At 46.4% G+C, this 72,089-nt stretch overlaps 1 protein-coding gene across 1 annotated transcript; it reads left to right on the top strand.

Moving 5' to 3' along the window:
- The first annotated feature begins 53,869 nt into the window (after positions 1-53,869).
- On the top strand, positions 53,870-55,151 carry LOC123430236. The gene is made up of 3 exons (XM_045114115.1): positions 53,870-54,451; positions 54,642-54,919; positions 55,031-55,151. Exons 2-3 carry the CDS (start codon positions 54,665-54,667, stop codon positions 55,115-55,117), a joined length of 342 nt encoding a protein of 113 aa, XP_044970050.1. The 5' UTR covers positions 53,870-54,451; positions 54,642-54,664; the 3' UTR covers positions 55,118-55,151.
- Positions 55,152-72,089: the final 16,938 nt, after the last annotated feature.

Genomic DNA, 72,089 nt, shown 5'->3' on the forward strand with positions numbered 1-72,089 from the left:
CCTCCTTTACCGCTTGATATTTAACCGGCAGCGTATTTTCCATATTACCCTTCCTGCTCCTGCTTTCTTTGACTTTCAGGTTAAACGTAGATACTATATAACCGTAGGAGAGGCAGAGGAGTATGAGAGGGAGGCGACTGCTGCTCGACTTCGTGAGGCAGCTATTCAGGCAGTGGCTGCAGCACTCCCGTATAACACCCATTATGACTTTGGGTTTCACCAGGATCATCCTTAGGAGTAGACCAAGTTAGGCCAACAGCCTAAGCTTGGGGGAGTACATGTTCTCACCGACTTCACATTCATGCTTATGCTTTCCCTTTGTTAGCCGGTGTTTACACTTTGCCACTGTATTATCCATGCTAGTTTGTTTTCGTTTTCTTGTTTTCTTGTTTTGTGTCCTTTTGAGAAAACCCAAAAAGATTTTTCTTTCTTCTTCTGCTTGTTGGGAGCTTTCTCGTGTAAATAGTTTTATTTTTCTTTGTGTCAAGGTAGAAGATATCGGTTACAATGTTTATTGGTTCTTGCATCCTTACCTGTTTAGCTTTCAAAGAGCCATATTATTTTGTCTTCTCCTTTTTGTTTGCCTGCAGATTCAGCTTAGTCCAATGTGCTTATTATTGTTCACGTCGTTCGATCCTACAAATGAAAGGCAACAATGATGATATATGATGAAGTGACTGAGACTGAAAAGCTGGTATGAACTCTATCTATTTTGTTTTTGTAAATATGACTAGCTTGTCGACCCAGATTTAGCTTTGTTGTGAGAGAACCATGTTTGCATTGACAACTTAGAGATCATAGTTTCGGATGCCATGCTTATTTAGTTGAGAGCTTATAATGGTTTGTCTTGATTGCCAACATAGATTTTGAGATGACTATGATGTAGTATGATAGGATGGTATTCTCCTTTGAATGTTTCAAGTGGCTTGACTTGGTGCATGTTCATGCATGTAGTTGAAAAAAAATCAACATAGCCTCTATGATGTTTGTATTCATGGTGATTTATATCCTGTTCATGCTTGCATTCAATGTTAGTCAAACTCGTCTCATCTTGATGACTGTTGTCGCTCTCTAGTTGGTCGCTTCCCAGTCTTTTGCTAGCCTTCACTTGTACTAAGCGGGAATACTGCTTGTGCATCCACATCCATAAACCCAAAAGTTTTTCCATGAGAGTCCACCATACCTACCTATTTGCGGTATCTACCTGCCGTTCCAAGTAAATTTGCATGTGCCATTCTCTAAACCTTCAAGAAATAAATCTGTTTTGCATGCCCGAACCACTCATGTGGTGAGACAGGGCTATTGGTATCTTCCATGCTAGGAGTGTTATCCTCGACATGTGTTTATTAACAGTCATTCACGAGAAAGGGGCCGGTATTTGGGATGCCCAGTTCCACGCTTAAATCGAAAACATAACTGTAAAACAAGACTCCCCCCGGATTGATGTTAGTATGGACGGTACCCGAGGATTCGACTAGCCGTGGAGTGTGATTGATTGGTAGTGGGGGAGTTAAAACTTTAGTTTTCTATTTGGGAACCGCCTATATCATGAGTAGCATGGAAGATATTGAGAACTCTTGGTCATTGCATTGACAATGAAAGCATGCCACCCAAAATTACTATCTATGTTTTCAAATCTTGAGCTCTGGCACCTCTGCAAATCAATGCTTCCCTCTGCGAAGGGCCTATCTATTTATTTTCCTGTCGAGTCATCCTCCTCTTATATAAGCATCAATTAGAGAGCACCTCTGTCATTTTTATGCTTTGCTTTTGATTGATATTGAGTATGACTATGAGTGGATCTTCGTTGCTATGAATTACAATGTTTAGTCAGCCCTTGATCTTTGAAAGTGCTCTGCATTTATGTTTTGCGGTCTCAGAAAGAGCTAGCGAGATACCACCTATTCATATTGCTTCATGCTTGTTTTGATTGAAGTGTTGGTATTTGAAACTCATTATTACTTGCTCGTTAGCTGATTATGCCATTGATATTAGTTGACCGTGAGACCTTTGTGTCATTTGCTTTTGTGGTTAACTTGTGATCTTGCTGAAATTCTGGTTATGAGTTAGACATAGTTGCAACAACAAGATCAAACTGAGTTGCTTGAGGACAAGCAAGGTTTTAAGCTTGGGGGAGTTGATACGTCTCCATCGTATCTACTTTTCCAAACTCTTTTGCCCTTGTTTTCGACTATAATTTGCATGATTTGAATGGAACTAACCTAGACCGACGTTGTTTTCAGCAGAATTGCCTTGGTATTTTTTTTGTGCAGAAATCAAAGTTCTCCAAACGTCCTGAAAATTTATGGGGAGCAGTTTTGGAAAATATCAAAAATATCTGCGCCAAGTTCCACCTCAGGGGTGGGCCACAAGCCCTTGCTCCGCCACCACCCCCTGGTGGCGTGGTGCAGGCTTGTGGGGCCCACACGGCCCTGCTGCCCCCAACTCCAGCTCTATAAATTGCCTTTCGTCCCAGAAAAAATAAAAAGAGAAGTTTTCGTCGCGTTTGCGATACGGAGGCGCCGCCACCACCTGTTCTTCATCTGGAGAGCAAATCTGGAGTCCGTCTTGGGCTCCGGAGAGGGGAAATCGTCGCCATCATCATCATCAACCTTCTTCCCTCTCCAATTACATGAAGCTCTTCGTCGTTCGTGAATAATCTATTCGTAGGCTTGCTGGGCGGTGATGAGTAGGATGAGATCTATCATGTAATCGAGTTAGTTTTGATGGGGATTGATCCCTATTATCCACTATGTTCTGAGATTTGATGTTGCTACTACTTTGCCATGCTTAATTCTTGTCACTAGGGCCCGAGTGCCATGATTTCAGATCCCAAATTATTATGTTGTCACCAATATATGTGTGTTTTAGATCCGATCTTGCAAGTTGTAGTTACCTACTATGTGTTATGATCCGGCAACCCCGGAGTGACAATAACCGAAACCACTCCCGGTGATGACCATAGTTCGAGGAGTTCATGTGTTCACCAAGTGCTAATGCGTTGGTCCGGTTCTTTATTAAAAGGAGAACCTTAATATCCCGTAGTTTCCTTTTGGACCCCGCTGCCACGGGAGGGATGGACAATAGATGTCATGCAAGTTGTTTTCCCTAAGCACGTATGACGACACACGGAATGCATGCCTACATCACATTGACGAACGGGAGCTAGCCACATATCTCTCCGTGTTATAACTGTTGCATGATGAATATCATCCAAACAAATCACCGACCCATTGCCTACGAGTTTGTCCTACTGCTGCTGCTGCTACTATTGTTGCTACTGTTGTTACTTGTCTTGCTCTGCTGCTGCTACTACTGTTGCTACTGCTGTTACTTGTCTTGCTCTGCTGCTGCTACTACTATTGTTACTGCTGTTACTTGTCTTGCTCTGCTGCTACTGTTGCTATTACTGTCGCTTGCTACTGTTGCTACTTGCTACTGCTGTCACTACTGCTGTTCCTTGCCACTGCTATTGCTCGTTACACTGCTACTACCCGCTACACTGTTGATTCGCCAGACCATTGATGGGAATTGACAACTTCCGTCAACGCGGCAACGGAAGCGCCATTGGTACAATCGTTAGGAATAGTCTGCCGTCAACAGATCGTTTCTGACACCGTTGTTATCATATTACTTTGATGTTACTACTGTGCTTGCACATACTAATCTTTCAGGTGCGGTTGAATCTAACAAATTCAGCTGCTAATACTCGAGAGTATACTCTCACCTCCTGATGTGCAAACCAACAAATAGGGTCGAATACTCTACCCTCGAAAACTGCTGCGAACCCACGCGCTGGTGGGCCGTCAACAACATTCTTCTAGGTTCATTACTCGGGATTGCTATCAGCATTCTTCTGGTGCCGTTGCAGGAGAAGGTTTGTTGTCATAAGCATTCGTCTAGCTAACGCCAGAGATTGCAGATCATGGCGCGGAACTGACCACTGTGATCGGATGCTCTGGAAGTAGTGCTTCAGCTTCCGGCTTGCCACGAAGATTCCGAAAACCAACTTCTGTCAGTGTGGATAACGCTGTTTGGAGAGGGTCAAGACTTAGCGGACAAAGTATATAGGCCTTTAGACCGGGTACTCCTTTCCTTCTTCCTTGCGCCCGACAACAACAGCCATACTTACTGCTCTAGAGTTAACAGCAATGTACAGGAGCATAGGCTCTTTGTCGGTAGGGGCGGCTAAAATGGGCGGCTCAGCCAATTGCTTCTTCAGGGTCTCAAAGGCTTCGTTGGCCGCGTCTGTCCACACAAAACGGTCTGTTTTCTTGAACAGTTGATAAAGAGGGATGGCATTCTCACCAAGGCGGCTTATGAAGCGACTTAGAGCTGCGATACGACCGGCCATATGCTGGACCTAGTTGATATTAGCCGGCTTGCCAAGGGAAGTAATCGCCTTAATCTTGTCCGGGTTAGCCTCAATGCCTCACTTTGACACCAAGAAACCCAATAACTTCCCTGCAGGGACACCAAAGACGCACTTGGTCGGGTTAAGCTTCATCTGATACACACGCAAATTGTCAAACGTCTCCTTGAGATCCTCCAGAAGTGACTCCTTCTTATGGGATTTCACCACTATGTCATCAACATAGGCATGAATGTTGCACCCAATCGAATTGTGCAGACAATTCTGGATACAACGCTGATAAGTCGCCCTTGCACTCTTAATCCCAAATGGCATGGAGACATAGCAGAAAGCACCAAAAGGGGTTATGAAGACCGTCTTCTCTTAATCCTCCCGAGCCATCTTGATCTGGTGATAACTTGAGTATGCATCCAAATAATACAGACGCTCGCAACCCGCCGTAGAGTCAATAATTTGATCGATACGAGGTAGAGCGAAAGGGTCCTTCGGGCAGGCCTTGTTAAGGTCAGTGTAGTCCATGCACATGCGAAAAGTCCCATTCTTCTTGAGGACCAAGACTGGATTGGCCAGCCACTCTGGATGAAAAACTTCCACAATGAATCCAGCAGCCAAGAGTCGGGCTACCTCTTCCCTGATTGCCTTACGCCTCTCCTCATTGAAACAACAGAGGTACTGCCGAACCGCCTTCATCTTGGGATCTATATTAAGGTGGTGCTCAGTGAACTCTCTCGGTACACCTGGCATGTCAGAAGGTTTCCATGCAAAAATGTCCCGATTCTCACGGATGAATTCGATGAGTGTGCTTTCCTATTTGGGATCCAGACCCGTCCCAATAGTGAATTTCTTGGAAGAGTCGCCAGGCGTGAAATCAACCTGCTTGGTGTCATCTATAGGTTTAAACTTGAGGGGCAGCTCTGAATCGATTGTGGGCTTCTTGAGTGGAGTCATGTCTGCCGGGTCAACATTGGCCTGATGAAACTTGAGTTCCTCAGCAGCGCTGGCCGACTCAGCATAAGCAGCATCTCCTTCTTCGCACTCCTGAGCTATCTTCCGATCTCCACTTATCGTGATTGTTCCTCTAGGTCCTAGCATCTTGAGCTTAAGGTAGACATAACACGAACGTGCCATGAAGCGGGCGTAAGCCGCCGACCAAAAAGCACATGATAAGGGCTCTTGATCTTGACCACCCGAACGTGAGAGACTCGCACCTGTAGTGAGATTCGGTGCCAAAAGCCACATTGAGTTTAATCCGTCCAACAGGATATGTCGACTTACCCGAGACGATGCTGTGGAAGACCGTGGAGGAAGGCATCAAGTCGCCTTAAGAGAGTGTCATAGTATAAGATGTTGATACTACCGCCACCGTCCATGAGGACTTTGGAGAGGGTATAGCCCCCAACCTGTGGTGCCACAACTAATGCCAAGTCGCTAGGGTTATCAACCCGGGGTGGGTGGTCCTCCCTACTCCAGGTAACATGCTGCTCAGACCAGTTGACATACCTGGGAAGCGTCGGCTCAGCTACGCTGAGGCTCTCTGCTTGACCTTCTTGTCCCTCTTGCAAGCATTAGTCGTAAACACGTGATACTGCCCGTTATTCAACTGCTTGGGATTATTTTGGAAGTTTCTGTTGTCGTTCTGCTGCTGAGAGCCGCCCGGGTTAAGTTGCTGCTGAAAGCTGCCCTAAGCATTATATTGCTGGTTACCCTGGACCAGGTATCGCCCAGTGTTGGAGTGTGACCCGCCCTGTGGACCAGGGTTGGGAAAGATGCCAAACGGATTCCCGTGTGAGCCGCCCGAACCAAATTGATCTGGGTGTCCACCACTACTCCCTCCTTGGTTGTTCTTGAGTGCCTCGGCACGAAACTCGTGCATCACAAAACAGTTATCCCAAGAATGAGTGCATGGACCTTCCCCTGTGCTATGTTGTGGGCAGGGGCCCTTGAGCATCTCCTGATAGTTACGTGGTCTTTTGCCACTGAATCCCCAATGCCCACTTTTCATCTGACGCTGATTCCCGGTCCCGGTGTTAGTATTGGCGATGAAATCAGTGACACCTTCCTGCTGCCTTTTCTTCCCTTGGCTCCCAGGGTTATTGTTGTTACGTCCCTGGGCCTGAGAATGGCCTCTGGATGACTCTCCCTTCCTGGAGTCACTGACTTTGTCATCGTCCTCTCTGGGATCTTTGGTGCCATCTGACTCGGCATATCTAGTTAGGGTGTCCATCAACTCGCCCATATCCTGCACTTTCCGCTTGAGTCGCCCAAGTTTCAACACCAAGGGCTGGAAGTAACAGTTTTTCTCCAAAATCAGCATAGCCTGAGCCGCCGTGATACCATCCGATGAATGTATTATCCCTGCAACCCGCCGTGTCCAATGTTGGGCCGACTCATCTGAGCGCTGGACACAGTGCTATAAGTCGACAATAGTCATTGGATGCTTGCAAGTTCCTCTGAAGTTCTTGACAAAACGTTCCTTCAACTCGGCCCACGTATTGATGGAGTTGGGCGGCAAATTCTTCAGCCAAGTGCGTGGCGTACCTTCGAGCATCATTGTAAAGTACTTGGCACACACCGCATTGCTAACATCGAGCATGTCCATCGCGAGCTCATAACTCTCAACCCATGCTCCTGGCTCAAGGTCAGGCGTGTAGTTGGGAACCTTGCACGGATCCTTAAAGTCCTTGGGCATACGCTCATTGCGGAGGGCGGGTGATAAACAGGGAATCCCTATGTTCCTGCCTCCTGACTCGCCTTGCGCCGGGGAAGGCGGCACATAAGCCTGATAGCCTTGACCCACCTCCGTTGCCGCCTTCGCCAGACGGGCGGCTCGTGTTGCATCCACAAGGTCTTGGGTATGTGTGCCTAGCAATCCAGGTGGGTTGGTCCATGGATGTCGACGCTGCTCACCGCTGGACACCGCGGGCGAGTCGTTACGGCGACTCCTGGTATGACTTGCGTGAGGCGTAGAGTGCAACCGATCACGATTATACGAGTACTACGCCTGTTGGAGCACCACCGTTTTCAACATCTCGATGGCGTTCCTTGCTTCCACCTTAGCTACAAAGTTTCCGTGAATGGGAAGAGACTCTAAGTTGCGGATCGCGTCCAACACATTGTTGACGGGGTTACAGAAGTGACCCTGCGGTGTTTAGAAGCGGGGTGGTTGTGCCGACATCGGCCGAGGCAACTGTGGATTGGGTGGCGGCTGAGCTGGCTCAACCTGCTGAGTGACTCGCCATGGCGGGTTGGGTTCCATCCCACGGGTATGTGTGCTGTCAAAGAGTCGGGTAGGGTTTAGATCAGTCGGCAAACGATTATGATGTCTCCTTTGGTGAACCGCATCCGAAGTGCGTTGTTGGCGTTCAAGCCGCCATCCCTGAACCCTTAGTCGTTCTATCTCCGCGGCGATCTGGGCCTGCTGGCTCGCCATCCGAGTGGCGTCAACTACGATCTCACACTGGATCTTGGTCATCTCCTCCCTCAGCTTTGCCAATTCGGTGTTAACCTCTTCTTGGTTCTCCGCGGTCACGGCGACCGCCTTGAGTTTAGCCATCTCTGCCACTAGATCTGCCATGGCCTGAGCCGGAGTCTTCCCTGACCCGCTGGCTCCATTGTTATCAGCCGCGGTCGGCCGAGCCGCCGCTGCTCATGCCATGTGGATGGCGACCTGACGATGAGGTTCTTGGAAATCCTTGGGAATCGCCGCCTCGGGCAAACCCCCAAGTCGCCCTTCATGGAGGGGGTAGATTGAATCTGTATCGCTCATGGATGACTCGTCATCCGAGTTGACAGGGGTGTTCTCCTCAATCACCGGCTCATCCAGTAGATTGAACCCCTGTGGAAAACCAACAAAAGCGTGGCGCGGCCTGACCTGATGTTTGGCGGGTTTGGGCGAACTGAGCCGGCTCGACGATGTCGGTGCAGATGTCCGGCTCAGGTACAGGAACTACAAACTTTTCAATGAAGACCTGGATCTTGCCGAAGGGGACCCGGTAACCATATTCGATTGAATCAACGTCACGACCCCACTGAGAGTTGTCGATGTAGTACTTCCCGCATCGGCTTTTAGTCATGAGGCCGACCGCGTAGATCCCAAACCCTAGAAGGGCTCCCTTTCAGAACTCAACTCCACCGTGCGGCCGCCCCACGGTGGGTGCCAACTGTCGTAGTTTTGTCACGACACATGTCCTCATGAAAATACTTAGATATGGAGCCATCGCACCTTGGTGGTGACTCAAAGGGGTTAAGCGGAATCGAGATTCGGGTTTACCCAGGTTCAGCCCCTCCGATGGAGGTAAAAGCCTACGTCCTGCTTTGTGTATATTGATGGTGGAATCGATTACAAGGGTGCGAAACTCACCCGACCTAGCTCTTGATGGATTGTAACTAAAATCTATCAACCCTAGAGACTCGTCTTATATACACGTCGAGGCCCTAGGTTTACAAGAGTCCAAATTATATCACAAGTTGTGACCTGACATATCTCTAAGCCGTCGTGCCTCTCAAGAAAGGAATTCTCGCGGCGAGCCTTTCTCTTCTTGGGCCCTGAGTCACCATGTGGGCTCTTGGGCTTAGCCGACTCTTCGTTGGAGATCACTGCATGCCATCCATAATCCGGGTCTAAGCCCATCTTCGGGCCACAAGTGTTGAGTCGCCATGAGCCTTACTCGGCCCAATAGGGCGGGTTAGGCAACGGATAATATCCCCAACACCTCCCCTGGATATATATCACTTTGGGACCAATTTAATTTAAGGTAAATTGCCATTTCTAATAACAAGCTCTCAAACAAATATAAGTGAAGAACGAGAGCACAAGTTTCTTTAAAAACATTAACTCTCAAAATAATATAAGTGAAGCAAGACAGGATTTCTTCAAAGTTTCTACTAATTACCAAAATAATCTAAGTGAAGCATGAGAGCATATTTATTCCAAATAACAAAATCACCATGCTCAAAAAGATATAGGTGAAGTACTAGAGCAATTTAATCAAACTACTCTCAAAAGATATAAGTGAAGATCAATGCGTAGTCAAACAATTAAGTAGCTATGTGAGTACTGTCTCTTAATAAAGATTTTCAGATCTGATATTTTATTTCAAACAACAAATAAAACAAAATACACTCCAATAATAGCACATATCATGTTGACAAATAAAAATTTAGGCCCAACATAGGCTAACTGATAGTTGTTTGATGAAGAGAGATGGGATGTGTAGCATCCACAAGCTTAGATGATTGAGACTTCTTGAAATATTTACTTGGCGTGCCATGGGAATCCACAAGCTTGAGCTTTTTTATCTCGTTCAATCCTCTCATATCCCGGTTTCACTTAACTCTCAAAAACTTCATCTACACAAAGCTTGAAAAGAACTCGTGAGATAGGTTAGTACACATAAAGGTGAATCAACACTTCATGTACTGCTAAGAAAAGTCACATAATAATTTTCAAACATTATCTACTTTTACTATCATTTCCACAATTTATATCTACCAATATAACCATGGAAACTATAGGATAAGTAGATAAAGAAACTATGACAACAATCTGTCGAAACAGAACAGTCTGTAGCAATCTATATAAAATTTGTACTTATGTATCTCCAAAAATTCTGAAAATTTAGGATGTGATAATTTTTTTTAAAGTATTGTGTAAAAGTTTCATAAAATTTCCACGTTCCAGCAAAATATGATAATTCAAAAACTATGGCAAAAGTTTATGTTTTTGTACAACACACATCACACATGCAATTCAAGCATTCTAGAGGCTATTATTAGAACTTATTATTTAAAAACAACATTATAAATGGCATCTAACAGAGAACAACAAATTAAAATTATTTTCCAAGCAAAACACATATCATGTGTTGAATAAAAATATAACTCTAAGTAAGATATACCGATAATATTGAAGATGAAAGTGGGGATGCCTACCGGGGCATCCCCATGCTTAGACGCCTGGGTCTTACTTCGATATTACCTTGGGGCGCCTTGGACATACCCAAGCTTAGGTTCTTGTTGCTCCTTATTCTTCTCATATTGGCATCTCACCAAAACATGAAAACTTCGATCACTCAAAACTTAACGGAACTTCGTGAGATGGGTTAGTATGATAAATATAGATCATTCTCTTGGGTACCGTCAAAGACAAGATTCATAATTTTTCTCACATAGTAGCTACTGTATTCAATCATTACTATAATTTATATCACTAAATATATGCTATGGAAACACTAAAACAAGCAAACTATGCATGAAAAACAGAATCTGTCAAAAATAGAACAATCTGTGAATATCAGCATGCAATCCATACTTCCATGACTCTAGAAATTCAGATAAATCAGGAAAACGTAGATAATTTGTGTACCAAATGTGTGTAAAAATTTCAGAATTTTTTTATGCTCCAGTAAAATCATAGAAATTCTGCACTGGTCGTAAAAGTTTCTGTTTTTGCACAGATTCAAACAAGCAAGTATCCACACTATCCCAAAGGCTTTACTTGGCACTTTATTAAAATAAAAGCTATAAACATGATTAATACAGTACCTTAATCATGTGAAAACTCAAAAGCAGAAAGTAAAGTGTTGGGTTGTCTCCCAGCAAGCGGTTTTCTTTAATGCCTTTTAGCTAGGCATGATGATTTCAATGATGCCCACATAAAAAGTAGTGAATTGAAACACATTGGGGGCATCATGAAGCATATGAAAAGCACATTTAAGTCTAACCCACTTCCTATGCATAGGGGTTTTGTGAGCAAGTAATTTATGAGAGCAAGAATCAACTAGCATAGGAAGCTAAACAAGCATGACTTTGAAGCTTTGAACACATAGGGAGGAAACTTGATATTATTGTAATTCCTACAAGCATATGTTCCTAACTCATAATAATTTTCAGTAGCATCATGAAGGAATTCAACAATATAACTATCACATAAAGTATTCTTTTCATGATGCACAAGCATAGAAAATTTATTACTCTCCCCATAAGAAAATTTCTCATTCATAGTAGTGGGAGCAAACTCAACAAAATAGTTATCATGAGATACTTGATTGATATTATCCATGTGAAAATTAAAATCATGATGGAAATTTTTATGATTATCCTTATTCTTTATAGCATAAATGTCATCAAAATTATCATCGTAGATAGGATTCATGGTTTCATCATAATAAATTTTCTCATCAAAACTTGGGGGACAAAAAATAGCATATTCATCAAACATAGCATCCCCAAGCTTATGACTTTGCATATCATTAGCATCATGGATATTTATATAATTCATACAAACAATATTACTATCATGCTCATCATTCAAGGAATTCACATTAAGCATTTTCATAAATTCTTCCTCTAGCAATTGAGCATAATTTTCCTTTCCATCATTTTCACGAAAGACATTATAGAGATGAACAATATGAGACCACCTCAATTCCATTTTTCAGTTTTCTTTTTATAAACCAAACTAGTGATAATACAAGAAACTAAAAGATTCAATTGCAAGATCTAAAGATATACCTTCAAGCACTCACCTCCTCGGCAACGGCGCTAGAAAAGAGCTTGATGTCTCCTACATAACTTGTTCTTGTAGACTCATGTTGGGCCTCCAAGCGCAGAGTTTTGTAGAATAGTAGCAAATTTCCCTCAAGTGGATGACCTAAGGTTTATCAATTTGTGGGAGGCATAGGATGAAGATGGCCTTTCTCAAATAACCTTGCAACCAAATAATAAAAAGTCTCTTGTGTCCTCAACACATCAAATACAATGGTAAATTGTATAGGTGCACTAGTTCGGCAAAGATATGGTGATACAAGTGTAGTAATGATGGTAGATATTGATTTTTGTAATATGAACAATAAAAAACAGCAAGGTAGCAAGTAACAAAAGTGAACATAAATGGTATTGCAATGCTTGAAAATGAGGCCGAGGGTTTGTACTTTCGCTAGTGCAATCTCTCAACAATGCTAATATAATTGGATCACATAACAATCCCTCAATGTGTGATAAAGAATCACTCCAAAGTTCCTATCTAGCGGAGAACACAAGAAGAAATTGTTTGTAGGGTACGAGACCACCTCAAAGCTATTCTTTCCGATTAATCTTTCTAGGAGTTCGTACCAGAATAACAAGTTATCCTTTCCGATCGATCTATTCAATAGTTCGTACTAAAATAACACCATTGATACATATAATTCAATCCTAATGCCACCTAGATACTCCAATGTCACCTCAAGTGTCCGTGGGCTAATTATGCGACATGCATCAAACAATTTCAGATTCTTCATATTCAATGCAACACAAAGAACTTCAAGGAGCACCCCAAGATTTCTATCAGAGAACATAGCATGAAAACGTGGATCAACCTGTATGTATAGATTACCCCAATGTCACATCGGGAATCCGCGACTTGAGTACCAAAACATATATCAAGTGAATCACTTGAATACCCCAATGTCACTACGGGTATCCGCATGCAATACATACATCATGTGCTCTCAAACCTGAATATTAATCTAACATAATGAGATCTTAAAGTGAAAGATTCAATTCATCACAACAATAGCATGGGACAAACACCATATGATCCAATTATATTTACAAGGCCCGTGATATATCAAGATCATGACATCTCAAGAACACGAGAGAGAGAGAGAGAGAGAGAGAGAGATTAAACACATAGATACTCTTCCAAACCCTCGTCCCCAAGGGTGGACTACTCCCTCCTCATCATGGCTTCCGCCGGGATGATGAAGATGGCCACCAGAGATGATCTCCCCCACCGACAGGGTGCCGGAACGGGCTCCCAATTGTTTTTTGTGGCTACAGAGGCTTGTTGCGGCGGAACTTCTCCAATAGGGTTATTTCTAGAGGTTTCAATATTATAGTATTTTTGGGCGTTGGAATCACGCCAAGATAGGTCACGAGTGTCCCACTAGGTACCCTGGTGCAAAGTGGGCACCACGAGGCCCCCTCTGGTGGTTCTTTGCTCCAGTATTTCTCTTTTCTTCCAAAAAATTGTCAAAAAGTTTCGTCCAATTCCGAGAACTTCTATTTCTGCACAAAAAACAACACCACGGTAGTTCTGCTCAAAACAACATCAGTCCAGGTTAGTTATATATAAATCATATAAAATGCAAAAAACATATAAAAATATTGTAAACATAGGCAAACATGGCATAAATACTTCATAAATGATCGATAACTTGGATACGTATCACACAACAACTTGTAGCTGCTACATACTCGACCTGGTGGACGAGAGAGAAACAAAATTTTGTTTCTTTGAAGACCAACTTACCAGAGAGCGACCAAGGAATTGGCAACCTCCAAAAATTGACTTCCCCTCCACACGGTCTCCTGCCCAATCCGAGTCTGGATATCCTATGAGATCAAATGAACCACCTTTGGGGTACCATAAGCCAAAGTTTGGGGGTATAAGCCAAATATCGAAAGATTCTCTTGAGTGCCACTAAGTGACTTTCTTTTGGTGCGGATTGAAATCATACACAAATTACCACACTCAACATAATATACGGTCTAGATACACAAAGGTAAAGCAAAGACCCAGCCATAGAGCAATATACCTTTTGATCCACAGCTTTACCATTGGTATCAATGTCAAGTTGGCATTTGAGTGGCATGGGAGTGTTTTCCTTGGTCGGTTTGAGTTCATCCATCTTGAACCTCTTGATCATGTCTTGAGTATATTTTTCTTGGTTGATGAAGGTTCCTTGACTTCGTTGCTTGACTTCGAATCCAAGGAGTAACTTCAACTCTCCCATCATAGACATATCAAACTCTTTGGTCATTAGTGCGACAAACTCTTCATTAAAAGCTTTGTTGCGAGAAGCAAAGAAGATATCATCAACATATAGTTGGCATATGAACAAGTTCCCTTTGACCTTCTTCGTGAAAAGAGTGGGATCAATTTTCCCAATTTCAAACCCATGATCTTGCAACAACTCAGTAAGGTGCTCATACCACGCACGTGGGGCTTGTTTAAGGCCATAGAGTGCCTTATCGAGAACGTATACATGATTAGGGAACTTGGGATCCTCGAACCCCGCGGTTGCTTGACATATACCAACTCCTTAAGAGGACCATTAAGAAATGCATTCTTCACATCCATTTGATATAGTTTGAAATTACGATGAGATTCGTATGCAAGCAACATGCGAATAGATTCAAGGCGAGCGACGGGAGCAAATGTTTCATCGTAGTCGCGACCCTCGACTTGGGAGTAGCCTTGTGCTACCAATCTTGCCTTGTTGCGGATGACGACACCATTCGCATCTTGCTTGTTCTTAAAGATCCATTTGGTTCCAATGACATTGTGGTTTTCCTTTGGTCTTGGTATCAAACTCCACACTTTGTTGTGCTCGAAGTTGTTGAGTTCATCATGCATAGCTTCAAGACACTCCATGTGATTGAGCGCTTCTTGTACCTTTAGGGGTTCAATGCAAGAAGCAAATGCATGATGTGCACAAACGTTTGTTAATTGACGACGAGTGGTTACCCCTTTCTTCAAGATACCGTAGACATTATCCAAAATATGTTGTTTAAGTTTAACCTTGGCAACAATCTTGGCGGTTCTTCTTTCTAGAATATCCTCCATGGAAAGTTGAGGAGCAACATTCTTGTGGCCTTGAACGTCATCGTGACCTTGCTCTTGATCTTGAGCTTGGTATTGATATTGAGCTTGCTCGGTGGTCTGAGCTTGACTTGTACATCACTTGGTGAATCACCATCATGAGGTTGATCTTGTCCTTGCTCTTAATCACAAGGTTGAGGGCCTTCACTTTTTTCTTTGGAAGCATGTGGGTCTCGCATCGATGATGGTTCCACTTCCGTGGAATATTGTCCTTCTCCTTTCACCCACAAGGGGTTCATCAATGGGTAGAAAGTGTCCCACACCCATTATTCTTATGGTTTGGGGAGAAATTTCATCACCTACATCACAAAGACCACTTTGCTCCACTTGGAAGACATTATTTTCATCGAAATCCATGTTACACGTCTATAGAGTGAGTCCATTGGACTTGTTGAGGACACGGTAAGCGTGGGTGTTTGTAGCATAACCAACAAATATGCCCTCTTGAGATCTAGGTTCAAATTTAGACAAACAAGCACCATTTTGAGAATGAAACACTTACAACCAAACACCCAAAAGTACTTGAGGTTGGGCTTGTTACCGGTAAGAATTTCATAAGGAGTCTTGTTCAAGCCTTTGCGATGGTAGAGGCGATTAGATGCGTGACATGCGGTGCTGATGATTTGGCCCAAACGTTGTAGGGATATTTGAACTCCGCCATCATGGCCCTTGCCGCGTCCATCAACATTTGGTTCTTCCTTTCTGCAACACCATTTTGTCGAGGGGTATATGGTGCGGAGTATTGGTGCTTGATCCCTTCATCACTAAGAAACTCATACCAAGTGTAGTTCTTGAACTAGGTGCCACTGTCACTTCTAATCATCAATATCTTTGCCTCATGTTGACGTTGAGGTTCATTGGAAAAGTCGACTATGGCTTGTTGATTCTCACTCTTCCTCTTGAAGAAGTATACCCAAGTATATCTTGAATTATTATCCACTATCACCAAGCAATACTTTCTTGCCCCAAGATTATCAAAATATGGAGGACCAAAGAGATTCATGTGAAGGAGCTCCAAGATCCTCTTTGATTAAATGGTAGTCGTGGGATGGTGAGTCGTCTCATGTAGCTTTCCTTCAATACAAGCACCGCAAGCACGATATTTGGCAAAACTCACATTTGTTAGTCCAAGAATGTGATCCCTTTCAGGAGACTTTGCAAAGATCTCATATTGACATGGGCTAGCTGGCGATGCCAAAGCCATCCCACATCAACTTTAGCCATTAAGAAAGTTGCAGTCTTAGTGGGTCCCCCCAAGAATTTAAGCACATAAAGACCATTCTCCAAATGCCCAACAAAGGCTACTTTAAGAGTCATGTTCTACAAAAGGGCCACGGTGTCAACACCAAAGAAAGTACAAAATCCCATGAGTACAAGTTGATGAACGGAAAGTAAATTGTATGCAAGGGTCTCAACAAGCATGACATTATCAATGGAAAGTTCCGGAGAGATTACCACCTTGCCAAGACCCAATACATTTGAAATCGCATCATCACCAAAGGAGACTTGAGTGGCCACATATGGGTAATGATGAACGTCCACCGCCAAGTCCTTCCTTCCGGTCATACGATTTGTTGCTCCGCTATCAAGAAACCATGACACTCCACTGGAATCAAGCTCCTTGTTTTATGCCTTTCCATAGGCACTTGTCAATGTGGTAATCGTTGGGGGAGTCAACAGGGGCACCTTGCTTGGAGAAGAGGATGCAATGGCCACGTGACCATTGCCATTACTCCACCACTTGCATCATTATCATCATCCTAATCGGAGAGGTACTCCTCTTGAGCCACCAACACCTTTTGAGGCATATTCTTGGAGAAGTTGGTCTTGTTGGAGAAGGACTTGGATTTATCTTTACGAATGAGCTTGTCATCATTGTATTCTTTCTTCTCATAAGGACAATCTACCACAAAGTGACTTACATTGCCACAATTGTGGCAAGCCCTCACACACTGCTTGCCCTTGGACCCTCTTGAGTTATTCTTGGAGAAGTTGTGCCTTGAGTTTCTCTTGTTACCCCCAAAATTGCCTTGACGCAAGAGCCATGTGCTCGTGGTAAGCATATTTGGTGTCTTCGGGAAAACCTTCCTCTTCTTCTTCTTATTCTTCCTCCGAAACAGCCTTGGCCTTCAAAGCTAGGTTAGTAGAACATTTTATTGACCGTTGGACACGAGCTAGAGTGTCGGTGGCAGTCTTGTTCAATATGTTCATGGCAATGAATTCATCCAACACATCTCTAGAGGTCAAAGATTGAAAATCCGGTCTTTGGCGGATGACGAAGGACATGGCCTTGTTGAATGGCATGATGGCCTCGAGAAACTTCCGCTTGATCCAATTGTCATCCACATCCTTGCTTACATGATTTTGAAGAGCAACGAAAAGAGTTTTCACTCTCTGGTAGAGTTCACGAGGGCCCACGTCATCAATTGTCACAAATTCATCGGTCTCATCAAGAACCACCTCAAAGTTGGAACGTTGAATACTCGATATTCTCTTCCACATGGAAATAATTTGTTACCAACAATCCTTAGCATGAGTGAAAGGACGCAAGTGAGCAAGATCTTCAATGGGGATAGCCTCTTGAAGAATGAACAAGGTTGAGTGATTGAGTTGATTGTCGGCCTCTTCTCTTCGAGTGAGGTTGCTTGGATCATGAGGATAGTACCCTTCCTCAATGATTCTCCAAAGTTGTTTTGAGTTATGATTCAAATGGGACTTGATAAGAAAAAACCAATTAGCAAAATCATTCTTAACAAGTTTAGGAGGAGGACCAAGGTTAATAATATACAGTGGGTGAAACTGTCCTCCATAGACCACGGTAGGAGGAACCGAGGCATAGGTATGTGTCCCGCACGTTCCTTGAGGCGACTTGTTCTTATCACGACAAGCCCTCTCCTTATCGGAGTTGGCATCCGAGTCTAAAGTAGTGGGGTTAACCACTTGCAACAGATCGGTAAAGAGTTTGAGCCCGCCAAGGAAATCTTTAAACATGGATTTGACCTCGGTCACCATAGAGGATTTAAGTGAGGAAATTTCATCATTTAAATCCTCTAGGGAGACCATGCTCACACCAATGGCCTAGGGTAAATCCACAAATTGATCACTGTCGTTAACCATACTCTTTGGGTGGTTAAACCATTAACAAAGAGACGTAGCTCTGATGCCAATTGAAAGGACCGATATGGTTGACTAGAGTGGGGTGAATAGGCAACAACCAATTTTTAATTTTTATTGAACAAATCAAGTTTAGTAACAAGTAGGTTGTCTAGATATGCAACTAGGTGAGCAACTGAAGACCCACAACTATAGGGGATCAATCATAGTCCTTTCGATAAGTAAGAGTGTCGAACCCAATGAGGAGCAGAAGGAAATGATAAGCAGTTTTCAGCAAGGTATTCTCTACAAGTGATATAAGTAACGATGATAGATTGTTTTGTAGCAAGATAATTCATAACAAGTGACAAGTAACAAGAGTAGAAAACGTGCAACAAGACAGCCCAATCCTTTTTATAGCAAAGTACATGCATGAGAGTACTCTTATATAAAGCAAGCGCTTTCGAGGACACATGGGAATTTCTATCTAGTCATGTTCATCATGTTGAGTTGATTCGCGATCGCTACCTTCATGATTAGATATGTGGGTGGACCAATTCTAAGGTGTTTTTCTTACTTGAACTAACAATCTATTATGATTACCCCCTATCGCAAGCATCCGCAACTATGAAAGAAGAATTAAGATAAATCTAACCATATCATGAAACATGTGGATCCAAATCAGCCCCTTATGAAGCAACGGTTTAAGATTCTATCACTCTCGCAACCCATCATATATTTGTTACTCCACAATGAATTCCCTTATGCCCATAACATGGTGAAGTGTCATGTAGTCGACATTCACATGACACCACTAAGAGAAGTAACAACATCCATATCATCAAAATATCGAACGAATACTAACTTTATAAGATTAATTATAACAAGACTTCTCTCATGTCCTCAGGAACAATAAATACTACTCCGACATCATCAACATGTTAAATATCAGAGATGTAATAATAATAATTAAGGATCTAAATAAAATATCTTCCACCAAGTTATCCAACAAGCATCAACTACAAGATGTAATCAACACACCTAGTAACCTACACGTACCAATCTGAGGTTTTGAGACAAAGATTGGATACAAGAGATGAACTAGGGCTGGAGATGAGATGGTGTTGGTAATGATGTCGATGAAGATTGATCCTCCCACGAACGAGGAAGAATTGGTGATCATGATTGTCGGTGAATACTCACAACATATGCCATAGGTAGGCTAAAGTCGGTGAGAACCGAAGGGACAAAGGTGGGCGCTGGGAACGAGGTTGGTACACGCATGGGACGCACGATGTACCCAGGTTCAGGGCTCTCCGTAGAGATAATACCCCTAATCTTGCTTGTGTGTTTGATGTATGGGAACAGAGTACAATGTTGCTCCTGGAGCTGTGTTGGGAGGAGGAAGAGGGGAGCAGCCGGCTCGTCTCTACCTCGCTCTCTGTTGGTTGGTGGGAGTGTAGTGTTGAATGGCTGGTAAGTGATCGGCCCCTCTGAATGGGGGCGGCCGGGGGGTTTTATAGACGAACCCGCCGGCCTACAATATGGATAAAGGGTACAAGCGTGGGACCCGGCTGGCCGCTTTGCCGGCTGGCCAGGGGTCCACGAGGGTCTTGTCTTGTCGATGAGGGGCCCGCCGGCTGCATGGTCTCGTTTACCTGAGGGACCCGTCGGCTCGCCAATGGGGCTCCTGCATAAGGTTGACGCTAAGCACGCGTTGTACGTCAAGCGTCACCCCGCGAGATTCTTCCTGGGCAGGCTGTACGGCCGCCTCCACTGTTCCCCATGCCGAGTGCGATAATGGAGTGGGAGTGTGACGGTCCGACATCAGGCTAGGTGATGGATCAGAGTTGGGGTAGGTCAGCGGCGTGGCCGCCGATGCTCGTACGTGTCGGGCGCCCCGATCCAGTACCTTTGCTGACGCGTAGCTACCTTTAATCATGAGGTCCTTTCCTCACCTACGATCTGACGTGACTGGTGATCCTCGGCCGTCTAGCCTGCTTGGCTAACCGGCTCGCGGATGGCCGCCTCCTCCCCAGTCCAGCTGGCGAGACCAGGTCGGCTCTGAAGGGGAGGCCGCCTGCATTCTAGCCGACAGGGGATGCCTGGCCGGCCAGAAAGGTGGCCACCTCGTCTTCCAACCGGCAGGCGAGGCCTAGCCGGTTAGAAGACTTGGGCCCCGAGAATCTCCATACCTTCATGTCCATTGGGCCGGAAATGAAGGAGCAGGCTCGATGAGCCTACCCCGGGGTTATCCCCCCAACAATAGTCCCAGAAGCTGGCAAGGCCCGCCGCCTGCGGGTGAGCGGCCTCACCGGCTTGTTGTCTTGTCTTGATATTTTGGCTTTTGTTTGCGGCCAAGAGCGCCGGCTCCGGAGCCGGGCATCTTCGAAGCGACGCTTCGGTCTGGTCGCAACTGGCCCGGAGAACGCCACGTGCCAGGCCCCGCCTGGCGTAATGATGGCGATTACTGCTTGACGGGACCGGGCCTGGGCCCTGGGTCCCGCCACGACGCCTCCTCGGCCTCCGCGCGGGAGATCTTTTGCGGATTTACTCCGTGACGGTTGGGCTTAGGGAGGCGTTACCGCCCGTAATACACGGAATTAATGGGGCCCGGCGTGCACCGGATCCCCTCCCCACGACGCTTCGTGGGGGTTTAAATGGGACGCGAGGGCTTCGAGGAGGCCATTCGCCCCCTCTTCTCGCCCTTCTCCGTGCTTTCTTCCTTCTTGCGTCCTGAGAAGAAGAGCTCGCGCCCTTCGTCTCCTTCTTCTTCTTTGCCATCGAGGCCTCCGCCGACCGCTTCGAGCTCTCGCCACCCGCAGCCATGGCCAGTGGGTCTTCTTCGAAGACGTCGTCGGCATAGCAGGCGTCCTCGCAGGGGGCCTGGCTGGGCAGCAACGTCGACGAGGAGCTCACCGATGCGCTCCGCCATCATCGACTGCAGCCCCCGGCCTCCCAAGTGTCGGTGCGCCTTCCTGGCTCTGAGGCCTCTCCCGCACCTGTCGCAGGAGAGGTCGTGGTCCTCGCCGAGCACTTCTACCGGGGTTTCGGGCTCCCGGCTAGCTCTTTCTTCGCCGAGTGGCTCCATTTCTTCAGCCTGCAGCCGCATCATCTGGCGCCGAACGCCATACTGCAGCTGGCCGCCTTCGTGGTCCTGTGCGAGGTCTTCGTGGGGATCGAGCCCCGCGTCGATCTGTGGCACAGCTTGTTCTTCTTCAAGCAGCAATCCATCGCCATGGAGAAATCCGAGGTGGAGAAGCTCAAGGGGCCGCGCCCCATGACGTCGTGCGGGGCCGCGTTGGTGCATCACCGCCCGAAGTCCGGCTTCCCCCAGATGCCTTTGCAAGACTCCATCAAGCATTGGCAGAAGGGGTTCTTCTATGTGAGGAGCACCAACCCGGCCCAGGACGCCCTCAACATGCCCCCGTTCGCCATCGCCCCTCCGACGCGGCAGAACTGGGACGCGAAGACTCCCAAGCCGCATCCCGAGGTGGCGCTCATTCGCGCCCACCTCGATACCTTGAGGGAGAGCGGCCTCCTCAGCCGCGACCTTCTCGCCACCATGGTGGTTCGCCGGATCCTGCATCTGTAGAGGTGGACGCATCTGGTCTGCCAGATGAGCGGCCGGCTCGATCCGTGCCGGCTGTCCATCAAGAGGTTCACCCCGGGCGCTGTAGCGCGAAGGGTGAACCTGATCTCCACCACCCGCATGGATGAGAGCGGGGAATGGACATGGGGGATGTCCCCGTTCAACCGGGCTCATCCACCTCCGATGGTAGCCTTACCTCCTTCTTTTCTGCTGTTTTGTTTTGAAGCCGGCAACGTTTGCTGAACCGGGTTGAATTCCTTTCTTGTAGATGTTCAGGACCCTACAGGGGTCCCTTCCTCAGCCTGCCCCTGACGTGGAGGCGTCCGGCGCCTCCGAGATGGAGGATGAGGACGCGATGGAACCCCGCTCAGACTCCTCCGCCGGCACGGGAGATCCCCTGGAGTCGGAAGGGACCGAGCCGTCCGGTGAGTACCCGCGGCACGCCCTTGCAGAATGGACGGACGATGATGAGGAGGCCTCATTCTTCTCTGATGCAGCCTTCGAGGGAGACTCCGACGAGGTGGAGGATGTCACCGGCCCACTCCCGTCGCGCGGTCGGCGTCTAGGTGGCGGAGCGACCGCTGTCGATGAGGCAGTCGGGAAGAAGGGAAAGGGTGCCACAACTTCCCGGCCGGCCTCTAAGCGGCCGGCGCCGGGTCCCCTAGCCGGGCAGTGAGCAGGAAGCGCCAAGAGGCACCGTGGCGGTGGCCGGAGGCAGGTCCCGGTAGTCGTCGGGTATGGTTTCCTCCTCTTCTCCCTTCCGTATTTTGAGATGAACTTTGTTCCTGAGAAGCTTGGCTTGTCAGGGAGGCGGAGGATGTGGATGAAGTAACTGCCTCCGTGGCCGAGCGGGCCGGCTGGGCAGCGGCCGATGCTCCCAATAGGGAGCTGGAGGCAGAGTCCAAGCGACGGTCGGACACGGCTACGGGGAAGGCCGTCGTGGATCAGCCTTGCCCCAGCCGGGTCGAGAGGGCGGCCGAAAAGCGTGCGAAGGCTAGACAGGATCCCTCTGCACACGCCCGTGTGGAGGAGCCAGCTAGCAATGCCGCCTCCAGGCCGGTCCCAAGGACCGAAGGGGCCCAGCCGTCTGAACCGGCAGCCCCGGAGCAGGTGGTCCTAGAGACAATCTCGGTTTCTCCCAGGGCCGAAGCGGCTCCTGACGCGCCGGTTCTGGATCTGACCGCGCCAGACGCGGCCCCTGATGCCCCAGGGGCGACCATGGATGTGCTGGACGCGGCTCATCCGCCTCCTGTGGAGGAGGTAGCGCCGGCTGGGACGGCGCCCGAGCCGACCGTCGCGCCGGCACCAGGAGCCGGCGCCATCGTCGTCCCCCAGCGGGGCCCTGTTGCGCCAAGGGCAGGGGGCCGGCCTGGGAGCCGGCCGATGAAGTCATGGCGGGCAGCGAATGCGGCCCGCCTGAAAATGCCCGCCGGCACCATTCTTTCCGGCGTGCCGGAGCTGGTGACGCTATTTGACAGCGGCCGGACGAAGGTGGAGCAGGCGGCCCGTGTGGTACTCGGCGACATGGAGCGCCTGGAAGCCCGCACCCAGGTAGGCCTTGTCTGTTTTTCTTTGCGCTTTTTTCTCTTCCCTTGACGTCGGTGGAGGCGCGACAGCGCACCCACTGGGTGTAGCCCCCGAGAATCAGGCGGGTTGGTTGCCAACCGGTCCGAATCTCTTGGAGGCCCTTTTCTTCCGCATATTTTTCTTCAGTGGGGGCCCGCAAGCGCACCCACTGGGTGTAGCCCACGAGAATCGGGCTGGTTATGCTTTTAACCAGGTCGAATCTTAATCCTGTTCCCTTTTTCTCCCCTTTGGCAGGCGCTATACGATGCTCAGGTACAGGCGTAAAACGAGCTTCAGGACGAGCACCTGGGGGCTGATAGCCGGATCGCCGAGCTTGAAGTCCGACTGGGCGAGGCTGCCGCAGAGCGTGATGCCCTTCGCGAAGCCGGCGACCGGCTCCAAGAGCATCTGGGCCTTCTTCAGGCAGAGAAGAAGAAGCACGAGACGGCCGGCCGGGTTGAGCTGGAGCGGTTGCAGGCCACGCTGCAGTAGAAGGAGGCCTCCTACTCTGCAGACATGGACCACCTCGTGTCGCTTCATCTTGAGGAGGCAAACCTCAAGGACGCCGCCTTGAGGGCGAAGGACGAAGCCCTTGCCCAGAAGCAAACGCAACTGGGTAAGGCGCTGGAGTCCGCCGCGACCCTCCACGAGGAAATCGCCCGCCTCACTCATGCGAGTGAGGTGCGGGAGCGCGAGGTCCTCGAGGTCTTTCATGACACCGACGGCGCCTTCCAGCGTAGGTTTCCTTTCCTTGTTTTGCGTTTGGTTTTTTGGGCCGTCTCCTCCTCTTGTTGTGTTCTTACATCCCGGCTATCTTTACCCCAGATCTCTTCTCCGAGACCCAGGTCGCAGCCGACACCGCCGTTGAGGTGTGCCGTGAGGAACGCCGCGCGGCCGGGCAGGAGGTAGATACTACCTCCGGCTGGAGCGTCGAGGAGATCGGCGTGGGCCTTTGGGCCCGCCTGCACGTCCTGAGCGAGTCGGTGACTCAGCTCCAGGTTGCAGGTTCGTCGATGGTGGCGGCCGTGTGGCCGGAGGGTGTGGAGCCGACGACCATGAGCTGGCTTGCCCGCTGGCTCGCAACGGGTGGAGAGCGCTTGGACGCCTGGCGAGCCTGTGCCGCGCGGTCTGGGGCTTAGATGGCCCTGCGCTTGGCCAAGTCATGGTATCGCAACCTGAACTTGGGCAAGCTGGCTGCCCAACACGACAGCTCAGAGGCGGAGCTGCAAGGCATGGAGGAGGAGCTCCGGGTGAGAGCCAGCGCCATCGCCGAGTACGCCGCCTGGGATGACTTCGTCTTGGAGCGGGGCGAGAACGGCGGCGTGATCGCTGAGGATCCGCACGGCCTTTAGCCCTACGACGTTGATGGCAGTGCCGAGGAGGCGGCCTGGGCCGCGGAATCTACAGCCGCCTCCAGCAGTGGGGCGTATGCCGACTCCGGGATCAGCGGAGCCGGGGCCGCAACAGGGGAGATGGCACATCTACCTCGGGAGGAGCCGGAGGCGGCGATGCTACCACATCAGGAGCGGCAGCCGAGACGACCCCTAAGCTGCTATCCCATAACTGGCGTCCCTTTGTGTTTTTTGTTCTACCCCCGGAGGGATGTAACGAACGTGGGCCATGGGCCAATGCTTTTTATGAATGTATATATTGAGCATTATATTCGTCACCAAGCGTGTTGTCTTATGACCCTGTCTTTTGATTCCTGGTTGACTTCTCTTATCCGAAGCCATCAAGACGTAAAGAACAAGACATAAGCCAATCAGAGGCCGGCTAGAATGAACCAACTCAAAGCCGGTCGTCACTAGTATAGCTGGACTTTGCATGTATTCGACCTGACCCGGCATCATATCGCGAACCTGGCGACCGGAGCCAGCCCGCTGGTTCATGCAAAGGACCGGGAGTCAGCCGGGACACTATGTGCCCGACTACAAGGATTGACCGTTAGAGCGGCTGGCGAGCCCCCGAGCTTGTTTAAAGCTAGCAAGGGGCCGCGCTGCGTAGCCTCTGGGCTTAAGCAAGCCAGCAAGAGGTGGTACGCGGTGTAGCCCGTACACTGAGTGAAAACTCTTTTAGCAAGAGAAAGCATGGAGCCTGCTTTTTTCTGCGTAGCCTCCGGGCTTAAGCGAGCCAGCAAGAGGTGGTACGCGATGTAGCCCGTACACTGAGTGAAAACTCTTTTAGCAAGAGAAAGCATGGAGCCTGCTTTTTTCCACCATATTTGTTGTTCTCGGCAGTCAGAGGCCGTCTTGAGTCTTGAATGGGATCGTATGTACGATCGAGCCAGCCCGAGCCGGTCGTTCCGAGTATAGCCGGACTGTGCATGTATTCGACCTGACCCGGCGTCACATCGCGAACCGAGCGACCGGAGCCAGCCCGCAGGTTCAAGCGATGGACCGGGATTCAGACGGTACACTATGTGCCCGACTACAAGGATTTGACCGTCCGTGCGGCTGGCGAGCCCCCGAGCTTGTTCAAAGCTAGTAAGGGGATGCGCTGCGTAGCCTCCAGGCTTAAGCAAGCCGGCAAGAGGTGGTACGTTGTGTAGCCCGTACACATGAGTGAGCACTCTTGATAGAAAGAAACATGGAGCATGTCCTTTTTATTGCCTTCTTTGTTCCCTGAGGAGGGAGGAAGATACATGTGTATGCTCTTTCCTTTGCTTGTCTTCCGCCTTTTAGTAATAGAACGGGCGAAGCAACGCCGCGTTCCATGGGCGCTCCGTTTCCTGGCCGGAGTCGTCCCTCTTGCGCTTCCTTGGCTTCTGGGCGTCAATCAGGTAGTACGCGTTGTTGTGTAACGCCCTACTAATGATGAAGGGTCCCTCCCAGGGGGGTGAGAGCTTGTGCTGGCCGGTAGTGCGCTCGATTCTTCTGAGGACCAAGTCTCCCTCCCTGAAAGAGAGGGGTCTGATCCTTTTGCTGTGGTAGTATCTTAGCTTCTGTTGGTAGATGGTCGTCCGGCTCAAAGCCAAGTCTCTTGCTTCCTCGAGGAGATCCACACCGTCTTCTCTGGCCTCCTTCGCCTCCGTTTCTGTGTATAGGGTGACCCGAGGCGAGTCGAATTCGACATCCGTGGGGATGGTAGCCTCAGACCCGTATACCTGAAAGAATGGAGTGAAGCCGGTCGACCGGTTGGACGTGGTGCGGAGGCTCCATAGCACAGCCGACAGTTCTTCGATCCAGCAGCTGGCTGACCTGACCAGTGGTGCCACCGGCCTTGGCTTGATGCCGGCTAGGATCAGGCCATTGGCCCTCTCCGCTTGGCCGTCTGACTGGGGGTGTGCCACCGAGGCCAGGTCGAGCCGGATGCCTACCTTGGAACAGTAGAGCGCCAGGGCGCCCTTGGCGAAGTTGGTGCCGTTGTCGGTGATGATGTTGTGGGGAACGCCATATCGGACAGAGATGTCTGTGATGAACCTGACAGCAGTGGGGCCGTCAAGCTTCTTGATAGGCCTGGCTTCGATCCACTTGGTGAACTTGTCGACGGCTACCAAAAGATGCCTCATCCCTCCGCGAGCCGTCTTGAAGGGCCCAACCATGTCCAGTCCCGAGACGGCGAATGGTCATGATAAGGGAATGGTTTTCAGCACTGAAGGCGTCATATGGCTTTGTGCACTGAAGCGTTGGCAGCCTTCACATTTGTCCACCAAATCCACAGCCTCCTCGAGGGTCGTGGGCCAATAGAATCCATGGCGGAATGCTTTGGCCACCAGGGTTCTGGAGGCGGCGTGATGCCCACACTCCCCCTGGTGGATGTCTCTAAGGATCTCCTGCCCTTTTTCTGATTTGACGCAGCGTTGGAACACGCCGGTCATGCTGCGTCGTACCAGCTCGTGATTGATGATGGCCTAGGCGGCGGACCTGCGCTGGGTCTGTCTCGCCTCCACCTCGTTCTGAGGAAGTTCACCGCGAAGAAGGAAGGCCAGAATGGCCTGAGCCCATGATGGGGCCGACACAAGGGTCGCCTCCGCTTTGTCTTGGCTGTTGGGGGCTTCCACAGCCGCCGAGCTTGATGGCGTCTCCAGTGCTATTGCTGCAGCCGGCTCATCGTCTATCTCCATGACGTCCACCCACTGGGAGGATTCGAGCCCGGGCAGAGCCGGGGTTGTCGTTGTTCGAGTCGGGTGGACCAATGGAGCTGGGTTAGGATCCGAAGCCGGTGTAGTCGGTGGAGCCGACGGCGCTTGCACCGCAGACTCAATCGGTGCCGTATTTGGAGCCGGTGCCGTCAGTGCAGCCGGCGTGGGGTCCGCAGCCGGCATAACTGGCGGAGCCGGCGGCGCTTGTATCGTGGAGTCGGCCGGTACGAAGATTGATGCCGACTCCCGAGACGGCTTGATAGACGGCTTGTGGAGTTGCTCGAGGGAGACGCCGGCTGGGATGGCCTGCCTTGTGGAGCCGATTTTTGCCAGCGTATCTGCCGCCTCATTTTCCGCCTTGGAAACATGGTGGAACTCACAGCCCTCGAAGGGGCCGCTGAGCTGCTGGATGAGGAAGCGGTAGCTTGCCATGTTGGCGTCCCTGGTGTCCCATTCGCCAGAGACCTGCTGCACCACCAAGTCCGAATCGCCGAAGCATATGAGTCGCCGGATGCCAATCTCCTTGGCCAGCCGGAGGACGTGAGCCAGTGCTTCGTACTCAGCGACGTTGTTGGAGGCGGCGAAGTGGATCTGGAGAGCGTACTTGAGCTGGTCCCCTTTCGGGGACGTCAAGATAATGCCGGCTCCCAGTCTTGTCCGCATCTTCGAGCCGTCGAAGTGCATCCGCCAATGCGTGGAGTCTGGAGGCGGTGGCTCTAACTGGGTCTCGGCCCAGTCGACTAAGAAGTCGGCCACCACGTGTGATTTGATGGCGGTGCGAAGCTCGTACCGAATATCATGGTCTGCCATGGCGATGGACCATTTGGCAATTCTGCCCGTGGCATCACGGTTGCCCATGATCTCTGAGAGTGGAGCCGTGCTCACCACAGTGATGGCATGCTCTTGGAAGTATTGTTTTAATTTCTTAGAAGCAAGGTAAACACCATAACACATTTTCTGATAATGAGGGTAGTTCTGCTTAGAGGCAGACAAGACCTCACTAAGGTAGTAGACAGGGCGCTGCACTTGCAGGGCCTTGCCCTCCTCTTTGCGCTGAACTACCAACACTACGCTGACCACTCGAGTGGTCGCCGCGATGTATATGAGTATGGGTTCCCTTTCAGATGGGGCTGCCAAGATTGGCAGGCTCGAGATTACCCGCTTGAGGTCGCGGAAGGCTTCGTCCGCCTAGTCGTTCCACTCGAACTTCGCCGTCTTCTTCATGAGCTGGTAGAGTGGAAGAGCCTTCTCGCCAAGCCGGCTGACGAACCGGCTAAGGGACGCCAAGCAGCCGACGAACTTCTGGACGTCAAGGATCCAAGCCGGCCGCACCATCCGCTCGATGGTGCTGATCTTCTCAGGGTTCGCTTTGATGCCGCGGGCGGATACGAAGAACCCCAAGAGTTTGCCGCCTGGGACCCCGAAGACACACTTCTCCATATTGAGCCGGATCTTGTATTCGCGCAGATTGGCGAATGTCTCTCGCAGGTCGTCGAGGAGGCTGAAGTGCTGCTTCGTCTTGACGACGATGTCATCCACATAGACGTGGATTTTTCTGCCAATCTGTGGCAGTAGGCACTGCTGCATGCAGCGTTGGAATGTCGCACCTGCGATCTTCAGACCGAACGTCATGGTGGTGTAGCAGTAGGCCCCGAAGGGCGTGATGAAGGAGGTCTTCAGGCGATCAGCTGGATCCAGCTTGATTTGATGGTAGCCTGAATAAGCATCCAGAAATGATAGCAGTTCGCAGCCTGCAGTGGAGTCGATCACTTGATCTATCCTAGGCAACGCGAAGGGGTCTTTTGGACGGGCCTTATTCAGGCTAGTGTAGTCGATGCACATTCGCCATGTGTTGTTCTTCTTCAGCACCAGGACTGGGTTCGCCAGTCAGTCCGGGTGGAAAACCTCCATGATGAAGTCGGCTGCAAGGAGCCGGGTGATCTCTTCTCCGATTGTGCGCCGCTTCCCCTCGGCGAAGCGGCGCAAAGGTTGTTTCACCAGCTTTGCATCCGGTCGCACGTGAAGTTTGTGCTCGGTGTACTTCCTCGGGACACCCGGCATGTCCTTGGGGGACCATGCAAAGATGTCCCGACTCTCACGGAGGAAGTCGACGAGCTCGCCTTCATATTTGGGGCTGAGGCCAGCCCCGATGGTGATGCACTTCTTCGGGTTGGCAGGGTCGAGTGGGACCTGCTTGGTCTCTTTAGCCGGCTTGAAAGAGCCCTCGCCGGCCGATTGGGACGGAGGAGAAGGAATCGCCGGCTGCTCGGTAGCCTGGGCCACGAGCCGATTGGGACGGCGAGGCGGGTGCTATCTTGGGCGCACTTGAGCGACTTCTTGTAGTCGCCAACAACAGTGATGATGCCCTTGGGACCCGGCATCTTCATCTTCAGGTAGGCGTAATGCGGAATAGCCATGAACTTGGCTAGAGCCGGTCTCCCCAGCAGCGCGTGATACGGGCTACTGAGGTCCACCACCTCGAACCATATGGACTCACGGCGGAAGTGGGCCTTGTCGCCGAAGAGTACGTCCAGCTGGATCTTGCCGATGGGCGAGCACGACTGCCGAGGCACGATGCCGTGGAAGACAGTGCTGGTTGGCAGGACGTCCGTCTCCTTGAGCCCGAGCTTGTGGAGAGTGTCGAGGTAGAGGATGTTGATGCTGCTGCCGCCATCGACCAGCACCCGGGAGAATCGGCACGTGAGCCTCTTGGAGGCGAAGGTGGGGTCGAGGACGAGTGTGTATGACCCTGGGTTGGGCATCACCGTAGGGTGGTCCACCCGGCTCCATGTAATTGGTTTGTCGGACCAATGCATGTACTGGGGAACCGGGGGGACAGTGCGTTTACCTCACGCCGTCTTTGGCGCAGGTTGTGCTTGTCATCGCCTTCACTGGTGAAGACGACGAACGCTCCATCTTGATGTGGGTAGTCGTCAGGGTGTGGGCCTTCATCGCGAGGTGGCGGCGGCGGAAGCGGAGCGTGATGGGGAGCCGGTGCACGGGGCGCCGCCTGCGCACCCGGGGGAGCCGGCATTCCCTCCCCTTGCGACAGCCGGCATGCGATGTTGCACTATCGAAGGGTATGGGTAGACGGCGCCGCCCCCGAATGTATCTTGCAGGGGGCGTCGAGCAGCTGCTCGAGAGTCTGCTTGGGCAGCCAGTTGGGGTTGCCCTGATTGCGACGCTTTCGTGGAGGGCCGGCTTGGGAAGCCAACGCCTCGCCCTCCACGTTGGCCACTAGCTTGTTGTTGGCCATCTGATCCGCCTTGCGCTTGTAGTTGTTCTGGCCGCCTCGGTTGTCCCCAGCCGGCTTGGGAGTAGCCGGCGCACGCACAACCTTGTCCGAGGCGGTCACCTTGATGCGCATCACGGAGTCGGCCGTGGCGTACTTGTCCGCCTTGGCCATGAGCACCGCCAAGGAGGTGGGCTCAGCGCACATGAGCTTGTGCTTGAGGAGGGTGCCATCTCGACATCCGTCGATGAAGTACTGTATGGCTTGTACCTCATGCACCCCCTCACAGGAGTTGCGGAGCTCAGTCCACCGGGTGACGTAGTAGCAGAGGGGTTCGTCGGCCTTCTGGACGCACATGGCCAGCTCGCGAGGCCGACCAGGGCGCTTGTAGGTGCCGGTGAAGTTGCGGACGAACGCCTCCTCGAAGTCCACCCAGGAGTTGACACTGCCGGCCGGGAGGCTGTTAAGCCACGTCCGGGCCGAGCCGGCCAGCATGAGTGGCATGTAGTGAACTGTTACACGCTTGTTGCCCCTGGCGATGCCTACGGCCGTGGTGTAGTCGATCAGCCAGTCTTCTGGCTTGGCCGTGCTGTTGTATTTCGGCGTATCCCGAGGCAAGGTGAAGTCTCGGGGGAACAGCTCCCCTCGGATCCGGGGGCCGAAGCAAGCCGGACCGACGGGTCTGTCTTCCTCTAGGAGGGCCGAATGGGCCAGGGCAATGATACGCCGGCGGGCGTCCCGCTCCTCCTGGGAGGCGGGGGCGCCAGCCCTGGTGGCGAGAGGGGAGGCTCCTCGGGAGCCGGATGCGTGAGTTCTTCGCGGGGGAAGATCCCCGTACTCCGAGTCGCCCTCGTCGCCTCCACGATGTAGGCCCGAAGTGTGCTCGCTCTGGTACTGCGAGCGCCGTCCTTGGCTTCCCTCGCCCCTCCCGCTGGAAGGGCGATGCGAGGAAGATCCTTCGGCGTGGTGCTGGCCGCTAGGGTTGCGGCGAGCCCCCGAGTTCAGCCCCGGGGAATCTGAATGAGCCTGGCCGGGGTCAAACCGAGCGTGCTGCTGGTTAGCGGCGTCAAGGAGATCCTTGACGCGCTTCTCCTGGAAGGCGTGCTCCTCGCCTTCCAGGCTGGCCATCTCCTCCATGGCCGCCTGCGCCGCCCGCATGTTGGCCGCAGGAGTCTCGTAGGTGGGCAGGTCCCCGCCTAGGACCCCGGCAACGAACCGTCCGCGGCTGCGGACCGATCCAAGCCGGCTGGGGGCCTCGGAAATCGGAGTAAGACCGTATGCGGAGTTATACTCACGATGTATAGCCTCCAACCAACATTTTGCCGAGGCCACGGCGATGCCCTCCTCCAAGATACGCTTGCGAGCCTCCTCCAGCGAGGCCCGAGCGTCTGCAGGGTCGGCGGAAGCGGCGACCGGTGTCTTTAGGCCGGCAATGGCGTCCTGAAGAGTGTCGGCGACCGCCGCATCGGGCTCGCCAGCGCCTGCGGAGTCCTTGCCGGGAGCCGTGCTGGTGCCGGCGCCGATAACCATCACCTCCACGGTGTTGGAGACGGTAGCGACGTGGTATGGGGTGAAGAACCCCACCGACGGCGGAGGGCCGTCGAAGATGAGGACGTTACTGGGGTAAACATCGTGGGCACGTGTCTCAGTGATAGAGAGCCTGTTGAAGCTGGCGCAGAGCGCCTCAACGTCGTAGTCCTCGCCGAAGTAGCATGGGCCGTCGTTGAGGCGAAGGTCGCTGAAGAGAACGCTGAGGTTCTCCATGGCAGCGACGACGACGCTAGGAAGCGCCTCGTCGTCAGAATCTTCGTCCGAATCCGCATGGCGGACGGGGACGTCGATCATCATGGGCGTCGCTTCGTCGAAAGTGAGCTCCATGGGCATGCAAACTAATCCGGACGCGATGCATCCGGTGGTGTAGGTGCGGGGCCCCGCCCAGCGCGTGAAGCCAGCCGATGCCGCGATCAGCCCCACAGTGGGCGCCAAATGTCGGTGAATACATACAACATATGCCATAGGTAGGCTAAAGTCGGTGAGAACCGAAGAGACAAAGGTGGGCGCTGGGAACGAGGTTGGTACACGCATGGGACGCACGATGTACCCAGGTTCAGGGCTCTCCGTAGAGATAATACCCCTAGTCCTGCTTGTGTGTTTGATGTATGGGAACAGAGTACAATGTTGCTCCTGGAGCTGTGTTGGGAGGAAGAAGAGGGGAGCAGTCGACTCGTCTCTACCTCGCTCTCTATTGGTTGGTGGGAGTGTAGTGTTGAATGGCTGGTAAGTGATCGGCCCCTCTGCATGGGGGGCGGCCGGGAGTTTTTATAGACGAACCCGCCGACCTACAATATGGATAAAGGGTACAAGCGTGGGACCTGGCTGGCCACTTCACCGGCTGGCCAGGGGCCCACGAGGGTCTTGTCTTGTCGATGAGGGGCCCGCCGGCTACATGGTCTCGTTTACCTGTGGGACCCGCCGGTTGGCCAATGGGGCTCCCGCGTAAGGTTGACGCTGAGCACGCGATGTACGTCAAGCGTCGCCCCGCGAGCTTCTTCATGGGCAGGTTGTACGGCCGCCTCCACTGTTCCCCACACCGAGTGCAGTAATGGAGTGGGAGTGTGACGGTCCGACATCAGGCTAGGTGATGGATCAGAGCCGGGGTAGGTCAGTAGCGTGGCCGCCGACGCTCGTACCTGTCGGGCGCCCTGATCCAGTACCTTTGCTGACGCGTAGCTACCTTTAATCATGAGGTCCTTTCCTGACCTACGATCTGACGTGACCAGTGATCCTCGGCCGGCTAGCCTGCATGGCTAACCGGCTCACGGATGGCCGCCTCCTCCCCATTCCGGCTGGCGAGACCAGGCCGGCTGTGAAGGGGAGGCCACCTGCATTCTAGCCGGCAGGGGATGCCTGGCCGGCCAGAAAGGTGGTCGCCTCGTCTTCCAGCCGGCAGGCGAGGCCTAGCCGGTTAGAAGACTTGGGACTCGAGAATCTCCATACCTTCATGTCCATTGGGCCGGAAATGAAGGAGCAAACTCGATGAGCCTACCCCGGGGTTATCCCGCCCGACAATTATGGCTTCGCTTTCCCCCTCCCGGAGGGAAGTTTCCCCAACAGAATCGCTCTGTTAGGGAGCAAAAGGGCCTCTACCTAGGTTTCTGCCTCGAGACGGCGGCGCTTTGTCCCGAAAGATGACTTATGATTTTATTTTTCTAGGGTAAAACACACCATATAGGGGAAGAGGGTCACTGCTACCTCTTGAGCTTGCGTTGGTTTTCTCCCTTGAAAAGGAAAGGGTGATGCAGCACAGTAGCAGTAAGTATTTCCCTCAGTTTGAGAACCAAGGTATCAATCCAGTAGGAGTATCAAGATGAAGCACCGATGTACCTGCGCAAAAACAGCAAACTTGCACCCAACGCTACAAAGGGGTTGTCAATCCCTTCACGATTGATTGCAAGGTGAGATATGAAGGCGGAAAGTGCATCAAAGTAAAAGTGTAGGGCTGAAAATATGATGTGAAGTAGACCCGGGGGGCATAGTGTTCACTAGAGGTTTCTCTCAAAATAGCAAATATTACGATGGGTGAACGAATTACTGTCGAGCAATTGATGGAACTGCGCAAAGTCATGACGATATCTAAGGCAATGATCATACATATAGGCATCACGTCCGAGACAAGTAGACCGATAATTTCTGCATCTACTACTATTACTCCACACATCGACCGCTATCCAGCATGCATCTAGTGTATTGAGTTCATGATGAATAGAGTAATGCCTTAAGCAAGATGACATGATGTAGAGGGATAAATTCATGCAATAGATATAAACCCCATCTTTTTACCCTTGATGGCAACAACATGATGCGTGCCTCGCTACCCCTTCTGTCACTCGGTGAGGTCACCGCACGGTATGAACCCAAAACCAAGCACTTCTCCCATTGCAAGAATCATAGATCAAGTTGACCAAACAAAACCCACAACTTGAAGAGAATTACAAGGATATGAAATCATGCATATAAGAGATCACAAGAAACTCAAATAAGATTCATAGTTAATCTGATCATAAATCCACAATTCATCGGATCTCGACAAACACAGCGCAAAAGAAGATTACATCGGATAGATCTCCATGGAGATCATGGAGAACTTTGTATTGAAGATCCAAGAGAGAGAAGAAGCCATCTAGCTGCTAGCTATGGACCCGAAGGTCTATGGTGAACTACGCACGCATCATCGGAGAGGCAATGGTGTTGATGAAGAAGCCCTCCGTATCCGAATCCCCCCTCCGGCAGGGCACCAGAACGTGCCCGAGATGGGACCTTGTGGAGACACAAGCTTGTGGTGGCGGAAAAGTATTTTCGTGGATCTCTCTCGTGGTTTTGGATTTTTTGGGGATTTATAGGCGGAAGAAGTAGGGCAGAGCAGCCACAGGGGGGCCACAAGCCTGCTAGGCGCGGGCCCCCCTAGCTGTCCCTAGGGGGCTTGTGGCCTCCCCTGGTGCCCTCTGCCTTGGTTCTCACGCTCCTTGCGTATCTTCTGTTCCGGAAAAAATATTTTCGAAGGTTTTATTCCGTTTGGACTCTGTTTAATATTCTCCTCTGAAAAGGGTCAAAAACACGTTAAAAACAGGAACTGGCACTTGGCACTGAGTTAATAAGTTAGTCCCAAAAAGGATATAAAAGGCATACAAAACATCGAAAGTTTGACAAGATAATAGCATGGAACCATAAAAAATTATAGATACGTTGGAGACGTATCAAGCATCCTCAAGCTTAACTCCTGCTCGTCATCGAGTAGGGAAGTGATAAAGACTAAATTTTTTATGTGGAATGCTACCTAACATATTTTTCTTTTTTAACTTCTTTCATGTGACATGAATGTTCAGATCCGTAAGATTCAAAACAATAGTTTGCTATTGATATGAAAACAATAATAATTCAAGCAAACTAGCAAGGTAATCATGAACTTTCGAAATAACAAGGCCAAAGAAAATTATCCCTACAAAATCATATAGTCTAGCTATGCTCCATCATCCCCACACAACGAATTTAAATCATGCACAACCCCGGTATTGGCCACGTAATTGTTTTCGTACTCTTACTTTCTCGAACCTTTTTCAACTCGCAAGCAATACATGAGCGTGAGCCATGGATATAGCACTTATAGGTGGAATAGAGTGTGGTGAAGGTTGTGAGGCCAAAAGGAGGAGATGTCACATTGACTCGGCGTATCAAAGGGCTATGGAGATGCCCATCAATAGATATCAATGTGAAAGAGTAGGGATTACCATGCAATGGATGCACTTAGAGCTATAAGTGTGTGAAAACTCAAAAGGAGAACTAGTGGGTGTGCATCTAACTTGCTTGCTCATGAAGACCTAGGGCAATTTTGAGGAAGCCCGTCATTGGAATATACAAGCCAAGTTATATAATGAAGATTCCCACTAGTATATGGTGGTGACAAACAAGAGACTCTCAATCATGAAGAACATGGTGCTATTATGAAGCACAAGTGTGGAAAAAGATAGTAGCATTGTCCCTTCTCTCTTTTTCTCTTTTTTTGTTTGGGCTCTTTGGCCTTTTTTTATTTCCTCACATGGGACAATGCTCTAATAATGATGATCATCACACTTTCATTTACTCACAACTCAATGCTTAGAACGATGATGACTCTATAGGAAATGCCTCCGGCAGTGTATCGGGATGTGCAACGATCTAGCTTGGCGTATGACGTTGAAACATCTCGCTAGCTATCTTACGATCATGCAATGGAAATATGAAAGTGACGGCACATGTCATGAGACGGAACGGTGGGAGTTGCATGGCAATATATCTCAGAATGGCTATGAAAATGCCATAGTAGGTAGGTATGGTGGCTGTTTTGAGGAAGGCATATGGTGGGTTTGTGCACCGGCGAAAGTTGCGCGGCACTAGAGAGGCTAGAAATGGTGAAAGGTGAAAGTGCGTCTATACCATGGACTCACATTAGTCATGAAGAACTCACATACTTATTGTGAAAGTTTTTATTAGTAATCGAAACAAAGTGCTAAACGCATACTCCTAGGGGAAGGGTTAGTAGGTGTTAACCATCACGCGATCCCGACCGCAACACACAGGATGACAATCAATAAATCAATTATTCTGTGACTTCCTAACATAGCGGTTCACCATACGTGCATTTTACGGGAATCACTAACTTCAGCACAAGTATTTCTAGATTCACAACACCCTACTAACATGTCTCTTTATATTACCAAATCCATGTCTCAAAACTATCTGAGAGGAATCAAACTTCTCTTTCTAATCAATGCACATGAATATTGAAGTTTTATTGTACCCTCTTTGGGTGCCTATCACCTTTGGAACTACTTTCATAGCATAAGCTAACTACCAAGTTACTCAGAGAGAGCACTCTCAAAAAGATATAAGTGAAGATCGAGAGTTCTTATTTCTCCAAAATATGACACCATCGTGCTCTAAAAGATCTAAGTGGGGCACTTAGAGCAAAGTTATCTAGCTCAAAAGATATAACTGAAGCACATGTGAGCTAAATTGCATATCTCAAAAGATATAAGCGAAGCTCAAAGAGTATTCTAGGAAATTCACAATGAGTGCATGTCTCTCTCAAAAGGTGTGCTGCAAGGATGATTGTGACACAACAAAAATAAAAGACTACTATAATACACGACGCTCCAAGCAAAACACATATCATGTGGTGAATAAAAATATAGCTCCAAGTAATGTTACCGATGGATTGAAGACGAAAGAGGGGATGCCTTCCTGGGGCATCCCCAAGCTTAAGCTTTTTGGTGTCCCTGAATTTGGCTTGGGATGCCTTGGGAATCCCCAAGCTTGAGATCTTCCCACTCTTTATCCCTTTGTCAATGAGAACATCACCCAAAACTTGAAAACTTCACAACATAAAACTTAAACAGAAACTCGTGATATCATTAGCACAAGACAATAAACTACCACCTCTTTAGATACTGTAGCAAACTTGATTTCTATTTATATTGGTGTTAGATTACTGTATTCTCACTTTTCCATGCCTAATACCCCCCGATACTATCTATAGTTTCATCAAAATAAGCAATCAACACAACAAAAACAGAATCTGTCAAAAACAGACTAGTCTGTAGCAATCTGTATACTTTGTATACTTATGGTATCTCAAAACTTCTGAAAAAATATGAAAATTTGGGCAATTGGCATATCAACTAGCAGAAAAAAGAATCAACTCAAAAGCTCTTTCTGGATAAAAATGAAAAATACTTTTGTGAGAGAAAAGTTTCTGTCGTTTTCCAACATGATCAAACAACCATCACCAAAACTAGTCATAAAGGTTTTACTTGGCTCAAACACAAAAATAAACACAAAAAACACAATCATAACAGAATTATGATGGTGTGGACACAACAAAACAGAAAGCAAAAAGCAAAAATAAATTCATTGGGTTGCCTCCCAATAAGCGCGCTTCTTTAAATCCTTTTAGCTAGGCATTGATAATTCAATGATGCTCACATAAAAGATAGCAATCGGACACAAAGAGAGCATCATGAAACATGTGACAAACATATCTAAGTCTAACCTACTTCCTATGCATAGGCATTTTATAGGAAAACAAATTGTCAAGTCAACCAATAGTTACCATATGCAAGGAAGAAGAAAGAGACAATAGCAATCTCAACATAACGAGAGGTGATTTAGTGATATGAAAGTTTCTACCACAATATTTTCCTATCTCATAACAATTACATGTGGGATCATATTCAAATTCAACAATATAGCTATCACATAGGATATTCTTTTCATGATCCACATGCATGCAAAGTTGACGCTCTTCAAAAAGAGTGGGATTGTCATCAACCAAAGTCATGACTTCTCCAATCCCACTTTCAATATTGTTGCAAATATCATAATCATCATGAGGCTTGAACAAGTTTTGAAGATCATAAGAAAGATCATCACCCCAATCATGATTATTGCAACAAGTAGGGGACATAGCAAAACTAGCATCCCCAAGCTTAGGGTTTTGCATATTTTTAGCATGATTAACACTAATAGGATTTGTAGTGGAACCATTGCAATCATGCTTTTCATTCAAGGAGCCCTCGTGAATCACTTCATAAATTTCTTCATCACGATTTTCAGATTCATGCATCTCAAGCAAAACTCCATAGAGAAAGTCAAGTGCACTCAACTCACTAGCAATTGGTTCAACATAATTGGATCTCTTAAAGAGATTAGCAAGTGGACGAGGATCCATATCAATAGATTTTCAGCAAGCGAAGATGCAAGTATACTGAAGGCACATAGCACACAAGCAAAGGAAAGGCGAACGAAAAAGGCAAATATTTTTGTATTTTTTGTTTTTCAGAAGTGGGGGAGAGGAAAACGAGAGGCAAAAGGCAAAAGAGTAAATGCAAGATATGAGTTTGCGACAATTACTTGGATAAGCTTCACTTAGAATAATCCCCAATGCCAGAAATTGACACGTTGAAGGAAGACTATTCTTGACTTGATGCTCCCCGACAACGGTGCCAGAAATTCTTCTTGCTACCTCTTGAGCTAGCGTTGGTTTTTTCCCTAGAAGAGGAAAGGGTGATGCAGCACAGTAGCAGTAAGTATTTCCCTCAATTTGAGAACCAAGGTATCAATCCAGTAGGAGTATCAAGATGAAGCACCGATGTACCTGCGCAAAAACAGCAAACTTGCACCCAACGCTACAAAGGGGTTGTCAATCCCTTCACGATTGATTGCAAGGTGAGATATGAAGGCAGAAAGTGCAACAAAGTAAAAGTGTAGGGCTGAAAATATGATGTGAAGTAGACCCAGGGGCATAGTGTTCACTAGAGGCTTCTCTCAAAATAGCAAATATTACGGTGGGTGAACGAATTACTGTCGAGCAATTGATAGAACTGCGCAAAGTCATGACGATATCGAAGGCAATGATCATACATATAGGCATCACGTCCGAGACAAGTAGACCGATACTTTCTGCATCTACTACTATTACTCCACACATCGACCGCTATCCAGCATGCATCTAGAGTATTGAGTTCATGACGAACAGAGTAATGCCTTAAGCAAGATGACATGATGTAGAGGGATAAATTCATGCAATAGATATAAACCCCATCTTTTTACCCTTGATGGCAACAACATGATGCGTGCCTCGCTACCCCTTCTGTCACTCAGTGAGGTCACTGCACGGTATGAAGCCAAAACCAAGCACTCCTCCCATTGCAAGAATCATAGATCAAGTTGGCCAAACAAAACCCACAACTCGAAGAGAATTACAAGGATATGAAATCACGCATATAAGAGATCAGAAGAAACTCAAATAAGATTCATAGGTAATCTGATCATAAATCCACAATTCATCGAATCTCGACAAACACACCGCAAAATAGGATTACATTGGATAGATCTCCATGAAGATCATGGAGAACTTTGTATTGAAGATCCAAGAGAGAGAAGAAGCCATCTAGCTACTAGCTATGGACCCGAAGGTCTATGGTGAACTACTCACGCATCATCGGAGAGGCAATGGTGTTGATGAGGAAGCCCTCCATATCCAAATCCCCCTCCAGCAGGGCACCAGAACGTGCCCCAGATGGGATCTTGCGGAGACAGAAGCTTGCGGCGGCGGAAAATTATTTTCGTGGATCTCTCTCATGGTTTTGGATTTTTCGGGGATTTATAGGCGGAAGAAGTAGGGCAGAGGAGCCACAGGGGGCCCACAAGCCTGCTAGGCGCGGGCCCCCTGGCCGCGCCTAGGGGGCTTGTGGCCTCCCCTGGTGCCCTCTGCCTTGGTTCTCATGCTCCGTGCGTATCTTCTGTTTCAGAAAAAATCTTTTCGAAGGTTTTATTCCGTTTGGACTCCATTTAATATTCTCCTCTGAAAAGGGTCAAAAACACGGAAAAAACAGGAATTGGCACTTGGCACTGAGTTAATAAGTTAGTCCCAAAAAGGATATAAAAGGCATACAAAACATCCAAAGTTTGACAAGATAATAGCATGGAACCATCAAAAATTATAGATATGTTGGAGACGTCAGTCACCAGAGGGCCATCTGGGGCCCCACAAGCCATCAAGGCGCGGCCTGAGGGGTGTGTCATGTTGGCTTGTGCCCAGCAGGTGGCCCTTCTCTAGTACATTTTCGGCCCAAAAATTCTCAAATATTCAGGTCATTTGGAGCAAGTTGATTTTCTGCCCTTTTTCTCGGTTTCCCGGTCCAAAATTCCATTTTCTAGATATTTCCCTCACAGTTATGTACCTTGCATATTCACAGAGAAAGAGCATAAGAATTTTATGATAATAAGGGATAATGGAGAGGATCAACACAAATATCAATAGTAATTCATGATGCAAAATGAGTGTATCAACCCCCTCAATCTTGGACCTCACTTCTCCTCAAGCGGAAGCCGAGCTCGAAAATAATGACCACATGATTTGAGAGAGAGGTGTTAATAAAAATATAATACGATCATGAGAGCATCATGAAAATTAGCATAATAGCAAGTAGTTTATCATATGACTTCTCATATACAAGTAACAATCCATTCACAACTATTGGAGTGTGAAGCATAAACTTTATTGACAATCAACAAACTATATTCTCGGTCATTGGGGCAATCATAATTCATCATAATAGAGAGGAGAGTCTATATAGGAGCGTTATTTTTGACAAGTTCACATATTCAACTATCATTTAATCTTCTATGATTGCTCGCGCTCAAGGCATATTTTTGGAGCTCATGTTTCCATAGGACACATAGTAAGATAGGGCTTAAATTATTCGCCACTTAACTTATTTACCTCAAGGATAATGTCAACAATAATAAATCATGATCATCTACATCCACTTGGATATATAAATTTGAATCTTTCATCAACACATAGTGCTTGCCACTATAGAATTAATAGGTAGGAAGAGGAATAAAATTTATTGTCTCACGTACATGATTGAAATCCTAAAGATAAAAGATAGGCCCTTCGCAGAGCGATGCAGAGGTTGTCATGTGCCTTTAAGTTTTTGGGTGTGTGAACTCTTAATGCAAAGGAAAGTCACTTTATATTGCCCCTTATGATAGAAAACTTTATTATGCATTATCTCGCTTTTATTTCTTTCCCATCATAAGATCGTACAAAGCTTATTTTCCCTTGCAATAAAATATCATACATATTTAGGACCAATTTTATTGCTTGATGCATTGATGCCAACTTACTTGAAGGATCTTACTCAATCCATAGGTAGGTACGGTGGACACTCAAGGCAAGAAACTAGGTTTCAGGGTTATGGATGCACAAGTTGTATCTCTACTTAGTGCGGCATTATTGGGCTAGCAAAGGATCCAAAGCAAGCATCACATGTTGAAGTATCCAAGACCATATAACTTCTATGTGAATATAAACTACCATGATCATTACGTTGTCTTCCATGTCCAACATCAACACTTGATCATTATATAATATTTGATGAAGGCTCACAATCATTAAAGATGTCCAATATAGTGTATTTATATGTGAGTCTCCTCTCCTCTATCATAATACTGCTTAGATTGCAACAATGACTAATACTATGTTTGTTTACTATCAACAACTTTTATCACTTATACCCTTTTTGTGTGAAGTCATTACTTCTGATGAGATGATCATATGGTCTTTATATTTCTTTTTGTTGGCATGCTACAATGATGGGTGCCCCTAGGTAAAGCACAAAAACTCAACTAATCTTTATTATATAACTAGCATACTCGACTACAAGGATAAATGGAACTCAAAAAAAAAATCTAAGCAAAGAAAATCTGAAATTTATTTCTCTAAATCACAAAACAACTAAGAATCAAACTAAGATAGATAATAGTGATGGAAGTGATGGTGATACGATATTGGGGCACCTCCCCCAAGCGTGGGACAAGCCAAGAGTGGTGCCCATACCCATGTACTCAAGCGTCCTCCTCGGGTGATGGTGGTGGTGATGTAGCAACATTCTTCTTCCCCAGCTTTGCGTCAGAGGATAAAATTCTCCTCCCTCAAGTCATCGTTTTCTTGCTCAAGCTTCAGTATCATTTTGCATAATGCCATCTTGCTTTCGTGCAGAAAACATGATGGGATAAATTGATCCTTAGATTTTGCAGCATTATCAGTATGAATAGTTACTTTAGAATCAAACATATAAGGTCTAAACTTATCACATGGAAAAGCAACTGCTATCAATTCCTTTTTAGTAGTAGCATAATTTCTTTGAGCGGTGTCTAGGGTATTACTAGCATAATAAATAATATTCAATTTCTTATCTACACTTTGCCCTAGAACAACACCAATAGCATAATCACTAGCATCACGCATAATTTCAAGGGCCAATTCCATTTTCCCCCTAATTTTAGCCGGACCTAATCTTTACCCCTAAATAAAAACAGTGCTCAAATTTGCCCCTCTTCCGTTAAGTGCACTTATAGAAATGCCCTTCCTTACATTTTTCGTCCAGTCAAAGGCCTTTGGCCGTTACAATTTTATATATGCGCACATAACGGTCAAAGGCCTTTGACTGGACGGAAAATGTACGGAAGGGTATTTCTATAAACGCACTTAACAAAAGAGGGGTATAGTTGAGCACTGTTTTTATTTAGGGGTAAAGATGAGGTCGGGCCAAAATTAGGGGGAAATATGTAAATGTCCCTAATTTCAAATGGTAGATTCCAATCAGGTGGTTGGACAATAGGTGCGGAAATTAAAGCTTTCTTAAGTATTTCAAAGGCATATCTTTTTGGAGAAGATTAGTTAAAAGCCTAGAAATCTTTGAGAAATCTTTAATGAAATGCCTATAGAAACCAACATGACCAAGGAAACTTCTTATACATTTGATATATTTTGGGCAAGGCATTTTCTCTATTGCATCAACTTTGGCATGATCCACCTCAATACCTCGTTCAGAAATTTTATGCCCAAGCATTATACCTTCATTCACCATAAAGTGACACTTCTCCCAATTCAAGACGAGACCAGTTTCTTCACATCTCTGCAAAACTTGATCAAGGTTGCTCAAGGAATCATCAAGGAAATCCCGTAAACGGAAAAATCCTCCATGAAAACCTCAACAATCTTTTCATAGAAGTTAAAGAATATAGCATTCATACATCTTTGAAGGTAGCGGGTGCATTGCGTAAGCCAAAAGGCATACAAATGTAAGCATAAGTTCCAAAAGGGAAAGTAAAGGTAGTTTTCTCTTGGTCCTCTTTTGACACAGGTATTTGAGAGAATCCAAAATATCCATCACGAAAGCAAAAGTGTGTGTGCTTAGATAATATTTCTAACATTTGATCAATAAAAGGCAAGGGGTAATGATCTTTTCTAGTAGCCTTATTCAATTTCCTGAAATCAACTACCATCCTATAACTAGGTACTATCCTTTGTGGAATAAGTTCATTTTTATCATTAGGAACAACACTTATACCACCTTTCTTAGGAACGCAATGAACATGACTTGCCCATCTACTATTAGCAATAGGATAGATTATACATGCTTCAAGAAGTTTTAGTATTTCAGTTCTTACCACCTATTTCATCTTAGGGTTGAGACGGTGTTGATGATCAACAACTGGTTTAGCACCAGGTTCCATATCAGTCTTGTACTGACAAAGAGCTGGGCTTATGCCCTTAAGGTCATTAAGAGTATATCCAATAGCAGCCATGTGTTCTTTAAAGTTTTGTGTAATCTCTTTTCTTCATGTTCTGAAAGGTTAGCTCTAATAGTAACACGATATATCTTCTTGTCATCAAGGTAAGCATATTTCAAAGTATCAAGTAAAGCCTTAAGCTCAAATACGGGATCTCCCTTGGGTGGAGGAGGATCACATAAAATTTCAACTCGTAAGTTGTGCTTAAGGATAGGTTGTTGGTCAAGGAGTATCCTATCTATTTCATTCCTTTCATTCAAATGCATATCATTCTCATGGTCAAGTAAATATTGTTCTAGTTGATCTATGGGAGGTAGAACAATAAAAGCAAGACCAATTATTTCATCCTTAGTAGGAAATTCCTTTTCATGTGGCTGTTTTCTAAACTTGGAGAAATTAAACTCATGAAAAATGTCACCAAAGCTTACTTTGACCTTCTCAATAACACAGTTAATTTTAGCATTAATCGTATTAATAAAGGTCAACCAAATATGATGGGACAAAAGTTATCTTGTTCCGAACCAAGTACTAGGAAATCAGTAGGGTACCTCACTTTTTCGCACAAGACTTCAACATCTCTAACAATCCCAACTGGTGCAATAGTATCATGGTTTGCAAGCTTAATAGTGGCATCAATATCTTCAATTTTAGAGGGTGCTATATCATGCACAATTTCTTGATATAAATTAAAAGTAATCACACTAATACTAGCACCAATATCACACAAGACATGATATCAATGAACTCTAATTTTAACTAAGATAACACGTGTGCCTACCACTAGTTTATTTTTTATCTAGTCCATCTCGTTTGTTTCTAACAGTTTTGCAATTCTAGAAGCTTCATCACATAGGTAAATAACCTTCCCATCAAGATTATCAACTAGGAGGTATTTAACTATAGAAAAATTAGGCTCAGTGTTTATTTGCTCATAAGGTGTAGGTGTTCTAACATAACTCTTATTAACCACTTGTGTAGCCTTAGAATATTCTCTAATCCTAACAGGAAAAGGAGTTTTCTCAACGTAAGTAGTAGGAACAATTGGATCAACATGGTTAACAATTATTTCTTCCTTCTTAATTCTAACAGGTTCCTCGGGTAATTTTTCAATGGGAGGATGCTATTTAAAGCACTTATCCTTGGGAAGGTCAACATAAGCAGCAATGGATACGCAGAAAGTAGCTACTATCTCAGAGTCAAGGCCATATTTATTGCTAAACTCGTGAAAGGGAGAAGTTTCCATGAAAGATTTAATGCAATCAAAATCAAGCTTTATACTTAACTCTTTAACTTCATCGAGTTCCCAATCTTAAGTGTTGTGTTTAATCCTTTCCAAAAGATCCCATCTCAATTCAATAGTCTTCTTCATATAAGAACGAGCAACACAAGAATCAAGTAACATTCGATCATCATGAGGAAGTCGAGCAAAGAATTTTTGTATAATCAATTTTCTCACAAGCTCATGGTTGGGGCAGGTGTGCATCATAGATTTAAGCATCCCCCAAGCTTGAGCTATGCTTTCTCCTTCACGAGACCAACAATTATAAATAAAATTTTGATCATGATGGATTAGATGCATTGGATAAAACTTGTGATGAAATTCCAGCTTCAAGCAATTCCAATCCCATGATCCAATATCTTCCAATAGCATGTACTACATTAATTCTTCTCCCTCCAAATATAAAGGGAAAACTTTCTTCTTCACTTTGTCTCTGGATAAACCTAAAAGCTTAAACAATCCACAAATCTCATTGACAAATATCAAGTGGTAATCAGGATGAGTCATACCATCATATGGATTAGATAAACATTTTTTCAAGCATACCCAAAGGAATTTCAAAATAAATATTTTCAGTAGGTTCAGTAGGTTGAGGAGAAATTTCCTCATCTTCAGTTTGAGGCGAAGCATGGGGTGGTCGTTCATAGTGACAAGCATGAGTAAATTTCAACACATGTAGAAAATGTTTCCTTACCAATTCCCACTTACCAGAGGCGCTTTACTCCTCGACAATAGCACCAGAAATGAGTCTTGAGGATCCACAGGTATAAGGTATCAATCATAGTCGTTTTGATAAGTAAGAGTGTCGAAACCATCAAGGAGCAGAAGGAAAAGATAAGCAGTTTTCAGCAAGGTATTCTCTACAAGTGCTATAAGTAATAGTTATGGATTGTTTTTTAGCAAAATAATTTGTAACAAGTGACAAGTAACAATAGTAACAAAGGTGCAGCAAGGTATCCCAATCCTTTTTATAGCAAAGGAATGAACTGGAAGGACACATGACACCGCCAAGAGAACTAGCAACATTCATATCATCAAAATATCGAACGAATACCAACTTTATATGATTACTTATAACAAGAATTCTCCCATGTCCTCAGGAACAATAATTACTACTCACACATCATCAACATGTCCAAGATCAGAGGTGTAATAATAATAATTAAGGATCTGAACATAATATGTTCCACATAGTAATCCAACAAGCATCAACTACAAGATGTAATCTACACAACTAGTAACCCACATGTACCAATCTGAGGTTTTGAGACAAAGATTGAATACAAGAGATGAACTAGGGTTGGAGATGAGATGGTGATTCTAAAGAAGATGATGAAGATTGGCCCTCCCACAAAGGAGGAAGCGTTGGTGATGACGATGGCTTTGATTTCCCCCTCCCGGAGTGTAGTTTCCTCGACAGAATCGCTGTGTCGGAGAGAAAAAGGGCCTCTGCCAAGATTTCTCCCTCAAGACGGCGGCGCTTCATCCTTAAAGATGAATTATGATTTTTTTTCTAGGGTAAAACACACCATATAGGAGGATATGGTCGTCATAGGGCGAGCTGGGGCCCACAAGCCATCAGGGCATGACCTAGGGGCACGTCTTGTTGGCTTGTGCCTAGATGGTGGCCCCTCTCCGGTATATTTTTGGCCTAGAAATTCTCAAATATTCAAGAAAAATTCTCCGTAAAGTTTTAGGTCATTTGGAGCAAGTTGATTTTTTTGTCCTTTTTCTCGGTTTCCCGGTCTAGAATTCTAGTTTCTAGATGTTTCCCTCTCAGTTATGTATTTTGCATATTCAAAGAGAAAGAGCATAAGAATTATATGATAATAAGGGATAATAGACAGGATCAACACAAATATCAATAGTATTTCATGATGCAAAATGAGCGTATCAGCAACCTATATGATGCTAACGACAACAATACAAGCAGGAACAAATACAAAGTAAAGGTAAGACGTAACCACAAGTGGAATCTATGAAGACGAGGATGTGTTACCGTAGTTCCTTACCTTTGAGGGGAAGTAAATCTCCGTTGGAGCAGTGTGGAGGCACAATGCTCCCCAAGATGCCACTAGGGTCGTCGTATTCTGCTCACGCCCTCATACAATGCGAGATGGCGTGATTCCACTAGTGGTGCACTTGAAGGCGACAACCGGACCTTTACAGACAAGGTTGGGGCTATCTCCACAACTTAATTGGAGGCTCCCAACGATACCATGAAGCTTCACCATAATGCAATATGGATTTGAAGTGACATCTTCCATCTAGGGTGCTCAAACACCCAAGAGTAACAAAATCCACACAAGAAATTATCGGGGGAATCAAGTTTCCTTTGGTGGAAGTGTAGATTTAGATCGCCTCCTTCAATCTCTGGCAAATCAACAAGTTTGAGTGGCTAGAGAGAGAGAGAGAGATCGGGCAAGAAAGCTTGAAGGGCATTAATGGTGGAGAGAGAGAGGCAAGAGGTGAGTGGAAGGTGGAAGAAACAGCTCCTTAATAGTGTCCCTCAATTCCAACTGTTACAACCGTTTTTACATCGGGGTAGTACAACCGCTATGTGCACCGACACAATTGGTGAACACGGGTTATTCAGCACCAACCCTAGCTGGCGGTGCAACCGATGGCAGGGCGGAAGTACCGGTCCCAATAAAGGACCAGAACAACTGCACCACCACCGCCCAACTACCTCTTTACAATAGAGAGAAGTCTCCCTCGAGTGATGAGTGGACGGTGGTTGCCACGATGCAACCGCTCGGACCAGGTACGAGCATGCGGCTAAGTCTTGGGTCGTACAACCGCCCTGGACACTGGTAGTACCAGTCAAAAAGATAAGACCAGAACTCCCGGTCCGCAACTACCCAAGTACCACACCAAATTAGAGGCAAGTCCGGTGGTAGGACGGAACTGGGCCGGTACAACCGCCCGAAGCTGCTACTTAGGGTTAGCTAGTTTTTGGCAGTACAACTGCCCGGAGGCAGCGGTACAACCGGTGGACAAAACATCTAAGAGCATCAACTCTAGAGTTTCACCCATCGAGTGGTAGTTACATCAGACGTAACTGTCCAAGCGGTACAACCACTGTAGCGAGTGGTACAACCGCTTAGGTGTAAAAACAAATGACTGGATTAGAACGAGGACCTCTCTCTCAATAATTGGAAGGTGTAAAAAGGTGGGGGACAAGGAATATGTACGTGAAATGATTCACCCAAACCTTCCAATGTGGATTCCCTCTTAATAGTATGGGTTCCCTACGACCAAAGAAATAAATATGTAGAGAACACCATCTTCGTTCTTTTCTGTCCGGAGGGAAAGCACAATCATCATGTGTCAAATATAAGGTACCTCAAGAACTTGACATATAATTTGATCACATAGTGAGTTGTCATCATCACCAAAACACTATGGCTGAAAAATGCCCTAACATTCAATAAAACTGAAGAATTAAAAAATGATGAGAAAAGCAAAAAAGAGATGTCTAGATATTTGTACACCATCGCCTGGAGCATGAGTGCATATGTGCTCACCACTATTCTCGTGCACCATTGCACAACACCGCCGACCGGAGCTCCTCGTCGTTGCATAGATTCCTCAACTTTGTAAGGCCGAGCTCCGCAATGTGGCATTCACGCTGGTAGCACTACACACAGTGCTTCATGCACACGCGTGGTTTTTTCTCTAATAACTAGCATGTTTGGTGAATCTGTTAAGCCTTTCTACTACCATCGAAGAAGGAAAAACGTCAATGAACCTCATTTTGAGATAAATGGAACCAATTTAGTAAACTTGGGAAGTCCACATTGTGTCACCACCTATTTCTTTTATAAGATGGCCATGTGTGTGTGCGCGCGTTTGGTGGTCGTGTGTGCGTGCATTCGGTGTGCTCGTGCTATGGGTACGATTTCCCTTTATTTCTTCAATGTTTTTATGCCAAATTCAAAACATAAGTCCAAAATATCTTATAAAAGAAATGTTTGTATGCCAAATTCACATGCCAAAAATGTGTTTTATCTGTGAGTCTACGCCAACACCACAAGTTCAGATAAGGAAAAAGTAATAAAGTGAAACCTATAAATGTTCATTGCAACAAGTTTGAATTAAAAGAGAAACACACCATTAGAATATCCACAATGGAATGTCAAATTAAAATAATAAAAATAGTTCAAAAAATTAATTAGAAAATGGATTTCCCCGTTTCTAAAAAACACCCAGAAGTTCAAATTAAAATAATAGAGCAGTTCAATGTTTACTAAAAACACGGATTGTAACCGCTAATAGAAAATAAAACTGTCATGAAGTTTATTTAAAATAATAGAGAAGTTCAAAGCTTATTAAAACCTAGGATTTACATGTTTAAAAAACAAAAATAAAAACACAACATGAATTTTGGAATTTTAAAAAAACAAATCATAAAACAAACAAGAATTGTTGCTAAAAGTTCAAGTGTTCGGCAAGGGAAAGTTCAAAATTTTGTGTCCCGTATGTGTCTACCTTTTTTGAAACGACAATAGTCCAAAACATAAACAATTCACATATAACCAATGTGAAAAGCTTTGCAATTGCTACTATTTGTTGTGATGTCTAAAAAGAATTGAATTTCCATTAAAGTTCAAATAAATAAAATGAGTGATTATATGTAAAAATAAATAACTGAAAAAGGCCGAAGAAGTACAAATTAAAAAAGGACCACTTCAATGTTTATAGAAAATCCATATTTTCCTTATTAATAGAGAATGGAAAACAAGAAGTTCAACATAAAAAAACAAGTTTAAATTCTAAAAATAGAGTAGTTTAATATTCATAAAAAGGATATTCACAGTTTTTAAATAAAAATAACTCTAGTAGTTCAAATAAATAATGGAACGATTCAATATTTATTATAAAACTCAAAGAAATGGTACTAAAAAAATTAACCAATAAATCCAAATTACAAAAATAAAAGAGCTCCATATTTATAAAAAACATATACTTTCCTTGTTACTAAAGAATAAAATGAACAAGTTCAAATTAAAATAAAGGAGTAGTTCAATGTATATGGAAAACTCATTTTTTGTATCCAGTGAAAATAGAAGTATGAAGTTCAATTTAAAAAAATGTTTGATGCTTACTTAAAAACATATTTTTTCTAAGAAATAAAACTAAGAAGTTCAAATTAAGATAACACGGAAGTTGAAAGTTTATGAAAAACTCAGATTATTTCTCATTACTAAAGAATAAAATGAAGAAGTTCAAACTAAAATAAAAGGAACAACTAAAAACTAGAAGTTTAAACTAAAACAATGAAGTGGTTCGATATTTATTCAAAAATCGACGATTTTACCATTTAAAAAAACTTAGATATTCATTTTTATTAAACAATCAATAATGAAGTTGAAAATAAAAAAAAGTAGTCAAATTCGATGTTTATTCAAAAATCAAAAACATTTATTAGCTCAAAAATAAAAAATGTGAAGTTCGAATTTAAACAACACAAAAGTTCAAAGTGAAAACAACCAGAAGTATACGTGTTGCATGGTGTCTGTTTTCATATAAGAAAAATGAATAAAAGGCAAAGTATAAAATGTTTGTTGCAAGAAGTTCAGATACTTGGCACGGGAAAGTTCAAAACTTCAAGTGAGAGAGGTTCACTATGTATTAACATGTTAAAATATACAAAAATATGATGTTTTTGGTGTTTTAAAACAATTCTTTTAATCCATTACAAATTTGAACCAAAATGCTCTACGTGTAAAAAGTTCCTAATATTCAACAACTTCCCAAACGGTACATCCTATGCTCCATGAAAACAATGGTTAAAACAAATTGGTATATGTTTTTCAAAATAATAGTTGAACCATAATAGAAAATTGTGTCTTTTCAACATGGTTCTAAAGATATATCATTTGTTCAACTCTCGCGAACGAGTGAGGAATTACGCCTCACCCAGAACTAGCACCGCCTACCCCTCCCCGCCCTCGATAGACGTCGCATCCTCCCCAACTACCGCGGGAGTGATAATAGGGAGCAATTCAACTACTAACCGATTGCGTTTAAAATGTGAATAAAATAATACAACACTAAAATCCTCCAAGGTTTGTTGCAAGAAGTTTGGATTCTCCGTGCGGAACAGTTCAAAAATTCTTGTGCAAGAAGTGTGTCTTTTTAATAGGTTTCTAATGAAACGTCATTTGTGCAACTCCGAGGAACGGGTGAGGAACTACGAACAAAAATACGTGACACAAGTTCAAAGTGAAAACAACGAGCGGTTCAACATCTACACGGGATGCGTTTCACATGAGAATAAAAGAATACAAAACTTAAATACTAAAAGGTTTATTACAATAAGTTCACGCGATCCTCCATGCACGCTTCGAAGTTTATATTGCGGGACGCCTGACCTTCAGTTACATTTTTAAATCGCAAAAATAATGTTGTTTAATCCATTTTCAAAACTGCTCTCAAACGACAACGAATTTGTAACAACCGTCGACTTGAAAAAGTTGCCCCTATTCATAAGCTTTCCAACGGTATATTATATGCTACATTCCGATCAAGGATTTAAAAGTTTTGAGTATACCACTAAAAATATGTTTTCACGTATTAAAAAAAATCTTTTAAATCGATGCGAATATGAAAAAAAATATCAAGACAGAAAAATTGTGTGTTTACAATAGCTTTCCATCGATGTATCATTTGCTCAATTCCAGTAAGTGGCTCGGGGTTACGAACAAAAAATAGTAAGTGAAAAATGGAGTGAAGTACACAATTTCAAGTTCTTCATGTGGTCCATTTTCGAAGATTGTTTTGCGATAAAGGTAGAACGCATGATCTTTTTGTTTTCAAAATTACTAGAAAACATGTTGGAACTAGAGAAAACATTCTATATGCAAACGTTTTGCATTTTTCATAGCTTTTTAACCGTATATTATTTGCCCCATTCGGATAAAGTTTGCAAAAATTACGGCCAAAAACGTTTTTAGCCATTTTCAAAATTGACTTAAAACCATAAAGAATTGAAAGAAACACTCTACATATGAGTTTCGCATTTTCTCAAGCTTTCCAACGCCATATCATTTCCTGCATTCCGACAAAGCATTGAGAAAATAACGTGAAAATACGAACTTGGTGGAACTTCAGACGTTTTCTAAATTACTTTTAAACATTTGAAAACTCGAACAAACTTTCTATATAAAAAGAAGCGCATTTTCATAAGCTTTCCAACGCCATATTATTTGTATCCAGCGGATTAGCCGTTTTAAATTCCGCCATCTAAATTATTTGTATCTAGCGGATTAGCCATTTTAAAAATTCCACCATTTTAAATTCCGTCATTTAATAAGCTTTCCAACGCCAAAAACACGAACCCAACTGTTCGATTTTAAAAATTCCACCATTTTTCAAATTCCTCTTTAACCGTAGAAAATTTGGGAAAACTTTCTATATGTGAAACGAGCGGCTTTGGAGCAGTTTTCGAATGTCATATGATTTGCCTCATTCCAATAAATGGTGGTTTAGAAATAAGCTCAAAAATACAATTCATGTTTTTGTATGAAGAAAAAACGATTTGCAAAACTGCTCTTAAATCATGTAGATTTCGCCAAAAAATCAACCTAGGTTGTGACTCTCATGTCCACAACTTTCCAATGATATGTGGCAAGCTCCGTTTGGACAGTGTTAGTGGAAGTTCAACTTGTCATCGGGTGTAGTTCAACTACTACTACTCTAACACGTGAAGTAGTTATCAAAATATTATTCTCATCGCATGATTAGAATAGTATTTATATATATATATATCCTGCCACCAAGGGATAGTTATCCTACATGTTCCATATACTATCATATGGTATGATATATATTAATTTATCATTTTAATTATGTTCATATACTATATGTATATATAATTTTTCAGAGTGAGTTACATGAAAAAATTATAAGTTAAACCATAGTTTTATTTAATTTGTGAAATACATATATATTTATACGAAAAACAGAATACACAAATATGATACACACTACCAAAAAAATACTAGTATGTATACTATCTAAAAAATTATTATATACTACATACTGCGAGCACATACTTCCCGATTTGATAGATATTACATACAACATACAAAACGCAAGTGGTGATAACTACCACCGGTGGTACATAAAATTTGTCATATATATATATATATATGGTGGGTCTATTATACAAACACCCTTAAAAGTCTTATTCTCATAACACTTTTGCTTATTTTGATAACACTCTTTGCTGACGGACTCAATAGAAAAAAATCACCCCTCCTCCCACAACCACCCACCACTCCCCACCGAGCCCCACTCCTCCCTAGATCCCCTCCCATCCATCTTCTTCCTACCACACCCCATCCCCCGATCCACCCACCCACCACCGGCACCCTACCAGCACCCACCCCGGTGCCGCAACGCACCGCGAGGTCCGCCCAACTGGCTCACCTACTCCGGCGCTCCCCTTCACGCCCAAGGCAACCCCGTGCTCTCCGCCCGCTTTCCCGACACCAGCGACGCCCAGGAACTCCCACCCATCGCAACGCCAACCAACCCTCTAGCCCACGCGCCACCATGACTCTCGTGACCCGACCCCCCGCCACCCGCGCGCCGCCACACCTCGGCATCCCGATCCGCTGCTGCCCTGCGCGCCACAGAGACGGGTCACTCCGACCCAGATCCACCATGGACGACGACATGTCACTGCCACTTCCGTCCATGCCTTCCTCCTCGTCAGATGTAGTCGTAGGGAAAGGCACGTGGTGCACTGGTTGGGACAAGCCCCACCTACCCCTCCCCCTCCACCGACCAAGGCGCCCCATTGGCCTGCATCCACTGAACCAGCACCCTGGTGAGAGACCATTCTCCAATAGGTGAATGTCTCCGACGACGCGAGCTCAGGCCCCGTTGAAAATTGGATGAGGTAGTCTCACAGCGACCTCACTCGATCCATTTTTTGTCGTTGGCACCGCTAAGGATCTCTTGCTGTGGGCGCTGGCCTTTGCCGAAGCAACCCACGATCCATCCTCTCCTCCTCTCCACTCTCTTATCCATAGGTCCAAATGTAGCCCCCTTTGGTTTCCTCTTGAGGTTCATTTTGCCTATTTTTGCAGGAAAGGTGGCGGAGTTTGGTTCGATGCCCAGGCGAGTCTACTGCTCCATGAATCTGAGTTCGCCTAGATCCTCGGTGTCCGCTTCTTGGTGCCCCTTAGGTGGCTGGAGAGACGCTGGCAGGGGCTCCCCTACACCACATCACCAGGGAAGGCGCTCATCCTCCGTTGCCGCATCTTCTGCTTGCAACCATCGTGTGGGACGACGCGGGATCCATGTGGGCTACAGTTCACGGGTGCAGCATGTGCGGTGCACTCGGTCCGGTGCTCCAGTTTATTCAGTATGTTGTTCGCTAGGGAGACAACACCAATGACCACTCCACTTGGAGAAGGAAGGGTGGTGCAGTTTGGTTGGATGCCTCGTTTCTAAAAAAAATTGTTGAAAACTGTAGGTCGTTGAAAAAATGTCAAGTGGTGGAGTTCATTGTAAACTGCAGTCCATTCAGAGTTCGAATGGAGTCACTTTGAATGCCATGTGATGTGGCTCGGTATACAATGCAACCCGTCTCTGAATTCATGTCAATTTTATTTTTTTTTGCTGTGCAAATGGATGCTGTTGGTGCTCGATTGTTAATTAGAAAAGACAAAATAGATTTTTTCTGTTGCTGCTCGATTGCTGTTGGTGCAAAAAGGTTAGAAGAGAGGGGGGGGAATAGCATGCAGTTTGCCTGCTCATCAGATGTAGTGCGGTTTTCAATTTAAAGCAGTGCAGTCCCCCGTTTGATGTTGCTCATCTTGTAAGTGTGGAAAAATTGTTACAGAAACAACAAAAAAGTAATGTGGGTCACTTCTCGATAGCGTTGTGGAACACTTACGCCCGATGTGAAGTGCACTCCACTTTATCGCCTAGGATCCACTTTATTGCCTAGGAAAAAATCACGTCTGACAAAAAAAGCATGAATTTCACTCCTTCGTCCGATGCAGTGCAGTTTTCTTTCTGAAGCAGTGTGTTCTTATGTCTGATGCAGTTTCCTCGATGATTTTGTTGTTGCGAAAAACACAGTATCTGCATTTTAATAATTTCAAAGCTGCTCTTAAACCGTATGGAATTAGAGAGAGCGATCTACATGGAAAAATTGCGTCTCGTTGATATATTTCGAACGTTGTATCATTTGCATCGTTCCGACGAGCAGTTTGGAAAAATTTACGAAAATACGCTCGCTGCAACTCATAGACAGCCGCACCATTTCCAAAATTCGTTTAGAATCGCGAGGAATCTCAACAAATGACCAACATATGAAAGTTGCTCCTATTATACAGATTTTCAACGCTATATCGCATGCCTCGTTCCGACATACGGTTGAAAAACTGCAACGAAAACGTACCGGAAAAATCGAAAAATTTGAAAAACAGAATTCCATTTTTTTAGTAAATTTGAAATTACTATCAAACCGTAGGGAATTAGAGAGAGAAATATACATGAAAAATATGCGGCTCGACGATATATTTCCAACTCCATATCGTTTGCTTCATTCCGACGAGCGGTTTAGAAAAAATCACGAAAATACGCTTGCTGCAGCCCGTCATGCGGCCACCATTTTCGAAACTGTTTTCAAACTAAGACGGGTCGCGAAAAATGTTCAACATGATGGAGTTGGGGATTTCCGTAGCAATCAAGCGGTATATTATATGCCTCATTTCGACAAACAGTTTAAAAATTGGAACCAAAACGGTGTCGAAAAAGCGCGTGCAGTTTATTCTCGTGACATTGCAATGTTTCGTTTGATAGGGATGGAGTGCACTAACGTTGAGCTTGTAGTTGGGAAGTGTGTGCAGAATAACTATTCTACTAATATTAGCAGAATAACTATTCTACTAATATTCACGGAATGAGAATAATATTATGATAACTACCTCACTCGTCCAAGTAGTATCACCTGAACTTCCGTGAGTGCTAGGTTGAACTTCCTCTAATATTGTCCAAATGGTGCTTCTGATATACCGTTGGAAAGCTGTGGACACCATGGTCACAACCTAGGTTGAATTTTTGGCAAAATCTACCGGTTTAAGAGCAGTTTAGAAAACCGTTTTTCTTCATACAAAAAAACGTGAATTGTATTTTTGATGTTATTGCTAAACCATTTATCGAAATGGGGAAATGATATAGCATTGGATAGCTGCTGCAAATCCGCTCATTTCACATGTTGAAAGTTTTTGCCAGATTCCCTAGGGTTAAATAGGAATTTAAAAAATGGCAGAATTTGTGAAATCGAACAGTCGGGTTCATATTTTTTGGTTAATTTGAAAATGACTAGTTCAATCGATGCAAATGATATGGCGTTGGAAAGATTATGAAAATGCGCATCTTTTCATATAAAAAATTTGTTCCAACTATGAATAGTTTAAAAGTAATTTAGAAAACATCAGAAGGTTTACAGAGTTCATGTTTTTGCGTTATTTTCTCAATGGTTTGTCGGAATGTAGCAAATAATATGGCATTGGAAAACTTGAACAAATGAGAAATTTTAATATGTAGATAGTTTATTCCAATTCTTTGCGGTTTTAGGTCAACTCTAAAAATGGCTAAAAGTATTTTTTTTGGTCGTAATTTTTACAAACTTTAACGGAATGGGGCAACTAATATATCATTTAAAATCTACGGAAAATACGAAACTTTTTTATGTAGATAGTATTCTCTTATTCCTAGCCATTTTCAAGAAATTTTAAGAATAGCGAGATCATGCTTTCTGCCTTTATCGCGAAACAAAATATTCAAAAATGCACTGCGTGAAGAACTTCAACTTCTCGGCTTGTCTACTTGAACATCACTCTGTTTTCACGTGCTATTTTTTGCTCGTAATTCTCCATCCACTCATCGGAATTGATAAAATGATATACGAATGAAAAGTTGTTGCAAACACGCAACTTTTCCGTGTTGATCTTTCTTTTTTCATACTCGCAGCGGTTTATTACATTTTCATCCGAAATTCATGCAGTGTAGTAGTTCAACTTCCCCAAGTGCTAGGTTCAACTTCCAATAATATTGTCCAAATGGAGCTTGCGATATACCGTTGGAAAGTTGTGGCCACCCTTGTAACAGCCTAGGTTGAAATGTTGGCAAAATCTACACGGTTTAAGAGCAGTTTTGAAAACCGTTTTTCTTCATACAAAAAAACGTGAATCGTATTTTCAAGTGTTTTTCTAAACCATTTATCGGAATGGGGAAATTGACATGGCGTTAGAAAGTTGTTGCAAATCCGCTCATTTCACATGTTGGAAGTTTTTCCAAATTCCCTACGATCAAAGAGGAATTTCAAAAATGGTAGAATAACTGAAACTGAATAGCCATGTTCGTATTTTTAGGTTAATTTGAAAAAGACTAGTCCGGTTGATGCAAATGATATGGCGTTGGAAAGCTTATGAAAATTCCCATATTTTTCGTAGATAAAGTTTTTCCAACATTGAAGGGTTTAAAAGTAATTTAGAAAACGACAGAAGTCCCACCGAGTTTGTATTTTCACGTTATTTTCTCAAAGGTATGTCGGAATGCAGCAAATGATATGGCCTTGGAAAGCTTGAACAATTATGAAACTTTTATATGTAGATTGTCTTTTTAATTCTTTAAGGTTTTAAGTCAAGTTTGAAAATGGCTAAAAATGTTTTTTGGTCGTAATTTCTACAAACTTTATTGGAATGGGGCAAATAATATAGCGTTTAAAAGCTACCTAAAATGGGAAACTGTTTCATGTAAATGGTTTTCTTTGATTCCTAGCTATTTTGAAGTAATTTTGAAAACAGGAGATCATGCGTTCCAAAATGCACCGCATGAAGAACTTAAACTTCTCGCCATGTCTACTTGAACTTCAATGTGTTTTTCACGTGTTGCTTTATGCTCGTCACTCTCAATCCACCCACCGGAATTGAGCAAGTGATATACCGATGGAAAGCTGTTGTGAACATGGAACTTTTGCTTGTTGATCCTTTTTTCATATTCGTGATCGTTTAAGAGATTTCCATCTAAAATTCATGCATTGTAGTAGATGAACTTCTCGTTGTTTTTATGTTGAACTTCTGTCACGTGTTTTTGTTTGTATTTTCTCACCCATTCATCGGTGTTACACAAATGACATTCTGAACAAACCTCTCTCACAATAATTTTTGAACTTCCTCCGTCCAAGGACTTGAACTTATAACAACACTAAATTTGGACCTTGCCTTTTTATTCACTTTTCTCATATTAAACACACACCATGTGAGCTTTCTCCATTTTTATAATTTAATTTTTTAGTTTTCTTTTTGAACTCTAATTGCTCCCAAATAATAATTGGACTTCTTTGTGGATTGAGAGAATTATTTCCAAAACACAAAAACAATTTCTTTTTTGTGTTTCTGAACATGTAAATACATGGTGAACCTCTCTCGCAAGAATTTTTTAATTTTCTCAGGCCGAGCACTTGAACTTCTAGCATCAAAAAAATTAGACTTTGCATTTTTTTCTCATACGAAATGCACACCATGAAATTAACGCCTGTTTTTACCCTACGCTCCTACGGTTAGGGTTTCGTCTCCTCTGAGGCGATCCGATCGCCTCCGAGTTCTGTCCTACATCGATCGTCCCTGATCTGTGCCTCCGCCATCCCCAGCGGACTCCCCATACCATGTACGAATGGCGCCTCCCTCGGATGCTAACTCTGCAATGAGCGGCGACGGCACGGCGGCCGCAAAATCCGATGTGTAAAAACTCTTCGACCGGTTGGATCTCAACGACGAGGAGTTTGATGATGTACATATTGATGAGGAAGATCCTGAGATTCAAGAAAGCGTCTGGTAGCTTGCCCTAGCTAGGGTTCACATCGAGAAGAATTTCAACCAATCTACCTTCTACAAGGATATGCAGGTGGCATGGAACCCAACGCAGAGCGTGAGGTTTTGGCCTGTTGGTCCTAAAAGAGTTATCGTCCAGGCCTCGTGCCTCGGGGATTGAGAACACATCATGACACAAGGTCCATGGTTGTTCCGTAACTGGGTTGTGCTACTTTGGTCGTACAATGGTTTCAATAAAGCTGAGGATGTTGTGTTCGTCCATATGCCAATTTGGCTTCATATTCACAAGTTATCAGACCCTTACTGCAAGGTGAATATTGTGGAGAAACTCTTGAAGGGTGATGGGGATATCTTGGAGATGCGTATGAATGGCAACATCCATGGTGATTATGTAAGGATGACGGTGAATCATGATATCTAACAACCCCTTACAAAATTTGTCACTAGTGTGCGGGCAAAAGAATGACGAGTTCTGGTTCGCTATGAGAAGCTGTCCAGGTTCTAAAAGGTGTGTGGCCTAGTAGGTCATGAGCATAAGGAGTGCGGACTGGTAATACATGATGAAAAGAAACTGAAATACGATGATTGGTTGTGTGCTGATGCTCCTAGTCACTCACGATCACACATTGTTTGTGTCAAGGCAGCTAGGCCTTGCCCCGAGGGAGGGCTAAAATCCCAAACGCCTCGGTTGCTTTCGAGTAGGAGAAGATTGATCCCGGGACCCTGGATACGGCATCGAGTCCGGTGAAGAACCTTCGCGCCGAGATGGATGTTGACACGGAGGTGGGGAAGAGGTTAAGCATGGATGCATGTACACTGACACCCTCGCTTGCTATCACTGATGGTAGTGGCGTGGATATAGGGAAGGACAAATCTCCCACGAGCAGCAGCTCAAGTAGTAAGCATCTTAAGCTCTCGAAGGACTCTCACAAGAATTAGATATCAACGGCCTCCCCCAAAGAGGACCGCCGGAAACAATGAATATACTTTCTTGGAACTTCCGGGGGGGCATCGCCGGACAGTTTGTGAGGTTTTGGCCCTCTCTAAAGCCAATAACCCCAAACTAGTCTTTCTTTATGAGACTAGACAAGAGGCCTTGAAGGTGGAGAAATTGAGATGGAGACTTGGTATGAAAAGTTTCCATGGAGTGAGCGGTGATGGTAGAAGTGGTGGTCTGGCAGTATTCCAGGACGAGTCTTTGAGTGTAATAGTACTCGAAGCTTGCAACCTTTTACATTGATGTACGGATTTTGGATGCGGGGTCAGGTATTTCGTGGAGAAGTACCTTCATCTATGGTGAACCGCGAGTGCAAAATGGATAGCATATGTGGGATCACTTACATCGTCTCGAGGCTGTATCACAGGAGCCATGGTTTGTTTGTGGTGATTACAATGAAGTATTATGGCAGCATGAGCACCTCGACGTTGCGGGCTGAAAGTAAAACGTCAGCCTTCAGAGGCTGCCTCTTGACGTGTGAGCTCGAGGACCTCGGTTTATGTGGTCTGCCTTATACGTACAATAACAGATAGGAAAACACTCGCAATGTCCAGATCCCCTTGGGTTGGGCGTGTGCGGATGAAACTTGGTGGGATATCTTTCCAGCGGCAAGGGTTTTTTACCTCGCCGCATCGTGCTCAGACCATAGCCCCCTCTTGGTAAGACTTGAGGGTGTCCCTGAGAAGAGACGCCGCCCTCATGTATTGCGCTATGAAATAGTGTGGGAACACGATCTATCACTCCCGGGAGTCATTGCGAGGGCATGGGCAAAGCGCTGCTCCACTAGTAATTTGGGTTCGGTCACCTCCTCACTGAATGAAGTGATGAAGGAACTAAAACAGTGGAATAGGGCGAATGTTTGGGAATGTTTTGAAAGAGATAGAGACTCTTCGTACACAGCTTGCCGAGCTCCAGTTGGTGGGTTCAGGCCGTGCTCAGATTCATAACAAAATGAACCAGCTTGATGAGTTGTTGTATAGAGAGGAAATTCTATGGCTTAAACGCTCCCATATATCTTGGTTGAAGGAGGGTGCGAGAAACACCAAGTACGTGCATCGACGGGCAGTCTAGCGAGCCCGCGGGAACCATATTCAGCGCGTGTTAAAAGATGATGGCTCCTGATCTAATGCTCCAACTGACATGGAAAGGATGGCAAACTCCTACTTTAAGGAGATTTTTACAAAGGACCCAACACTAGTCCCAGGTGAAGTCCTTGACTGTATCATGCCGCGCGTCACAATAGAGATGAACGAGTCTTTGTGCAAGATTTATACAACGGAGAAAATCTCTAATGCCTTGTTTCAGATTGACCCCTTGAAGGCCTCAGGATGTGATGACTTTCCTGCCCAGTTTTATCAACGGAATTGGGCGGTGCTCAAGGATGAAATTGTTGCTGCCGTCCAAGACTTCTTTGTCACGGGGATTATGCGAGATGGTGTGAACAACATGGTCGTGCTTATCCCAAAAGCTCCTCACTCGAAGGAGCTCAAGGATTTTTGCCCAATTAGCCTATGTAACATGGTGTACAAAGTTGTCTCCAAATGTATGGTGAACAGGTTACGGCCCTTCCTCGCAGAGCTTATATATGAAAAACATAGTGCCTTCATTCCAGGACGGCTTATCTATGATAACTCTATCATTGCGTTCGAATGTAGTCACCATATACAGTCACTCAAGAATATCTCACCAACTTTACATGGTTACAAGTTGGACTTATCTAAGGCCTACGATCTCGTCGACTCGGATTTTTTGGAGAAGGCATTGGCCAAATGGGCTTCTCTCAGCAGTGGATTTCTCGCGTTATGGCATGTGTTACTTCGGTAAAATATTCAATGAATTTTTATGGTAAATTGGTGGAGGCCTTCTCCCCATTCAGGGGGCTCCGTCAAGGTGAACCATTATCACCCTTCATGTTCCTCTTTGTAGCTGACGCGCTTTCATCTCTGATTAATAAGGCTACGCGAGAGGAAGGACTCCAGGGGTGAAAATATGCAGATGTGCTCCTAAAATATCTCATCTCCTATTTGCGGTCGACTCACTCCTATTTTTCCACGCGTCACAACAGCAAGCACTCTTGGTTAAAGGTTTGTTGAACACTTACGCGACGGTGGTTGGCCAGCTGATTAACCCGTCAAAGTGCTCCATCCTTTTTTCATATCATTGCTTACCTAGTGTGGTTGAGGAGGTTAAGAGCATGTTGGAGATTACTGAGCAGATTTTTGAACCCAAGTACCTGGGTCTCCCGGTCCCTGAGAGGAGAAAGCACAAAGGAAATTTTGAAACACTCCAAGAACGCCTGAGATAGAAACTTATTGATTGGAGTGAGCAATACACCTCTTCGGGAAACAAGGATATTCTTATCAAGTGAGTGGCTTAGGCTATCCCACCTTATGTTATGAGTGTGTTTAAACTCCCAGCCTCAATATGTGATGAGCTAACACGTATGATCCGTTAGTATTGGTGGGGTGTTGAGAATGGGAAGAAGAAAATGGCTTGGATGAGTTGGGACAAGTTGCGGCTTCCTAAACTATGGGGGGCATGGGTTTCACGTATATGAGGGCCTTTAATGAGGCTTTGCTGGCCAAACAGGCCTGGAGACTATTGGAATCGCCGGATAGTTTATGTGCACGCTTACTCAAGGCAAAATATTTTCCTTCAGGTCATATGCTTGACACGGTCTTCCCTGGCTCTCGCTCCATAGTCTGGAAGGGTATTCTACATGGCCTCGAGCTGTTGAAAAGGGGTATTGTATGGCGCGTGGGCAATGGTACATTAATTCGTACATGGAGGGACCCCTGGATCCCGCGGCCCTACTCCTTTCGGCCCATCACCCCGAAAGGTACTTGTCGGTTTAACCATGTGTCTGATTTCTTGGATGGTAATGGAGCATGGAGAATCGACGAGTTGAGTCGTTCCTTCTGGCTGATGGATTTGGATCACATCCTGAAAATCAGAAAATCACCTTGGCACTGGTGTGATTTTCTATCTTGGTACCCAGAGAAGGGTGGCACGTTCACGGTGAAAAGTGCATATTGGTTAGCCACACAAGATCATAACATGAAGTACTCAGCGGGTGCATCAAACTCTAATCCGGATGGTTGTCGCACACTATGGAATTGTGTTTGGAATTCGGTTGTTCCTCAGAAGATGAAGATTACTTCTTGGAAGGTGGTGACCGGAACACTACCTACACAATAGTGCAACAGGTAGAGGGACCTCTCTACACGATCAACATGCTCTTTGTGCGGTGTAGAAGAGGAGAGCATTGTCCACGCGTTGATCTCATGTTTGCAGGCTCGCGTCCTTTGGGTAAATATGCGAAGGAGATGACCTCTTCCAGGTGATGACCTTCTCATTGATAATGGAAAAGGGTGGTTCATGCACTTGCTCAATACGTCCTCTGATGAAGTTCGGGATATGTTGATCATGTTAATATGGCGGATTTGGCATTTGTGTAATGATAAGATCCATGGGAAGGATATCCCACCCGTTCGTGCTATGTTTGAGTTTTCGGATAGTTACTACAAATCCATCAGGCTTGCCGGGAGGTACTCGCATGAGGAAATTTTGAAAGGGAAGATGTCTGCCTCTACCCTTGATATGCATGTACACAGGGTGACGAACCCTCCGGTTCCCTGGCCTGCACTGTCACCACACATGGTAGCTCTCTCGGTCGATGGCTCCTTCCTGGAGGCTGATGGCTCTGCAACGGCTCGCATGGTTCTCACGGATAACGAAGGGGTGATTATTTTTGCGGCATATTGGTTCATATTCCACTACAATGATCCATTGGAAGTGGAACTGTATGCAATCATGCAAGGCATGGCGTTGGCGATTCAACACTCCAACCTTCCAATGGTTCTTCAGTCGGAATCTTCGGAAGCTCTTTCAAGTCTATTTACTCATGGATTGACTCGTTCGGCATATGGCCAGTTAGTTCTTGAGATTAAGGATCTTCTTGGTAGTAGGGAGTTTTTTCCTCAGAAAATTAGTCGTACTCAAAATAGAGTTGTCGATCGGTTGGTCAATTATAACCGATCTGAGTGATCCACCCTCGTGTGGTTGGGCTCGGTTCCATCATGTATTGAGGATTTGTGGCCTCTCGACTGTAACTCTATAAACTTGCAATAAAAACTCCCTTCCCCCGCAAAACAAAATGCACACCATGCAGTACGTGAACTTCTGACGGTTATCAATTTGAACTTCTCTCTGTTTCGCTTTAGTAATGGAATAAAATCTGAGTTTAGACATCGAACCGCTCTTACTTTTTTATTTGAACCTCTGTGTGTATTTTTAGAAATGTGAAAATTGGAGTTTTGTTAGAAACATCGAACTTTTGTGTTATTTAGAATTGAACTTATTGGTTTTATTCTTCAGTAACTCGAGAAATCCGAGTTTTGAAATAAATATCAAACTACTCCGCTTTTCCAATTGAATTTCTTTGTTTTATTCTTTGGTAACGAGAAAACCTGAGTTTTTTTATATACATTGAACTACTTTGTTTTATAAATTTTTTGAAATGCTCATTTTTTAATTTGATCTTCTTGGTATTGTAATAAACATTGAACTTCCTCGTTTCTTAAATTTGGACCTCTAGTTTTTTTTGTAGAAACGGGGAAATCCATTTTCTCTATAAATTTTGAGTTGCTCTACTTTTTTAGTTTGGTCTTCTTGGCTTATTCTTTAGTACGTGGAACATCCTAATGTAGTACTCCCTCCGTTTCTAAATATAAGTCTTTGTAGAGATTTCACTAGTGGACTACATACGGATGTATATAGACATATTTTAGAGTATACATTCAATCATTTTGCTTCGTATGTAGACATCTAGTGAAATCGCTTAAAAGATTTATATTTAGGAACGGAGGGAGTAACAAACATCGAAAGGCTTCGTTATTTAAATTTGAATTTCTAGTTATTTTTTAGAAACGAGGAAAAACTATTTTCCAAAAGCGGGAAGACCACCCGTACACACGACACACACAACTCAACTTTGCAATTTGCGGATGCCTGCAACTGGTACACACACTGAACCTTTTCAAGGACAAGGTTGAATGTCCTCGTTTTTATAATGCACACCGAAACAGCAACACGAGTACAATCATGGGCACATGGTACTTCATAATTTCCACCCCTTGTCACATGGTGCTTGAGAAGGACCCTGTAAAGTTGAGAAGAAATTTTCCAACTCGTGTTCCTCTACCCGAAGCTGATATTTTTTGTAAACTATGTGTTCCTTTTACCACTTTGTTACCTTTAGTTTTATCTCAAAAAGTATCTGGTCAATTATGCACATGCTTGCGAATTCGCATACATGCCGATTAGAGCAACATCAAAATTACACCAAAAAGACCACTTTCACTATGGGAAAAAGCTCCATTTTTTCATACCGAAGTCCTCACATATACTACCTACAGAAAAAACAACTCGAGAAAAGCTCCATTTTCTCATGGCACTAGATCTTGGAGACATAAAGGAACAGTTGGTAGGCAAACTTTGTACCCTGTTGAAAACAATGCAAGAGAATCGGAAAATTCACCTGAAAAATGTTGAATATATGATTTGTTTATTTAAGATTGTATAGTTAAGATTGAGACCCACTTTGTACTCTATAGTCTATATATACATGTGCTACGCACCGATCAATACGTTGTGAAGCATTGCCAAACAATCGTTTCCAACATGGTATCATACCTACGATCCTAACCTAACCCTAGCCGCCGCCGCCATCTCATCGCCGCCGCCGCCCCACCCGCCGCCACCCCGAGCTGCCGCCGCCGCCGCGTCTCTACGTTGCCGCGCCGCCGCTCTCGTGAGCCGCTGTCTATCCCTAGCCGCCGCCGCGGTCTCATCGCCGCCGCCGCCCACCCGCCGCCGCCGTCGCCGCGTCTCTACGCCGCCGCTCTCGTGAGACGCCGCCGCCGCCCAAAATTCCGCCCACCTCCTGTCGCGCCGCTCTCAGCCCCACCCCCCCCCCACCCCACCCGCGCGCCGCCGTCCCCCCCCCCCTCTCGGCCCATGGCCTCCCCCGTCACCTCCGGCACCACCCGCAGCCGCCACACCAACCCGTTCGACGGCCCCGACCCCGTTGTCATCCGCGATCTCAACATCCTCGCTCGGGTTCCTGTCGTTCTCGATCATCTCACCTCCACCTACTATGCCTGGAAGACGTAATTCTCCCTTGTGTTCCTCGAGTACACACTCCGGGATCACATCGATGGCTCCGTGGATTCCCGCTTCATGGAGGACGATAAGGAGTTATGTCCATCGACGCCACTCTCATCCGTTGGTTCTACACCACCATCTCGAAGGATCTCTTCCACACGGTGGTCTCCGCCGACGATGACGGTCACGCCGTTTGGACCAAGCTCAACGGCCTCTTCACCGACAACGCGCTCCAATGCAAGGTTTTCCTACACAGCGAGTTCTTTGGGTGCCAGGAGCTCGACTCGTCTGTTGACGATTTTTGCATGCGCTAAAGAAACTTGTCGACGAGCTACGTGACCTCGGTGAGACGGTCTCCGACGAGCTTCTTCTCAGCACACTCATCGTCGGGCTGAACGACGACTTTGGGAACGCCGCCTCCAACATCCCTCTCATCACCAACCCGACCTTCCCGAAGATCGTCGACCTCAAGCTGGAGGAGAGGCGGATGCGGATGTCGCACACCCGGGCCACCCACATGGTTCTCCCCGCTGGTATCCGCGGCACCGCGCCACCCGCCGCCCCAGCCCCACCGCTGTGGCCCGCCTCGGGGCCCTTCTAGGCGCAGCCGCCGCCCGGGTTCCCCCACCCACCGCTGCTGCCCCTCCCCCCCCCCACAGCCAACCGCCGAGCAGCCACAGCGCCGCGGTGGCCGCAAACAGCAGCAACAACAACCGGCCGCCCAAGGCGGGCCGCCACGTCACCAGCAGCCGTCGCACCAGGCGGCGCCCTGGCAGACTCGCCAGAACCCCTGGACGGGGGTCGTTCACGCGTACTCCATGCCTGTTCTACGCGCCCCTGTCCCCGGTTTCTTCGGCGCTCGTCCGGCCCATCATCAGGCGTTCCATGCGGCCCCTCAGTCGTACCCGCCCGTGGCACACTACAATGCCGGTGGGTTCGTGGCGCAACCACCTCAGCCGTTGTCGTTGGCCCCGGCTCTCCTGCCGGCCCTGTGGGATCCCGCACTTCTAGCGGCACTCCACACCGCTCCAACGCCGCAGCAGTACCCTGGCGGTGGTGATTGGTACATGGATACCGGAGCCACAACTCACATGGCCGCCAACCCCGGTAACCTTCTTACCGCTCATCCAGTTCACACAACCGCTCGCATTACTGTCGGTGACGGTTCCTCCATGCCTATTACTCATGTCGGTCATGCTGCTTTTCCCTCTAACTCCACACCATTACACCTTCTAATGTCCTAGCTTCTCCTGACATCATTAAAAACCTTGTTTTCGTTCGTTGTCTTACACGTCACAATCCTGTCACCGTTGAATTTGACATGTTTGGTTTTTCTGTCAAGGATGCCCGTACCCAAATGGTACTCTACCGCTATGATAGCCCTAACGAGCTCTACTCGGTCCACTCGCCCACTTCCTCCGTCGCCGCTCCCATGGCGATTTCCGTCGGAGTGGACCTTTGGCATGCGCGTCTCGGTCATCCCAACACCACCACCCTTCGTCATATTCTTCGGAGTTTTCATTCACGTGTAGTAAGATCGACGATCACACTTGTCATGCTTGTCGTCTCGGCAAACATGTTCGTCTTCCTTTTAACACTTCCTCGCATGTTGCCTCATACCCGTTTGAGTTAATTCATAGTGATGTCTGGACCTCTACTGTTGCAAGTAACACGGGCTATCTTTATTATCTTGTCATGCTTGACGATTTTTCACACTATGTGTGGACCTTCCCATTGCGGCGAAAGTCGGATGTTGTTACCACTCTCACCGCATTCTACTCATATGTCTCCACGCCGTTTGGACGTCCCGTTCATGCGTTGCAAACAGATAACGGGAAGGAGTTTGATAACCTTAAGATTTGCAACCTTCTCGCCACCCACGGCATGATTTTTCGTCTCACTTGCCCGTACACTTCGCAACAAAATGGCCGCGCTGAGCGCGTGCTTCGCACTCTTAATGACTACGTCCGCACCCTTCTCTTTCACGCCAACGTGCCACCACATTTTTGGCCTGACGCGCTTGCCACTGCATCACTTCTCATCAACATTCGCCCCTGTCGCCCTCGTGGCAACTTTACTCCTCATCACCTTTTATTCGGCACGCCACCTTCCTATGCTGAGCTTCGCATCTTCGGTTGCCTGTGCTACCCTAGCACCGCTTCCACTACTCCTCATAAGCTCGCACCACGGTCCGTGGCCTGCATTTTTCTTGGCTATCCTGCCAACACCAAAGGCTACCGCTGCTACGATCCCCTCTCGCATCGGGTCATCACTTCCCGACACGTTTACTTTGACGAGATGGTTTTTCCTTTTCAGCAGGTACCTACGGATGTTGTGGCCTTGCCCGCTCCCGGTGACGGTCGCCCACTTGCTCTTGGGCCGCCTCCCGCCGTTGAGAATGCCCCCGCACCACGGGTCGAGTTCCTCCCCGCTTGGCTGCCTTAGGGGCCGCACCTCAATCGGCGCCCGCGACGCCTTCGACGTCCCCGGCTCCGACTACGCCACCGGTACCTCCGGCGGCCACGCCGCCGTCGGTCTTCCCGGACCCAACCACACCGTCGGCCACCTCGGTGGCCGCGTCACCGTCGGCCTCCATGGAGGCGATGGCGCCCCACTCGTCGTCTACCACGGGCTCCTCGTCTTCGTCACCCGCCGTCGCTCCGGACTCGCTGCCCCGCCCGATTACTCGCTCTCGAGCTGGCACCTCCGTCCAAGCATGCGGTACACCAGCGACGAGTATCTTCTCGCTGCTTCCGCCTCTGCGTCGTCCCCTCTCCCGTCGTCAGCTCGAGCCGCCCTTCGGTACCCTCATTGGCTCGCTGCGATGCAGGACGAGTTCGACGCACTCCAGCGGAACCGTACCTGGCAGCTTGTACCTCGGCCGCCTTGTGCTAACATCATCACGGGCAAGTGGGTCTTTCGGCACAAGACTCGTCCGGATGGCACTCTCGAGCGCTATAAAGCTCGTTGGGTGGTTCGAGGTTTTCGGCAGCGTGCGGGCGTGGACTTCACCGACACCTTTGCCCCGGTTGTGAAACAGGGCACGATCAGCACCGTGCTTCAGCTTGCCATCTCCCGAGCCTGGCCTGTGCATCAGTTGGACGTTTCTAACGCCTTCTTGCACGGTCACCTCGCTGAGCAGGTGTTCTGTGAGCAACCCACCGGCTTCGTCGACGCCACGCATCCATACCATGTGTGCCTGCTATCCCGTTCCCTCTACGGGTTGAAGCAGGCGCCTCGGGCCTGGTACCAGCGCATCGCTGCATTCCTGCAAACGCTCGGATTTACATCGACTCGCTCCGATGCATCCCTCTTCGTGTATCATCACGGAGTTGACACAACCTACTTGCTCATGTACGTCGACGACATCATCCTGACGGCATCCGCTGTCGCGCTCCTCCAGCGGCTCACTGCTCGGCTTCACGATGAGTTTGCCCTGAAGGACTTGGGGCCACTGCACTACTTCCTTGGCATTGAGGTGGTTCGACTGTCCGATGGGTTTTTCCTGCACCAGCAGCGTTACGCCCATGAGCCTCTTGATCGAGCAGGCATGCTTAACTGCAAGACTGCTCCCACGCCCGTCGACACCAAGGCCAAGGTTTCCGCTATGGAGGGTTCTCTCGCATCCGATGCGGCCTTCTACCGCTCCATTGTGGGTGCCTTGCAGTACCTGACCCTGACGCGCCATGACTTGCAGTATGTTGTTCAGCAGGTTTGTCTTCACATGCATGCTCCGCGTGATTCTCACTGGACCCTGGCGAAGCGTATCATTCCTTACATACGCGGCACCCAGTCCATGGGATTGACGTTGACAGCCTCCGCCTCCACCGACCTAGTCGCCTACTCTGATGCGGACTGGGCTGGCTGCCCGGACACACGACGCTCCACTTCGGGGTACTGTGTCTACCTTGGGCCGTCTCTGATCTCTTGGTCTTCCAAGCGACAGCCCACCGTCTCCCGCTCGAGTGCCGAGGCAGAGTATCGGGCAGTGGCTAACGCCGTTGTTGAATGCTCTTGGTTTCGTCAGCTGCTTCAGGAGTTGCTTTGTGATGTCCACAAGGCGACGCTGATCTACTGTGCTAACGTCTGTGTTGTGTAGCTCTCCGCCAACCCGGTTCACCATCGTTGAACAAAGCATATTGAGCTCGACATACACTTTGTTCGCGAGCAGGTGGCTCTTGGGCGCATCCGGGTTCTCCACGTTCCGACAGCGCAACAGTTCGCCGATGTCATGACAAAAGGACTGACTACTTCTGTCTTTGAGGAGTTTAGGTCCAGTCTGTGCGTTTCTGGCGGCGCTTCGACTGCGGGGGGTGTTGAATATATAATTTGTGCACGTATATTGTATGGCCCGGCCCACCTCCTAGCCTTTGTATAGTTGAAGTTGAGGTCCATTTTATACTCTATATATACGTATGCTATGCACCGATCAATACATTGTGAAGCATTGTCAAACAATCGTTTCCAACAAAAACTGAGACAAAATGCATCGAACAAATGCAAAATCAACAGTTAAGAAGAAACCACACCCCCTTTGCTCACATGTGCAATGTGGCACGGCCTGAGGCCGCGAAATTGAACGTCCTCGGCGCTACTCACACGGGCAGCGTGAACCATAGGTGGCAGGCGGAGAGGGACGTTGTTGACAGGATGTGATGGGTTGAATCAGATTGAATCATCTAGCAAGCTCGAACTTCACTCCCAGTCCCAGAGATGACAGGATGTGATGGGTTGGAGTAACGACACATGGTGGGCTCTCGGCAGTGCTCATGTGAGAACGCAACTAGCGGCGCAGGGGGGAGGCGAGCGACTATTGCTTGACGAATAGTGCGGCATTAAGATGACTTCGGAAAAGCTCAGTAGAAAAAAAAAGGGTTTTCACTGTTCTGACCCACGTGACATAAAAAAATCACAGAACAAACTCACCCCGAAACAATTTCACGTTTTGATTTTTTTTTAAAACGGCATATACCGTAGCGTTGCAGGTCAATAATGAAACGCCGTTCTAATGTGGCGTTTCCTGTCTTCATTGAAATGATAGTGTATCATGGCGTTGGTTGTCAACTTAGAAACGCCAACCTCCCTGGCGTTTCTAGGGGGCATATCTGACCAGCCCGACCCATCGCCCACCAACCACCTTTTCTTCCTCCTCTTCCCTTCGAGCTTGGACGAAAAACTTCTCCCCCCTCCTCCATATCCCTCCTTCGATCTCCCTCCTCCCTCAACCATTTTGTGGGTTCTTTGGGGCAAATCGAAGAGGCCGATAAGCTCCTCCAATCCTTCCAATTAGTTTTTGCAATACCTTTGTATTTGTGTAGCTTTTTTGCACTAGATGTAACCTAGGTTTTGAAGTAAAATCTATTTTGTGATGGTTAATGCATATGTTTTAAAGTAAAACTAAATTTGTGATGGTGAATGCCTATGTTTTTGGCAATAGGTGTAGTTTTTGGTGGCACTAGTTGTAACCTAGGTTTTGTTCATATTATTGGCACTAGGTTTATGCCTAAGTTTTGTTCATATTATTG

Source organism: Hordeum vulgare, chromosome 2H, assembly GCF_904849725.1.
Source record: "Hordeum vulgare subsp. vulgare chromosome 2H, MorexV3_pseudomolecules_assembly, whole genome shotgun sequence".
In the NCBI taxonomy this organism is placed as follows: Eukaryota; Viridiplantae; Streptophyta; class Magnoliopsida; order Poales; family Poaceae; genus Hordeum; species Hordeum vulgare.

Bases quoted from the DNA above. Each gene is read 5' to 3' on its own strand.
- LOC123430236 (XM_045114115.1), top strand. From the start codon at position 54,665: ATGCCCAGGCGAGTCTACTGCTCCATGAATCTGAGTTCGCCTAGATCC. The intron at 54,920-55,030 runs GTATGTTGTTCG...TGAAAACTGTAG, and splicing joins CCGGTGCTCCAGTTTATTCA to GTCGTTGAAAAAATGTCAAG.